The sequence below is a fragment of the Tachysurus fulvidraco genome, chromosome 23 (genome assembly GCF_022655615.1).
Source record: "Tachysurus fulvidraco isolate hzauxx_2018 chromosome 23, HZAU_PFXX_2.0, whole genome shotgun sequence".
NCBI classification, from domain to species: Eukaryota; Metazoa; Chordata; class Actinopteri; order Siluriformes; family Bagridae; genus Tachysurus; species Tachysurus fulvidraco.
In genome coordinates this window covers 13,053,293-13,124,584 of record NC_062540.1, presented here as the reverse complement: position 1 = coordinate 13,124,584, position 71,292 = coordinate 13,053,293, and the positions used below count along the sequence as shown (strand labels likewise).

The 71,292-nt window shown below is 39.4% G+C and overlaps 4 protein-coding genes across 11 annotated transcripts in view; 3 read left to right on the top strand and 1 right to left on the bottom strand.

Moving 5' to 3' along the window:
- ephb2a (eph receptor B2a) overlaps window positions 1-4,501 on the top strand; it is a 50,249-nt gene extending 45,748 nt beyond the window's left edge. The window contains exons 14-16 of the mRNA XM_027170235.2: window positions 161-354; window positions 536-691; window positions 2,714-4,501. Coding sequence (XP_027026036.1) covers window positions 161-354; window positions 536-691; window positions 2,714-2,822 — 459 coding nt within the window. The 3' untranslated portion in view covers window positions 2,823-4,501. The remainder of the gene's footprint in view (window positions 1-160; window positions 355-535; window positions 692-2,713) is intronic.
- A 9,055-nt stretch (window positions 4,502-13,556) lies between these two features.
- Window positions 13,557-22,445, top strand: lrrc38a (leucine rich repeat containing 38a). Its single transcript, XM_027170318.2, has 2 exons — window positions 13,557-14,863; window positions 21,058-22,445. Exons 1-2 carry the CDS (start codon window positions 14,236-14,238, stop codon window positions 21,300-21,302), a joined length of 873 nt encoding a protein of 290 aa, XP_027026119.1. The 5' UTR covers window positions 13,557-14,235; the 3' UTR covers window positions 21,303-22,445.
- Window positions 22,446-26,850: 4,405 nt separating this feature from the next.
- On the top strand, window positions 26,851-68,280 carry vps13d (vacuolar protein sorting 13 homolog D). Of its 8 annotated transcripts, XM_027170739.2 has the most exons (71): window positions 26,851-27,024; window positions 27,322-27,412; window positions 28,503-28,682; window positions 28,780-28,857; window positions 29,311-29,501; window positions 29,596-29,676; window positions 29,777-29,893; window positions 29,976-30,080; window positions 30,214-30,384; window positions 30,473-30,573; window positions 30,664-30,832; window positions 31,010-31,111; window positions 31,310-31,511; window positions 31,649-31,831; window positions 31,955-32,085; window positions 32,177-32,243; window positions 32,541-32,717; window positions 32,824-32,954; window positions 33,041-33,173; window positions 33,295-35,469; window positions 35,688-35,830; window positions 35,928-37,007; window positions 37,101-37,191; window positions 37,289-37,415; window positions 37,491-37,671; window positions 38,124-38,348; window positions 39,246-39,396; window positions 39,500-39,713; window positions 39,902-40,073; window positions 40,541-40,656; window positions 40,750-40,962; window positions 41,065-41,336; window positions 41,422-41,555; window positions 41,662-41,817; window positions 41,916-42,114; window positions 42,198-42,272; window positions 42,369-42,566; window positions 42,734-42,823; window positions 43,517-43,657; window positions 43,782-43,907; window positions 44,438-44,512; window positions 44,922-45,027; window positions 45,114-45,266; window positions 45,520-45,655; window positions 45,835-45,882; window positions 45,974-46,124; window positions 46,322-46,538; window positions 46,622-46,869; window positions 47,124-47,315; window positions 47,410-47,536; window positions 47,636-47,778; window positions 47,879-48,009; window positions 48,125-48,300; window positions 48,406-48,529; window positions 49,764-49,999; window positions 50,110-50,212; window positions 50,300-50,457; window positions 50,663-50,771; window positions 50,931-51,101; window positions 51,203-51,307; window positions 52,475-52,624; window positions 52,763-52,912; window positions 53,288-53,384; window positions 53,483-53,631; window positions 54,166-54,300; window positions 54,455-54,622; window positions 59,604-59,736; window positions 59,838-60,033; window positions 63,620-63,751; window positions 65,657-65,897; window positions 66,021-68,280. In XM_027170739.2, the coding sequence occupies exons 3-71, from the start codon at window positions 28,586-28,588 to the stop codon at window positions 66,150-66,152; spliced, it is 13,107 nt and encodes a 4,368-aa protein (XP_027026540.2). In that variant the 5' UTR covers window positions 26,851-27,024; window positions 27,322-27,412; window positions 28,503-28,585; the 3' UTR covers window positions 66,153-68,280. The 8 variants fall into 8 exon arrangements, 7 of the variants coding, with proteins under 7 accessions (XP_027026540.2, XP_047663552.1, XP_047663553.1 ...); XR_007139333.1 differs by lacking the exon at window positions 66,021-68,280 and adding an exon at window positions 64,266-64,378 and having other exon boundaries at window positions 26,851-27,412; window positions 65,657-65,698; XM_047807596.1 differs by having other exon boundaries at window positions 26,851-27,412; window positions 33,298-35,469.
- A 2,398-nt stretch (window positions 68,281-70,678) lies between these two features.
- The window catches only part of dhrs3a (dehydrogenase/reductase (SDR family) member 3a), a 5,910-nt gene continuing 5,296 nt past the window's right edge, over window positions 70,679-71,292 (bottom strand). The window contains exon 6 of the mRNA XM_027170293.2: window positions 70,679-71,292. This exon is cut by the window's right edge and continues 2 nt beyond it. Coding sequence (XP_027026094.1) covers window positions 71,210-71,292 — 83 coding nt within the window. The 3' untranslated portion in view covers window positions 70,679-71,209.

The following is a 71,292-nucleotide window of genomic DNA, read 5'->3' as shown; positions in this document are numbered from 1 at the left end:
TATCAGTTCTCTTCTGTTCTGTCTGGTTTAATGAAGTGAATACTTATTTTGACTGTGCATATATATATCACTATTTCACAATAAAATAGTGGTTAAGCTAATAGCATGTCAATCTTCATTTGAACTGATAGCAAAGTAAGCGTTGTGCTAATCCTTCCAGGTGATTAATGCTATAGAGCAGGATTACAGGTTGCCTCCTCCTATGGACTGCCCCAATACATTACATCAATTAATGCTGGACTGCTGGCAGAAGGACAGAAACAACCGGCCTAAATTCAGCCAGATCGTGAACACCCTGGACAAAATGATCCGCAACCCTAATAGCCTGAAAGCCACCACCCCACTTTCTTCCGCGTAAGAATATGCAATTTCTAGATATTCACTTGTAAAGCACTTGATAGAGGCCACCGTAATGTTCTGCTTATAGTGGAGGTGATCTCTATGTGCTTATTACTAGTTAGAGTCTAGATTATTTCTGTTTTGCTGAAAGATACAATATATGTGATTTAGAGAGTTTTTATTCTTTTCACTCCAGCGTACACCTACCTCTGCTGGACCGCAGCACTCCAGACTTCTCCAGCTTCAGTAGCGTGGATGAGTGGTTGGACGCTATCAAGATGGGCCAGTACAAGGAGAACTTTGCCAGTGAGGGCTTCAGCTCTTTCGATGCCGTTTCCCAAATGACTCTGGAGTAAGTGTCTTTGTTCTGACATCCTTTAAGCCAGAAGCATCAAATTACCCCATACATCATGAACATCTTCTCTTGAACGGTTTAATGTATTGGCATTTATGAATGGTTTCATTCTGAATGAACATGAACAGATTAAACATACACTCATTGACCAACGGACCCATGCACACCTTCTCATTCATCCATTTAGCCAATGTGCTAATCATGTGACAAAGGAAAAATTCATGCAGATACAAGTCATGAGTCGAAATCATCCAGAAAGGGAAAAATGGATTTTCCATCACTTTGATCATGGAACTGTTGTTAAATATTTCAGAAGCTGATGATCTGCTGGGATTTTTATATACTACAGTCGTTAGGGTTTAGACCAACGGTGTCCAATCTTATCCACAAAGGGCCGGTGTGGGTGCAGGTTTTCATTCCAACCAAGCAGAAGCCACACCAGAGTCTACTAAAAGCCAAGAACAACTGATTAAACAGGTGGAATCAGGTGTGGCTTCTGCTTGGTTGGAATGAAAACCTGCACCCACACGGCCCCTTGTGGATAAAATTGGACACCGCTGGTTTAGACAGAATGTTAAATAGTAAGTGTCGGTTCTGCAGGAGGAAAGGCCTTGTTAATGAGCGAGACCAAAGGAGAAGAAGCACGATAAGCTGAAGGCAATGGTAAATCAAATAAACACATAAAATTAACAACAAGCAGAAATTCATATCAGAGCACACAGCATATCAAAGCTTGAGGTGGACAAGCTACAACCGCAGAAGACCACATGGGGTTCCATTCCTGTCAGATGGGAGGAGCAGTCTGTGGACACAGGCCCAACTGGACAGCTTGGAAAAGATTGGAAAAACATTGCCGGATTTTTTCCTGTCCAGTTTTGGAGAGCTTGTTCCCATTGTCCTCTCAGATTCCTTGGCTTGATAATCTCTTTAGGCCAGATGTTTCTATACTCAAACTATCACTCATGCATCTGGTACCAACAACCATGGCAAAGTCACTAACGTCACATTTTCCCCCAATCCAACATTTGTTGTTAAAAAAAAGCTCTGAATTAACTGAATGTGCATGTGTACAGGTGTCTAAATTCTGCTTTTATTTTATTGGTATTATGTCTCATGAATCTACACAAAATAGCTCATAATATTGACATAATGTCACTGTCAATAATCAATTTAGAGTCACTGTGAAACTGGAATGTGTCCCATGAACGCTGGATATGAGGCCAGAACACACCCTGGATGGGACTCCAGTCCATCACAGGGTACCATTCACACAAATTAACACCTGAGGGCAATTTAGCACAGCCAAGTCACTTACTGTAAAGGTTTTTGTAGGTGAGAAAAACCTGGAGGAATTTCCACATGGACATGCAAATCTAGATATAGAAAGTAGTGTGTGTTTAGGATTCACCCAGGGACCTGGAGATTCTGCCATTTAATACATTTTTCAAAATGATTTACAATTATTTATTAAACGTTGGGACTTCTATAAAACCTGTAAATTGGCTCCTTTGAAAAAATACATGGTTATAGTGTAAAATGTTTAGCTAGATAATGAAGAATTTTGCCCATAATAGAATAAGAGAGACTAGAGATTTCTATCCTTCAAGTCAATTACAGCTCACACAACAATTTTAATTTCAAAGACATTTATGTTTACATTTATGGCATTTGGCAGGTTCTAAATGTATTTTTGTGCCAGATTACAGCTTAATACCTCTCAATTTTTTGAGACCCATATTTTGAGCTATATTTATCATTTCTGATGACAAGTAGACCCAGGCCACTTTGCTTTTGTGTGTATAGGTGTGTGTGTGTGTGTGTGTGTGTGTGTGTGTGTGTGTGTGTGTGTGTGTGTGTGTGTGTGTGTGTGTGTGTTTGTGCACTCTGTGGTGGACTGGTGTGTCAGCTGCCTTATGCCCAGCATTCCAGGGAAAGATTCTGGATACTTTTTCCCTCTCCATTGGATTCTTTTGAATGCTGCCCTTAATTTATTTTTCATTTGTCTTTTTTTAATTACAGTGACATCCTACGGGTGGGAGTCACTTTGGCCGGCCACCAGAAGAAGATTCTCAACAGCGTGCAAATGATGCGAGCTCAGATGAACCAAATCCAATCGGTGGAGGTTTGACCCTCATTCTTAGAGGCTCTCAGACTGACTCCCTCCTCCACCAGCCCCCTGGCTTCAGAGTTCAGCTGCAGTCCTTCCTGTGGAGATGTCCCCGGCAAAGTAGGTCCTCAGGAGGGACTCCCACACAGCAAACACCCCCTAAAATCCACCAGCACGCAGCAGGATGGAGTCGGACAGTGATGTCTGGAGGCCCACACGTGTACTGTACTATTACAGTGGTGATGATTTTAATTGTAACATCAAAGAGAGTAATGGTTAAAGGATTCAAAGGGAGACATTGATCATCACCAGTGTCTAGTTTTGTTAGATTATATAACCCTTTAATAGGGAAATAAGTAAAATTCAAACAGTTCTGTTATTTATAGCGGTACTAGTCTCATGATAAAACCTTTGAGACAGAGAAAGTATAAAGCTTAGGGTGGCAGAGTAACAAGAGGAGAGAAAGATGAAAATGGACCATGGACTAATGGCACAAAAATGAGCCTCTTATACTCCTGCTGATGCCATATGGTTAGGAAGGATCCATGTGGCAACCCAAGAGGAGTAATGTAGAAATTGTGAAAATTAGTGACAAAAAAGTCTGGATTTTTTTTTTTTTTTCAAATATTATGGTGATATTTTTTATTTCTCCTTTTTTATGGATTTGATTTTGGATATATACTCAATGGCAACTTTATTAGGAACACCATACTAATACTATGTAAAACATCCCTTATGCTCTCAAACCAGCCTCAATTCTACATAGCATAGATTCCACGAAGTGCATGTCGTTTAACCGTAACGACTTGACCCAAGTGCTGTACATAACATCATATAATGTCACATTAAACCACATAATTAGACCTAGAATAAAAACCTTCAAAATGGCTAAAGATGAAGCAGTTGTTGGAAAGTGCTGGAAACATTTCTTTGAGATCCTGATGATATGACTGCTTTACGTAACTGCTGAAAATTTCTCCTGTTCTACCACATACATCCCAGAGGTGTTCTGTTCGATTCAGAGCTGAGGTATAAGGATACCACTGAACTACAATGAACTTGTTGTCATGGTTTTGGAGACCGTTTCAGACAAATTGTGCTTTGTTAGTTAGATGGCTCATTATCATGGCATTCAATTGATGCTGGATGGAGATTAACAAGCCCAATGTGTCCAAGAAAGCAATTCCCACATCATTACACCAACACCACCTGGAACTGTTGACAGAAATGCAGTCCATGGAGCCATGTTTTTGCACTGCATTTCAGCCTACTAACTATCTATATCTCAGAAAAAAAATTCAGTTCATTTACCTCATGTTTTTATCTAAAGAGACTTACAGCTAAGAGAGAATACAACTGTGCAGTTAAGGGTTAAGGGCCTTTCTCAAGGGCCCAACAGTAATGCTGAGATTTGAACTCATGACTTTCCATTCAGTTGTCTAGTACCTTAATCGCTGAGGTAACGCTGCCCAATAGTCACTGCTTATCATTGTATCATCTAGATTTGGTGAGTTTGTGCCACCCTGGCCTCAGATTTCTATCCTGGGCTTAAAGAAGTGGAATTTGAGTTTATCTGCCAGAGGTGGGAGTAAGTCAAACATGTGCAAGTCACAAGTAAGTCTCAAGTTATGAATGTCAAGTCAAAGTCAAGTAGAATATTTTTTTAACATTTTTCAAGCAAATCTCAAGTCTCAAATTTGCGACTTAGGTCTGACTCGAGTCAAGTCGAGTCCCCCCTTCTCTGAATCATTTAACTCAAGTCCAAGTCAAGTCTCAAGTCATGAATGTCGAGTCAAAGTCAAGTCGAGTCTTTTTTTAATATTTCTCAAGCAAGTCTCAAGTCTCAAATTTGCGACTTAAGTCTGAATCGAGTCAAGTCATATGACTCGAGTCCCCCATCTCTGCTATCTGCTGTTGTAACTTTCATTATCAATCTAGTCCAAGCTTTCTCATCAACATGGCTTTTTTTTTTGTTGCATGTGAAAATCAGCAGTTTCTAAAACACTCAAACCAACGAGTCTGGTACTATGCTATGGTCAGTGTCCCTGAACTCACATTTTATTTCCGTTGTGAGATTTGATGTGAAGTGTAACTGAAGCTCTTGGTCATGATTTTATGCATTACAATTCTGCGACATAATTGGATGACTGTATAAATAATGAGCTGTACAGGTGTTCCTAATTAAGTGGCCAAGTAAGTGTATATTTATTTATTTTGTCTTTTCTAACAAACAGTGTAATAATCCAAAAAGCTATTTCCGGATGAAGTACCACATGCACACATATCACAGGAACTTTCTGACTTCATCACCGATTCAAATTAAAGCTGAAGTTACTTATCAGCAGCCTGAAATAGTTCAGATGTTAATTTCCGTTTTCTTTTCTACCTGGTGTTAATACAGTATGTGCACCTTAGTGAAAAAGTTAAACGTTTCCTTGATTTCTTCTTTTCCCTTCTTTTATGCGTTTTCATGAAAATCAGACAGAAATGAACGTGTACAGCTGATTGGGTGCTGCTGAATCTGAATGATGGCCTTATAACAGGGCTCACACTGACACATCACGCATCACTTTTTCAGTTGGCTTCTAGAAATCTCGCTTTTTTGTAATGATAAAAATGTTGTGAGTTAATAAAAATGATATGTACATTAGGCAGTATAGTATAGAGCAGTTCATCTGCATAGTGGCGTGCCGGAGTTATGGCTGTCGTGTATACAGGTGTGTCATCTCATCATGGTTGTTTGAAATAATTCGAAAATTGTCTTCTCATACCTCTACCGATTTTTTTCACCAGCCATCCTGGGTTTTTATATAACGTCTACATATGGTAGAATTTCACTTAACGGTTTATTAAAGTGAGTCTGATCCAGTCGGTAATCATGTGTGGCACGAAACGATCTTTACTGGTATGACTTGTCAATCAATCATATGTTAATTAACAAATTCATTTGTACAATAGTATAAAACCCAGTTCAATCTCTTTGTTGTAAAGTACAAGCTTCACAAGTTTTTTATTTTTATTTATTTGAAGTTTCAGCTTTGACAGATGTTTCTAAATACCGCACATTTCTAACAGGAACCCTAACTCCAGTCGTTGAGTTTTCAGTGTGACAATCACGTCTTCTCCTTTCAACTCGGTGTGCTTCCTTTCATTTAGTAATCCAGTCTTCCACTTTTCACTCACATTCTTCTTTGTTTGGTTACAGAGTTCATAGAGATGTGGCATTGTGCTATACAAGTGAAATGTTTGGGATTTTTGCTGTATATTCTTTTCTTTATCTTAAAGACTGTAATGACAGGAATGCAATGATCAACACAACAACTCTCAGGCATGTCTGTGATGTTTTACATGCACCCATTTGCTCTTTGTATTCATGGTGCACATTTCTGCCTTGTTTGGACCAAACTTTGCCATCTTGTATTACTGAGAAAAGAAAGGGAAATTAAATGAATTGACCAATCGGTGTTGGTTGCTCTAAGTCATTATATCCTATTGCTTATTTCAGCATAATTACAGAACATGTAGAGTGCACGTTAGCTGTCCTTTTATTTTTCCAAACCGTCACTGTTAGATTTTCATGCCTGAAAAAAAAAAAAACTTTGGAAAAGAATAGGGCCCAGATATGACCAACTATGATCCAAGTAATCTAAAATATAGAAATAGTAATATGTTAACTACATATAAACCACATAAAACATCTGAAACTACTAATACAATACTATAACTTTTGGAAAAGCAACACTTCTGAAGCAAGCATATCACATACATCTGTGATGTATGGACATTATCCACTCTATAATCCCCAATTTACACCTCTTATTGTAATATATTTTAAAATAGAACACTATATATAATTGCACTTTTATTTTGCAGATGTTTATTAGACCTCATTCCAATGATATGCTGAAAAAAATTTTGATGATGAAAGGGTAATTAAAAAAAACTAGTTCACCGCAGCAACCCTGTCATTAACCAAACTGTTTGCTGCACCTTCCTTTAACACTGGGGCATCATGATTCCTTCCCCAATGGGCCTCTATTAGTGCTTGATCCTATTTTTGACCATACGGTGCAGTAATAACTGTATAGAAGCTCAGTGGTTGTACATCTATAAAGGTCACTCAAAAAAAAGTCGTATTTTGATTTAGTTTTAAATGTATGACATGGGAATGTAAGCATTTCCAGGGAACTTCCCAGATTTGTTTTGTTGCTTGGGAACTAGCAGGTTGCTAAACAATGGCGGCTGCTGCATCTTCTCCCTTTCTTGGTGCATTCTCTTTGGATTCAGCCTCCTCTGCTGTAGTGTAAACCAACACATTCAGGTTGGACTGGCAAATAAATTTCACTACTCATTCCAAGGCTGTCATTTTGGCTGCTTGGCTTCCTCTGCCATGCTCCTCCTAAACATTTTTCTTTTCTTTACCAGCTACATTAGACTTTATTAGGTCTCTACGGTAGTCTCGATCGCCCGCATTACAGAGAAACATACGGAGGCCATGCATTATGTATTTTTTTTAGATTTTTATTACAGACATCGAGACTTGTAATTTGTAATTCTACAGAAAAATCTTTTTTCTTGTTTAATACAATTGTGATTTATTCTAAAAATGAGAAGGATTCTAAAAACTTTAGCCTTTATACTGTGTGAATTTTATTTCCATTCGTTTTTTTTGTAAGTGTTCAATTTATATGGCCTTATTGTAGTACCTTTTTTTGCTGTGGTGTAAGAGCTTACAGACATCCCTCTTTCAGCGATAAGTACAGCGATAAGTCCCTACAATATACAATAAAATATATAAAGATGCAGACATCACTTATGTGGAAGTTGTCATTCACATGAGCCACTGATCTAAGTAAAGGCGAATGCGATCATTATCGTTACTGCGATTTTGTTGCCTCATAACACTGTCTTATGTAGAGATAACGAGAAAATGAAGTCGTTATCACGACAAAACAAGAAAGGAAAATATAGTGATGCATGGCCTCTTACGATTTCCATAGAAACAGGCCCACGTTCAGGATAAAGTTAATGTGCTGCTTTATTAACTTCAAATTAAGTAAACAAAGCCATCGAACAATGAGTAACAAAACCATGAATGCAGCATGGATACACAAACCGATGGTATACTACATAAAACAATGACTGAAAAACATGGTATAAAAGGATTGGTCTATATATAGGGCAGCACATTAAAGTGAAACAGGTGACAAGGTGTTGAAGCAGAACAATAGGAAGGGCTTGGCAACACACATTTTGAGACCACAAACAAAAACAGGCCATGATGAAACACGTGTCAGCGCCCTCTCTGATGGTCTGTCTGGGAAATGCTCTAGTAGCTCCTGACATCTGATTTCTGCATCTCTAGCAGCTGTTGTGATGTTGTTCTTTGTGGCCTTCTGTGTATCCATGTCTCTTTTTCCCCTCTGCAATCTTTGCACTTTTCTTGTATTGTCCCCATCTCTTCCTCCTTTCTGCTTGTCATTACCACTTTATCTGTTCCTGCTTTTTCTTTTTCTCTTCCATTTAGTTCTTCTATCCTTCTCTCTTCACTGCATCTCTTCCTCTTTCATCCATTCATCTAACATTTCCTTGTACTCACCCGACTTGCTTCTCTCTGTCCACCTTAATCCAGTGAAGTAGCTAGGAAATTGTTAGGAATTTTTTTTTTTTTTTTTTAGAATATTCTTCTAAAATGTTTAGAAGCTGCCAGTATGACTAGGTGGCATGCACACATGTTGAATATGGGCCAGCTGGGCTCCACATGATCATATGCTCTGGGGCCCAGTTCAGCTGCCCAAAATTCACATAAACATTTAAGTGGAGAAGCAGCAGAAGTTTACGGCAAGTCTAAGACAATATTGCCTTAATAAGGTAAGTTAATAATATTAATAACCTTTATTTTCTGTAGCGCCTTTAAAAGAACATCTCAAAGCGCTTTACAAAAGCAGGATAAAAACAACAAAAATACACACATAATATAAATATTAAAATTAAAGCAACAAAAATACTATAAATAAGCATTATGTAAAATTACAATTAGTCAAATTAAAAGCTACCCTAAAAAAATAAGTTTTGAGCTGAGATTTAAAAGTGCCAAGAGATGTTGCTTGCCTTATCTCAGTTGGTAAAGAATTCCAAAGTTTTGGAGCTAGTGAAGAGAAAGCCCTATCTCCCATCGATTTTAAATGAGTTAAAGGAACAGTTAAAAGACTAGTTTCAGAAGAACGAAGGTCGCGAGATGGAATATAAGGAATTAAAAGATCAGCCAAATATTGAGGCGCTAAGCCACGTGAGGCCTTGTAGGTAATCTTAAAATCAACCCTAAACCTAACACGGAGCCAGTGCAAGGACTCCAAAACGGGAGCAATGTGATCTTTTAACTTTGTGTAACTTTTAAGTTGTGTCTTAAATGCTTACATGCAGTTACATTTCTATAATTCTGTAGCAATAGCTTTCCCTCTCTGAGTAAAATTGAGTATTATCTTAACATCTCTCAGGGTAAGAGGTAGTTATACAGCAAGACTCTTTTCTGTTCTGGCACCGAGGTGGTATAATGAACATCCCCAGACGTCCAAACAGCTTCAAACGACCAGTGAGGAGCTACAGTACTTCTTCCTGAAACACTTAAACTAGGACTTTTTTTTGTTTTGTGTATTTTAAAAAAAGTGATAAAGCCCCAACAGAGTTTAAGATTGATGCTATCCTAAGTCTGCAACCTATTGAACCAGTAGTGATGTATTAACTGATAGAGACTTCAAAGCAAGTTTGTACGTCACTGTAAATGGAAACCGATACACTGAAATTGTTATATAGCTCAGGGTGTACATCTTTCTGTTGGAAATGTAATTTTAAAAGTCATTTCCTGCTTAAGTATGATTGCTTTCCAGCTATCAGTGAGAACTAGATGAAGCTCAGTTGGCTAATTGCAATACTATTTATGGTCCAGCATTTTCTGTGCAGAAGCTGATTTTTGTTATCCTTTCATAAACATAAAAAAAAGGCTCCCAGCAAAAATATCACCAGGTCAACTATTTTTAAACAAGATCGTTTTTTAAAATCTGTTTATTAGTAGTCAGAATATCCACCATACAAGTTCCTGTATAGATAATAATGTCTTAAAATGAGCATATTAATATACTGTAAATGTCATCGTTCATATTATGGCATTCATGTCACTGAATTACTGTCAGAGTTGTGCAGTTATATACAAAAATATTCACTTTGACATTTAAACATGCATGTTCAGGTATTCTACAATGTCACAAACAGGCAATAAAAATGAATTTATTTTAATATTTCTTCAGTATTTTCTCTCTTTTTTCCATTTTGTTTCTCATTCTATTATTCTTATGGATTCCAGCAGGTTTGGGGATTTTAGGGGATCTTATATATTATCTTAGGCTCATTACTTAAATATGTTTAACTACTTTTATCCATAATTTATAATTTTTTTCCATTGGAATTTACAGCGCAATTTATTGCCACTAGATGGTAGTATGACTATAACTGTGAGTGTGTGTGTGTGTGTGTGTGTGTGTGTGTGTGTGTGTGTGTGTGTGTGTGTGTGTGTGTGTGTGTGTGTGTGTGTGTGTGTGTGTGTGTGTGTGTGTGTGTGTGTTAATAAGTTCAGGATTAACAAGCTAAGAAACCAAACACAAAAACGTTGGTATTATTATTATTATTATTATTATTATTATTATTATTATTATTATTATTATTATTATTATTATTATTATTATTATTATTATGTACTTAATTTAAATGTATACATTTTTTACAGTTGGAGTTGGTTACACTGTAACCTGTCAGTTTTCTTCTGCTCTAGTTGCAATGCATGTAGTAGTGGTAATTTTAGCTAGAGTAACCTTTGAATTTTAGCTAGAGTAACCTTTCGTGCCAGCCAGAACCAGTCTGCCCATTATCCTCTGACCTCTCTCATCAGCAAGGTGTTTATGCCTGATTTCTGGCACGAACAATCAGGATGGTTGGATGGATGGATGGATGGATGGATGGATGGGAGGATGGATGCATAGAAAGAAAGAAAGAAAGAAAGAAAGAAAGAAAGAAAGAAAGAAAGAAAGAAAGATTTGATTTGATTTTTAACTCAGCTTTATTAAATAAGCAATAAATTACAATACAATGTTAAAAACTAGCAGCACTTTTTCTTAAAAGATGTTTTTTAGTGTAAAAGGGTGTTAAAAATTAGCTCATCATCATCATCATCATCATCAATAAAACAGATAACATTTGCATAACACCATTTCAACATAAAAGCGCTCAAATCATTCACTGCTTTAAAGAAATTAAAATCAATTTTGACTCTAGCTTTCACTAGAGCCCTGAAAACAGAAGTGGGACTGATCAATCCTGTCTTCTCTATTTTGTTTCTTCGACTCATATAGATGGCCATTTTTGCCTCTCCAACAATAAAATTGATCAGTTCCCATTTCTGTTTTTCTCTTTTTTTTATACCCAGCCCCAAAGAAAGAAAGAAAGAAAGAAAGAAAGAAAGAAAGAAAGAAAGAAAGAAAGAAAGAAAGAAAGAAAGAAAGAAAGAAAGAAAGAAAGAAAGAAAGAAAGAAAGAAAGAAAGAAAGAAAGAAAGAAACTAAGAAACTCAGTCTTCCAGGCAGCCATTAGGATTAATTACATTTGCGTTCATCTGTTCCCTGCAGATGCTCTTGCTTCAGCTTCTTTTCAAGGCATCAGCAATCAAGAGCTCGCTGTGCTTCTTACACCCTATAATCTGCTCCAGCTTGTTTGGAGGTTATTTTCAGAAAGTGAGACTGCACATCCTCAAAAGCTTTTAGAGTGTGACCTCACAGCAGCAAGGCCAAAAGCCTAAATACTGTTGCCTGCCTAAACTTGTCCATCTTCCTGACGTCAGAAAAATACAGAGAAAAGCAATCTGAAAGGGAGGAGATGGTATATTAGCCAGCAGTCAATCTGTGAGAAAGGACTTCTGGGTATGATGCACGATGGAGGAATACTTAACATCTGCTCCATTTTAAATTTCAGTATGAAAATCCCATCAAGTCGCAGTGACTGAATTGGTTTGAAGAGGTTTTTTAGGAATTGGTTGTAAGTTTTTAACTATAAAGATGCAACTTTTTTTGAACAAGTAGTCATAATTTATAGACGGTAAGCAAAGTTAAATGGAAAACAAGAGTGAAACTAGAGAGATTGCTGCCTATCTGATGCCTGAAGCCTATTTGATTAACCAAAATGTCACTTCTATCTGCTGCTAAAGGAAAGCTTAGATTGGTGCTGATTAAAACTTGACATTTATACTCTGCCATTGTCAGACAATTTAACTTAGACAGTCTAATATTTATACAATAAAATTGTATATTATGAGGCAATCAGCATCGTTGCCACACAGCTCCAGGGCCTCAGGTTTGAGCCCACTTCTCAAAAACATACAGCTGGATTTGCGATGCTAAATTGTTTCTAGGTATGAATGAGTGTGTGGATGCTGGTTTGCATGGTGTCCTGGAATGGACTGGAGTATTATATCCAGTCGTATACACGGTGTTCTCAGGATAGGCTTTGTATCCACAACCCAGGATAACACAGTTACAGAAGATGAATGAAAAGGATTTTTTTAATAATATATTGTTATGCATATTCATACTGTATATAATGCATATGATATTTATTATCAAAGACATATAATAAAGCTCATTTATAACAGTGTCACAAATGCTGTAGTAGTCATTCTACAGTATTTCTTATCATTCAGAAATTCCCCTCTCTTACTATATGCTCGTTTTAAATTCCAGCATGATTATACTTGCATAGTCTCACCGTTGGCTTGTGCATTGTGCAATGTTCCTTAGCATTAAGGTTTGCGCACCAACATATTACCTCATATACACATGCACCACTGCACACAGGACAGTCATCTCACGTTTCCAAGCTCCAGCCAGTCCATAGTGGTAGATTCCATTCTGGCTATCGAACCCAAGTGGTGTGCAACAGCAACCTTACATACTGACTATTCTTAGGCTGTTTAGAGTTTACTGTATTTTCCACCCTGCCTCCTCCGTTAAACTGCCTACCTACTGTAATGCCTAAAGTTTGCAGCAGCATGCCGCTCCTGACATTCATCATTTATTCAGATGCTGAACATTAATAGCAAATGGCATGCCGCCTAACCCACTGGTAGGATATCCTCTCATTCATTAATGAAAATGTCATTTCCTGGCCTGGGTGCCTGTCAAATGGACAAGGTCAAGGTCAAAGCTTTAGAGTTCTGAGGGCATTTTGTAACTGTATTTAGTCTGAGCCTCCAGCACATGTGCTGTGTGTGTGTGTGTGTGTGTGTGTGTGTGTGTGTGTGTGTGTGTGTGTGTGTGTGTGTGTGTGTGTGTGTGTGTGTGTGTGTGTGTGTGTGTCAACAGCAGTATACACTTGAGAATAGCAAACCTAAAAAAAACTAGTGATAGAGAACCAAACAACAGCTAGAGAGCTAAAATGAAATGTCTTTGATAAAGAGATGTGTGTTAAGAGTGTCAGTCTGACAGTCTGAAATGAGTAATAAATAGTGACTGTTACTTATTACAGTGCGATATAAGGAATGCATGATGTGGAGCTCTAAAAAAAGGTTATCTTCCCCAGTGAGACTCGCCGTCACGTTGACACTCACTATCTCACTTTTTCAGACAGTAATCTGTATGCAGATGGCTCCGGGTTTGTGCTCATCACCATGGCAATGGAGCTGAAATATGTATTCGTATGCCGACTACATGGGGAGGACAACAGAAAGAAAGCTAAGCGTCGCTGTCTGCGAGCAGTGCTGCCTTCTGTGCATCTTCTCTTTCCAACTGATTTGATGGGTCGAATATTTTATAGCCAACAAGCTGTGCATCATGCATGCTGAACAGCAGAAGTGGACAGAATACTGGAGACCTGCCCCAATAAGGCATAACCCACAGACAGTCTATGGCATCAGCACTGACTATGGGTTAACCCAGACAAGCACACCTCCCCCTTTGTCACATCCCCTCCTCTGCCCAACACCCCCTTCACACCCCCGGCTTGCTTCTATTTACCTCTCGCCTAATCCTAAGCATCTCTCTCTCTCTCTCTCTGTCTCTCTCTCTCTTTCACACACACACACACTCTCTGTTCTATCCTCCTCCTTCACATTCAGAGCGAGCAGGCTGCAACACGACCCACACTGCCTGCTATGTGATCTCTTGGAAAACATCATTTCGTGTCTTTCTGTGCTGTCTGATGATGCTGAACCCTTATTTACATTGTGATTTGACAGGCGGGGAAAGATGCCTTCACAACAACCCTGACTCCTTTCTCTTCCTTATGCTCCCCCCACCCTTCATCTCGCCTTCCCCTTGACCCTTTCCTGTCTCCCCTCTCCTTTTCCCCTTTCCTGGAATCCCCTGTTCTCCCTCTTACCTCTCACCCCCTTGACAATGTTCTCATGTGTTCACTGGCTTCAGCCTTTCCTTGCCTTGCTTTCCTCTGCCTTAGTCACTTGGGGTCAAAACTGTCCATCCAGCTGCATGTGTCCAGATCATCACACCGTGGACTGCACCGATCGAGGGCTCACCCGATTACCAGACTCCTTCCCTCTGGACACACGGAGGCTTCTTTTGTCCAATAACTGGATTCCTGGGATCCCCTCAGATTTCTTAGTGCTCTACAGTGATCTGGTGTACCTGGACTTGCGGAATAACACTCTGACCAGGCTGGAGCCAGGGACTCTGACCAGCTCCTCCAGGCTTGTCTACTTGGACCTGGGAAGCAACAACTTAACCGAGATCCCCTCTGGAATTTTTGGAGAATCACGCAGCCTGATCAAGCTTCGTCTGGGTCACAACCCCTTTCTGAGCATGGTGAGCGAGGGGGCATTTTCGGGCCTCACTTCCTTACGAGAGCTGGAGATGGAGAAGAATGGCCTCTCTGGCCTAGATGTCAGAGTGCTAAGCCAGCTGCCTTCCTTGAGAGTAATACGTCTAGATGGTAACCCTTGGGTGTGCAATTGTCATTTTGCCAAATTGTTTTTCTGGCTGAATGAAAATCGACACAAGCTCTCAACTGGTAAGTTTTTTGATATTGTCTATTCACAATTTGACATCAAATTTAAAAGACGTCATAGGCATTTCGAGATCCATTCAGCATAAATAACTAGGAGACAATTTTCCATGCCTTTTCAGATATTTGATTTAATGCTTATATTTATATAATCATCATTCATGAGTTCATGAGTATAAATCTGTTGTCAGTGTTCTCAGTGAAAATATTTAAGAGATGAGACTTGTGGCATGACATAGCACTGACTAGAACTCACTTAAATAATACATGAATATGGCAAACACGCTGGCATTGCAGACAAATTCCAACATGCTACATTTTCATTCATGTGCACAATTTAAAAACATACAGTGTGCAATTATACAAATACCCAGATTTTTCCCTACTGTTGTCCAAATGTATATATATATATGTATATGTCTGTGTGAGAAAGTCTGAACCGGAAGCTACTTTAGACATGAAAACCCTAGATTGTTGATCACCAGTTCCGTATAATTGAGGTCAGGCAGTATCAGGTGTGGGTTTAAGGTCTTTCTGTTTCTTAGAGATGACCTGACAACGTAGACTGTGTAAGGCGATAAAGACTGACATTCACTTTCTTTTTTCATGTTTTTTTTCCTGTGTTGGTTCTTTAACTTATCGCATGAAATCTGGATTATGTAATTGAACTACCACAACCTAGTACATGAAATCATTACGGCTGAAACTCTCCCGAGTCAGTTTAATAGTTTTTTAATGTGCTCCTTAATTAGATCTTGATGTCAGTATCATTACTTTACTCATTTGTAATTTACTGAGTGTAATTTACTGTAAACTGTAATAACTGTCTCTGTGCCTGAGACAGCATGCACTTTAATATGTAAATCGTGATCCTTTTTGTGAGATTGGTCTTTAAATCATTTTGTACATTTCTTATTCGATCGTTTCCTTTCAATAGATCCATGCGTTACAGCTAACTATTAATAGTGAATGGGAATGAAAATGTCAGCTAAAAATAGGAGTCACAAAGTAACAATAGGAGTAACAAAAGGAGCAGTCGGTTCTTTCTGTGCAGCGGTACAAGATTACACAGATTAATATGAAACTATTCAAATAAGCTCCATGAGATACAGTCCAAATATAATCTTAAAGTAATCTAGAATGCACTTTTAAGTAATATTTTTAGCAAATATTATGTGTTTTGTTTTTAGCTGTGGAGTTTTGTAATTAGCAGCTTACCAGGTTTGTGTTTAACATTTTATCCAACACTATTATCGTTTACTTGTTTGGACAAAAAAAAAACAGAAAATAATATAACTCCTTTATTAACACCCGGGAGTTGCATTCAGTGCTGAGTTACGCACATGAAATGAGAATTGAATCCCCAGATTGTACACATTAGTGTTCATAAAACAATTATAATAACACATCTAAGGTTAATTCAGAGAGAGAACTGTCTCTGTAATGTGAGAACTGCACATTACGATTACGTGACTTTGCGGTATGGTCTACCTACATCTTTTTTATTTGCTGCTCTGTTTACATCCACAGCATTTTGCTATTGCACTTTATTCATTACAAAGCTGTGCACTAGTAACTGCTACACTGTCTTGTGTCAACTATTGTATTTTACTGTACAGTCTTGCATTGTTTGTATTACTCTCTTGTAATTCTGTGATTTCTAACGCACCACGCTTCTGGAGAAACCTTGTTTTATTCATTTTACTGAGTACTCAAAATAGTTGAAATGACAATACAAGCTTCTTGACTTGATATTATGTGCACAACTAATGTTCTGTTGGAACGTGATAGAAAACAATGCTACTTAATAGGGTGTACTGTATCAAGTGCTATTTTTTTCCACTGCTGATTTCCAGCTGCGGCTTCTCTGGGAACTAAACAATATATTTTTCGCAGTATGCTGTATTGTCTAAGAGTTACTCAGTATTCATTTTATGTTCGGTGGACTGTTGTATGAAAGAATATCGCACTCACAATCGTGCTGTTGTACCAAATATCATTCCTCATTCAGCCTACAGCCTCAAGCCTATGAACAAATCCTAGTCCAGCTGATGTTCTTATCAATGTTTGTGTCATGATGAGTCAAAGGTGAATGAGGATCCAAATGCAGTAAAGAGATTTAATGACCAAAACAAGGAAACAGGCACACAGACAGGCAGGCAAAACAAGACCGAACACAGAGCTGACAGGAAACAGGAACATGGAAGTGAACAAACAACATACTACACCAAATAACGACTAACACCGGGGAAGTGGATAAACAGAGTAGATATAGTGAACAAGAACCAATCACAAGGCTCATTACAGCTTGTGCTTGTGTGATATTACAAAATTACTGTAGTTAAATCTAACAAGACAGAATACTCTTTAAATCTGTAGCCCAATATTCCTGATCCGTACTGCCAAATATTAAGAAATTAGTTCATCTTACTAAAGGAATTATTAACAAAAATTAAAACTTAAACCAACTCGGACAACTTTGCCGACCATCATAAAAATTAATATAGACAGAGATTTCATCTATTTTGATGACTTGAGGTGTCTGCGATTCTTACAGTACATTCAAATGTTGGCACATTCAGTGAGCTGCCATTTTTGGAGTAAATCTTCACTCTAGTTGATTTAGGTCATTAGGCACAGCCTTTTCAGTACAGGCTTAATTAAGTGGGGAAAAAGCAATTTTAGGGGGCCACAATGTTAGTTACCTCTTTTAATTGTTGTGTAATTGCCATGCAATTGTTTCTTTGTGTGTGTGTGTGTGTGTGTGTGTGTGTGTGTGTGTGTGTGTGTGTGTGTGTGTGTGTGTGTGTGTGTGTGTGTGTGTGTGTGTGTGTGTGTGTGTTATTTTTTGCATGCAGCTTTGTAAAGGATTTCTACAAAAGGTTGCTTTTCAGGAAGCATCTGCAAACCTTGAAAAGTTTGATTGATAATTAGACATGCCATTGTTGTGTGTACAGGAAGCAGAGCACTAATTCCATTATCAGTGTTGATGAAATAGTATAATGTTATTTATGTCTGTACTTTTGAGAGTCACAAACAGCTGGAACCAAATTCCCCGTGTGTGTTAACACACTTGGCCAATAAACCCGATTCTGATTCTGATTCTGATTAAATGTCGCCCAATCTGCACATCTTTCCTGCTCAGTAGAAAATCTTTTATTCACTGGCAGTTGGAGTCAGGTAAAGGAAACTATAAGAGTTATTTGACTAACTGCTCTGGCATTTTTATTTAAGTTTATTAAGTTTATTAATTTTAATTAAGTTAATAAGACCAAAATCTGTTACACAGTGCTGATACTGGAGACTACATAAATGTTCCAGAAAAAAACAACAACATAAAGCTCCACCATACCAGCAAACTCCTGACCAATTAGATTTGAGAATTCATCAGAATTGTGTTGTATAAACTGAAATAAAATGTGCACATGTGCAAATGTGTTTCTCTGCCGGTGTAGAACTACAGCTTCAAATATGTGATTCTTCATTGAAGCAACAAAGCTTTCTAGATTGCAGTCGTCCTCAGATTTTACCTAAAGTATGAATTATCTAACAAGTTAAAAGCATTTTTGATCGAACGTGTGTTTGTGTATTTGCATACTTTGAGGTAGCTGCTGTGTAAGGCAGTTGTAATCTTCCAGGACCTACATAAGACTGACAGAGTGTGTGGAACTGAGAGGATGAGTATGAAGGCTGAAGTCACTGAATCTCTTGTGTATGGAAAAGCCCTTCTGGTTTTACTGACTCACACAGACTCATTTCCACACTCCATGATGTTGTCTGACTTCTGCCAAAGACACTATGTCAATCACAGTGGTGTCTCTGTCATTATAGGCTGTGCAATGCATAAACACATATAATGAGGCCGCAGCTAATTTCGACAGTATTGTCACTGCCGTGCCTGTGCTGACATTAGCAGACATTAACACAAAAACAAGCAAAATTTAATATTCGGTGGAGCATGCAAATCTTTTTCCACAGATTGAGGCCATGACATGTCATGAGATGCCAAAGACAAAGTACATGAGTACTTAGCTGGAATTGGAAAAACTGCAAGTTGCATCTCACATCTTGCAAAATCGAGCCTTTTTGATCATCTAGTTTTTAAGGTCTTGAACTACCAATCAGAAGGTTGTGAGATTGAATCCCTGGTCTACTAAGCTGCCACTACTGGGTCCCTTTAAAACCTTTAACTTTCAATTACTCAGTTGTAAGAATTGAGATAAAATGTAAGTTGCTCTGGATTGCCATTAATGTCCCAGTACTGTGAATCTGCTTTGACTGATCCTTTGATCAAGGCCCTTAACCCAACTGCTTAGTTGTTTAAACACAAGTCACTCTGCATACGGGCACCTGCCACATACCTATCTACTTTACAAACCTACCATATGTCTCGCAAGCCTGCATTACGTCTGTTTAATTCTTCTTTTTAAAAATGAATCAGAAGAATTTAGTTCACAGCGTCTCATCTGAGCCTTTTAATATTTAACAAGGTTGGAATCACTTGTGGTGGATCACGGTCTTCTCCTCAATGCTAAACACTTCCTGCTCCTTCTTTGCTCTCATTTAGTTTATGATTTGCCTCAGGATTTAACAGGGTTTCAGATCACAGAGACTGAATTGGCCATTGCAGAACACGAGTTTGTATACCTCAGAACTTTTTTGTTCTGCACTGCATTCTGTGGGTTGGTTTCACAAAGGATATTATTACTGCTACCATTCTTAACTGCTTGTTCTGACTGCGGCGTCTCACCGTTTTAAATCTTCACCAATCCTCTCAACTCTGCAGTAAAACTCTAAAACTCTTTGAGGCCTGTTCTGCTGCTCTTAACATCCTCCACACTGTGTGGGGGTTCTGTACGCTCATGCTTCCAGTTCCTGCCAGATTTTCAACTACTTTAGGATTTGAAACTTTTTTTGCTTTGTTTTGTTCATTTTACTGTCGATTAGCATTTACACAGATGTGAAAGAAGTCATGGGAGGATTGTGACTGTAAACAGGAAGAAGAAGGAGCAATGACACTGTATTGACAGCACTCTTTAAACCATCACTGTATGTTTACTTTTCCCCCACAAAGTCCATTTCAGTGTGAATATGATTCATCAGGAAAATGGTTAGCAGTGTGGCCGTGTTACGTAGGAGATGTTCCACTTTAATTCTATCATCTGTCATTGTTGAAAGGAGATTAAAGTCATTTCTATGAAAACAGAGGCCAACCACTTACATCTTACTGCTGTGTAATAGGCCTTAACTGATTTATAGTAATATTATTTAAAATGGTGAAAAAATGCACTATTCATGCAATAATCATATACTGTAGTGTACGGTAAGGTTCTTTATCACCTGAACCTATAATAAATGTGTCAGAGCACATGAACTCAGTACAGTGCTGCTGCGATGCAGGATATTCAGTGGTTGGAAAGAACATCTGTATCAATCTGTGTTTACAGTAATGAACAGTGTTAAACTCTTTCCTGTTAAATCAGTCACAATCTTTCAGCAAACTAGTCTTATCCAAGGCCTTAAAATGTACACTATTAAGCGTAGCTACATTGTACCTTCAAATGCATCTGCCTTTATGTACATACACACATAATCTTAATATATACATTTTGATATAATGTGAAATTGGACATTCCATTAATTTTCATATCATGTATATTAAAATATAAAGCAAAAAAAGACCTTTCCTAACTGTGACATTTGTTTTTTATAGACTTATTTTAGACTTATTTAGTGTTGTTGCTAGCAGGGTATAGAAATGTATTCAATTTTGAAAAAAACAATCTTAAATTTTCAATAAAATCTTCCGTATTTAAAATTACAATATTTATTACAATGAATGAAATGCTAAATTAATAAATAAAAATAAAAGATATAAAAAATATTTTCTTTAACAAATGTGTCCTGATTAATGTGCTATTATTATTATTATTATTATTATTATTATTATTATTATTATTATTATTATTATTATTATTATTATTGGTATTGTTAAAATCCAATAAAATATATTTAAAATACTTATATTGCTTTAAGAAGGGTTTTGAACTTATATAATTATTTTCATTAATATTTGTCATATACAGTTCACCCACTTTTTGTTATTAATAAAACTCTACTTTCAACACAACGAATGTCTTTGTTGGTATAAAATATATTTTTCTGTCAGTGATTAGTTACGTATCTCTGTACCACTGCAGGACTGGAGGGAATGGAGTGCTCGCTTCCAGTGGATGGACGGCAGATCTCTCTGAACCTGCTTTCTGAGGAGAGCTTCCGGGAATGTCAGGGAGTATTGACCCTTAAAGACTATCTCATTGTTATTTTCTCTGGGATCTGTATATCAGTAGCTGCCATTATTGCCAGCTTCTTCTTGGCCTCCATCATTCACTGCTTCCAGAGACTTAAAGACAAGAGGACAGATGAGGAGGAAGGGGACGAGTGAGCTTCAGCTATTCTTCAGAGACTTGTCCTAGACAGATTTACTAATACTGCACCTCAGCTTGGATGACGGATGGAGCGCCATGTGTCCATGTATCAAGTCCCCAGATTAATATAATGGAGTGAGTAAGGTGAGGCTGAACAAGCCACATTATGCCCAGTGACTCACAACCTCCGTGAATGATGCAAAATATCAGAGCACTTTTATACTTGAATACAAATGACTCAACCAAGCCTTAAAAAGTAAACTGTTCTAGTAACAACACTGCATAAATATGTACAAGCTTCCTGTATTCAGGCTGTTATAAGTAACTGAGGTACTGAGCAAAATCATTCACAGCATATTAACAAGGACTTAAATCAGCAAGGTATTGAATAGTTCTGTTATTTATTTATTTATTTGTTTGTTTGTTTTGCTAATGTGGAATTGAATCACACTGAGAACTAGTAAGGTTAATGAACTTGCACTTTAAGATAGATGATATATTGCACATAATCCCAGTAAGCCATAAAGTAGGCTGTCATATTGACTCAGGTCACCAAAGAGTTTCCTAGAAATTAGTATTTTGTTACAGAGCCTGGGTGGGTGTGGGATTGAGATATGCATACTAAAGCTCTCATCACTGATGTTGTAAATGGAATTTACAAATTGCTCACAACTGCTTAGATATGCATGCTTCCCATTTACAAGATGATGTCTTTACTGTACTGTATATTTCAAGTGTAACCAGGGGACAACCAGCAATTTAGTCAAAATGTTGAGAATGAAACTACGAAATTAATTACAACACTTTCCCTTTTTTTTTACTTTGTGTACAATTAAATAAATCGTGACGCCAAACTATAAAACAATTTACTGCTTATTTTCCTTATACAGGCAAAAGTCACAAATAAAAGTCTGAATCGTACAAGACCCAACAAAAAAGTAGTATTTATTGAGATTTAGACTCTGTTGGGTAGTTTAACACTGATAGTTTGAAGATTTAGCAAAACCATTGGGACTGGTTCAGTAAAAAAATACACAGGTTTATTAACAAGTATTTACATGTAATAACAAGTCATTATGTACATTTAAAAAGAAGCCAACAAAAAAAAAAAGTAAGACATTGTATCAGGGATTGAATATGATCTCATATCTGGAAGACAGAAAGACTCTTAATGCATGATCTCAAAGAAGTTTGCTTTACCTGCAAAGAAGTTCATGCAAATTAAAGAGTTTAAGAAAATTGTTTTCTTCTCTGTGCAGAATTCAGCTACATGTTGTAGTTTTGTGCATGCACTTTTCTCAGAATTAAAAAAGTACTCATTTTGTCACTCCCACACAACCTGATGCGCAGTTTGTCATAAAATAATGAACTGTGATTAAAATAATAATAATAATAATAATAATAATAAGATGCCATTGTAATTATACTACAATTTAAAGACATAAATAGACCAATCAATGTAATAGAAGATACATTTTCTGAGAGAAGACCGACGGAATGAGAGGTGTACATCTGCAGTGTGTAGGAGGAGTACTGTTACAGCACATTTACAGTAGCAACAACAATCTGGTTGCACATCTTTGATCAGAAAAAGTAACGTGATAGAGAAAATAGCTCGATTTATATCATATTTGCACGTTTGACATTTTATCTTTGATTACTCATGTTACTCGTAATCGCACCGTTCTTCTTTCCATCTTCATTCATTCCCCTGTTTAGTATATTATTAAAAAAAATCTATAAAATACATTACGTTTGCATTTACATTAGACCAGCATTACAAATGTCAGCACAAGTCTATGGAAAACAAAACAAATAACAAATGACATCTAAAAAAAGGAGTAATTAATATATATATATATATATATATATATATATATATATATATATATATATATATATATATATATATATATATATATATGAGAGAGAGAGCGAGAGAGAGAGAGATAGACTGTGTGGATGGAGGGTGACCCAGGCAGCACATCAGTGGTCTGTGTGCTTCAAAGCAACCTGACAGAGCACACTTTCAGCTCCAGGGCATGACGAAGCGAACAAGCTTCAGCCAGACCTTCAAACAAAGCCATGTCTAGATGGAGCTTTTTTACAAACATGATTTTCAACAAATGTGAGATAAAAGCACTGCCATTATTATTAACTATTTATTTCTGCCCTCACGTCCCGAGGCAGGTAGTGAGATGAGTCAGGAAAGTATATACAGATACCAGGACGCTTATTGGTTGATTTCTTCCTGTCGCCATGGTTACATGGTTGTGGGCCAAATGTGTTGAGGAAAGATGCAGTCACTGAGGCACATGGTTTGTAGATTTGCATTGTCATGTGTCTCACTTCGCATTCACGCCATGCCAGACTGACAGAAGATGCATGCATTTTCAAAAAGAAAGAAATAAAAATGCTCACTGAGTGCTTGTATCTCAATGCAGCCATTTAAAGACAAGTATAGAGATGTAAGCTTGAATGAGATTGGCACAGGCTGCAGACCATATGATTGACACGTCTCTGAGTTAAAGCATGTTCTATTATCAATAAAAACAGTAAAAACAACCGAGCTAAAAAACACAGAGCTACTAATAATAGTGAGAATCTCATTTTTAGTTATTATAGTCTCTTAAATGCACCAACCCAGGTAATGAGTCTGACTGACCAGTGATACCAGTGTAAACGGATACCAGCAAGAATTACCGTGAACATAGGGATTAGATCACTGATCTGCAAGCATCTGACTCATTATCGACACCCTGAGAAGGAAACCCGGATCCCTTTGAATAACAGCAATGTGACCTTGCTTCCTGTGTTCATCTCTTGTTACTGACACAGACGATGCTGCATTTACACGGGTTGTGAAAGGACATCCCTCTGCTCTGGCGTAAACAAGCGGAAAACCAAATGCTTTATATTAAAATTAACAGCATGTTACAAAATATATCATACCAACGCCTTATAAAATAAAATAACACACTATTTTTTTCTGCAATCAAATATACAATGAAAAGCATGTAATTACACAGGTCAACAGATCATCAAATATCAGAACGAGGGAAAATGTGATCTCATTGTGTTTTTGATTGTTGGTGCCAGAGGGCTAGTTTGTGTACTGGAGAATTTTTCATGCACAATAGTGTGAATGGTGTGAAAAGCAACAACAACAAAGTACAGTATGGACAGAAAGGTTTATGCTGACAGGAAGGTTGCTGTAATTCAAATTACCATTTGATAAAACTGTCATGAGCAATAAACTCAGAACACACACACAAAAAAAACAAACTTTGAGGTAGGTGGACTACAACAAATGACCACATCAGACTCCATTCCATTCTGTCAACCAAGAGCAGGAATCACATGCGCTCAATGAAATTGGACAGCTGATAACTGGAAAAAATACCAGCAACAAAGATCTGGTTGAGCATCTTTTACTTAAAAAAAAAAACAAAACAGTAATGTGTGGGTGAAAATATAGCATTTTTGCACATTGACATTTTATCTTTTATTCTACATATTGCTCATAATCACAGCATTATGGTTGCACCGAAACTGGAGAGCTGAAGATGGGGGAAATGCCAGACGATGTTTTTAATCCAATCTTCATTGCACTGCTGCCATTTAATCAGATAACTACATGAATATCCAGGGATACATAAATGTAATTTCTGATTAATATGCACAGTTATAATGCTTTTTTCCGTTCCCAAATCTCAAGTATGAAGATCCTTAAAAAACAGTTCCACAGGTTGAAATACCCACTAAGTGTAAAAAGAGGTTGAGCCACCACAAGCTGGCAGAACTGTGTCTTGGAAATGAAGTAATAAACACCATTCTTCCAAATAATATTCCCTGTGTGTGTTTTGGTCATGGTTTCATATATTTGTGTAAAAAAAAAAATTATTTGACATTCAAATGATTTGTGTCAGATTCATTTGCCCTGTGAATGGGGCAATGTTATCATTATAGAGGTCGCTCTCTTAATCATAGAAATACCTTATTATAGGACAAAGTCAGAATATCTTTCTATTGATGCTTCACTTTTAAAGGGACAAGGGGACCTACACCATTGCAGTAAAATACCCCCAGGGCATAAAGAGAGTCTGTGATTTTTCCTTTCATTTGATACAAGTCTATAAATATGCCATGTAATAGAGGATTTTTCTTGCAGGCACAGTTTTAGGTAGAGCCATTTTGGAAAGCTAGAAAACTTTATCAAGTATTTTAAGCTTTTTTGAGATATAGGCTATAAATATGAGCTATAAATATGTGGTGTGTTTTGTAGCCTATAAGCAATACGTTATTGGGAAAAATAACTCGCCTGTTCAGTTTAGGATCAGATGCAGGTTTATTGCCAGGTACTGTAGGGTCCACATTTACAGGAATGATAGAGAAGAATCATAAATATAGGAAACAAAGTTTATAAAAGTTGAGAGAGAGAGAGAGAGAGAGAGAGAGAGAGAGAGAGAGAGAGAGAGAGAGAGAGAGAGAGAGAGAGAGAGAGTATGATTAATATGAAATGTATGATTATGAGAGAGATGGGGAGGAGGCAGAGCGTGTACTGCTCCTCTCTTCTGTCCAGATGTGGAGATCTGTAAGACTGAGCTGAACAGATGGCTCTTTTCGCCTCTGAACCTATGCTGTGGAATATGTGGTGGCACATGACCAGTCAGTACGTTGTACAGCACCACATGTCCTGGATTTATTGCTGAGCATTCTCTCTAAAAGCAGTAATTGTATTTGTAAGATTCATCATACTACGAGGCACACATAGTGTCTGTTTGCATTTGAAATGCATGTGGGTTGTTAGGAAAAATGTGGCCTCTGTTAGGAGATTATACTGTGGCATCTGGATGGATCACTGTGGTTAAGTGTTTACGGTTACAAATTTAGATCACACTGTAAAGCATGTAAGTTGAGTCACGAGTTAAAGGTCACAACGAACGTACAGATGCACATAAGAGACCGGAAATTCAGATTTATTTTGGATGATGATCATTACAATAGCTTACACACACATCAGCATATTTCTCATTTAGCACTGAATAAAGACCCAGTAGTTTTCCATCAGCCATCTGTTCCCCTTTTTTCTCCAAATAATAATATCTTTATTAATCCATGTCTGGTTTAAAAGAAATAAATCCTGCATTAACTGCTAATTGATCATTTAAAACACACACACACACACACACACACACACACACACACACACACACACACACACACACACACACACACACACACACACACACACACAAATGTCATTTTTGTGCAATTGCGCCACGATATGTACAACACTGGAACTGCACATCTAGTCAAAATATTATGTTTTAGTAATAACATACTAGTCATCATGTGATTTGCTTTATTTCTAATAATCTTTGCCCAATTTCTATTGAATGTTATATTGTGTTTATTCTGTCTTACTGCTTATTTTATTCCATTGTGATCTGTTTAAGCTTTTGTGGCGTCAATGATAACCTTTAGGCTTCCAGACGCTAGATGGCCACAATCACAATCACGTGTTTTGGAGGCGTGGTGTTTTGTTTTGACACGTGACCGGAAGTGCTTAGCAACGATGGAGCCTCTGTCATTCCAGGAAGCTTGTGTAGACGTGACATGTACTAACGGATAAACACGCGTAATACCGGGCACTACGATGCTCACGGACAGCTTTGACAGTAGACGTTTTGTGAAAGTGAAAGGCAGATTCTGGTGACGTTTAACACGTCGTTTAAGGTGGTTTTATGTCAGTGTTTACAAAGTTGCTGGTTGTTTGCTAACTATGCTAGCCATGCTAGCTAGCTGCTGGGCTAAGTTCAGTCTCAGTACAGCGTCTCTCAGTGTCTCAGGGTCACGGCGGTGATAGTATACAAGTTATTTCAGTTTCGTTTTCTGTCTCTTTTGAACACTGTAAACGTTTAAAACTCTCTTTAAGATGTGAAAACGAATAGCGAACAAACGAACGCAAAACCGCTGTCGTTCCGGATTGTTTTTGTTTTGTTAACAAGGACGGATTTTCTGCTCCTTTCTCAGTTACACACGTTGTTTGGACTGAAAACTAAACCGAAATCTTTTCGGTTAAACTGTCTGCAGGACCGTTCGATCATGCTCGTCCAATACGATGGTAAGTAAAGGTTAGGGTTTCTTTTTCCAAAATACTGTCTTTATCTTGTATATCTGTCCTCCGATCTGTTAGAAAAAGCAGGGTTTGTTTTTGTCAGGCTTGTGATTATTTGTCACATGTCATGTGGACTTTTTGTTTGCACACAATTTCTCATAGAGAATGTAGGGATGTGGTAGCCTAGTGGTTAAGGTGCTGGGTTACTAATCGGAAGGTTGTGAGTTTGAATCCCACGTCCACCAGGCTGCCACTGCTGTGCCCCTGAGCAAGACTCCTGAGCATGGCCCTTAACCCTCTGTTGTATAAAATGAGATAAAGATGTAAGTCGCTCTGGATATCACACACTTACAACACCCTCACTAAAACTGACACTTATCCATACTTGACTTCAAGACTCCAAGTTGGGAAAGAATGTACTTTCTGATCATTATTTGCCTTTATTTATATAACGTGCACAGCTTGTCTTTCTGTGACATTTTGCACACAACACTGCTTGGTCGGTGTGAGGGTCTGAGCATTAGGTCTCAGCTGGTACCATGCGTTCTGATAAAGAAGTGGAATCTGTGCCTCCGCTTTATTTGTTCAGATCTGACTGATAGTTATGTGGTACATCGTTATGTTATTTATTAAGTAATCGTGACCGTTGCTATGGTGCTCATCTGATTGGACGACAGTGTAGGATACAGAAAATTCAAGCGAAACCTGTTGACAGAATAAATCTCGCTTAATATCTGACATTCAAAACATTCCTATTCGCACAGTTTACCATTAAAAGATCTTCACTGTAGTATCTGACATGGATAATAAAAGTCTATTATTAGGATCATTTCAAACAGTGTGATGAATGAAAGACAGAGAAATAATATAAATGTTTATCGTATTTCATATATGCTGTATGTTTTTATGTAACTACAAAAAAACATAAATAAGCAGGTACAGAAATGAAAGTGACAGTGATTGAATGTGTGTGTATACAAACACACCTCCTTACACACCAATCTATTAAATGGTCTAATATTTGGGTCGTATTGTTTTTTCTTATTTCTTATTTCACATCTCTGAGTCACATTAAATCATGTTTCCTGTTTGCTAGACTTCAAATGCCTGGAGTGAGCATATATTGTAAAGCCTCTATCCAAGGTCATCAAGGATCCCCTGCCACTTCTCCCTCTCACCATGTTAGAGGGACTTGTTGCCTGGGTACTTAACACATACCTGGGCAAATATGTCAGCAACCTTAACACTGACCAGCTCTCCGTTGCTCTTCTCAAAGGTATGAGTCCTGAATACATACACTTTTGTGACATGTTGCTTGTGTCTGTATCTGAAATGATGAAGTAGATCAAATGGTTTTCATGTATATGTTCCAGGAGCAGTAGAGCTCGAGAATCTTCCTTTAAGGAAAGATGCTCTCCGAGAGTTTGATCTGCCCTTTGAGGTCAAAGCAGGTGAGGGTTTACTTACTTTTAGTAAGGTTATAAATATGCAGCTGATTTATATGAAGGCATAATATTTGCTACAGTTTAGATTGTGATCTGTGATATCAGTAATAGATGTGGGACAATGCAGACACAGAAAACCTTTTTTAAATCAGGGATTTGACTTTTGTTGTTTGGAAATATTAACAAGCATTTGCTACAAACAGGGGTTTAGGGAGCAGGTAGCATCACTGCCTAACAGGTTCAGGTCCTCTGGTTTGATCCTGAGCTTGGGCTACTGTGGACTTTTGCCTGTTCTCCCTCTGTCTGTGTTAGAGTCTTCTGCTTCCTCAACATCCCCAAAGAAAATACTAATAGATGGATTAACTATGCTAAAATGCGAATAATTGTGAATCCCCAAAGCATGAAATCACCGAAACAACATGTATACTGTCGTAACACTTGTTTTCTTATTTTGTCCAGGCTTCATTGGGAAGATTGTGCTTCAGATCCCCTTCTATCGCCCTCATAGTGATCCATGGGTCATCTCCATGTCTCAACTGAACCTTATTATTGGCCCTGTCCGTCCCCAGGAATACGACGAGGCACGAGAAAAGGAAGCAGAGCGAGAGCAGAAGAAACGGTTGCTCAAAGCTTTAGAGGACAAGTGGAAGGTAGGGAACGTTAATGCTGTAACTAATTGCAAAGCAACCAGTTTACCTGCCTGCTAAAAGAAGAAAAAATTGTTGCAATCTGTCTGTCATTTAGAGTGAACGTGAGCAGAAGGGAGAGTCTTACTGGTACTCAGTCACAGCATCTGTGGTTACCAGGATAGTGGAGAATATTGAGGTAACCTTCCCCCCAACCCAATATCATGTTTGTTGCGAGTTTCAGTAAATTGACAATTAAATACGAATGTGAGCTCTATGGCCTTTCAATGTTTTTCTAGCTGAATATTCAAGGTGTGCACCTAAGGTTTGAGGATGACCGCTCTAACACAGAAAAGCCCTTTGCCTTTGGAGTATGTATTAAGAATGTATCAGCGCAGAACTCCTCTAAAGAACCGGTGAGATTAATAAACATAATTGATATACAAACAATCATTCGGCTCCACAGATCCAATTAACATTACAATTTCCTGCTCATAGACTCAGAAGCTTATGCGGCAGAAGCAGCTAGAGATAGAGGAGTTTAGTGTGTACTGGGACACACAGTGTACAATGATCGGGGATCTTCCTCTGGCTGAAATACAGGTAAAGTGTCTGCATTACCTGGGATTCTATGATGCTGAAGTAATTTTGCTATAAGAAATCTTGCTGATTTAAAGATGGTTCTCTAATATAAAGTGAACGCTGTTTCGTCACACTTCTTTTAATTCCCATATAGGAAGCTATGACCACGTGTATGCAGAGCAGGGAACATCAGTACATATTTGAGCCAGTGTGTGCATCTGTTCTGCTGAGGAGAAATGCCTCAAAAGAACCGTTACGATCCCGCAACACCCCTCGCATCGAAGGCCACGTGCAGCTGGAGCCACTCTCACTGCACCTTTCTCAGGTACTATGTGACGCACAATGTGACACTTGTTAACAACCCTTTCTATAAAAGGTCTATATGGGTGATTTCTGTTAAATCTGTTCTACAGGTTCAGTATCAGCAGATTATGACTTTTCTCAAGGAGCTGGACAGGCGAGAGAGAGAGATGCTTTTCCGCAAGTGGAGACCTAGAGTTCCTGTTTCAGAAAAGTAAGGCATAAAATATTTCAATAAATAAATGCAACCATTATGGTCTGTTTTTTTTTTGTAGCATTATAAAAGGTGGCGTGTTTATTACAGCTGCCGGCAGTGGTGGATGTTTGCCATCAGTGCTAACCTGGAAGAGATCAGAGAGAAGAAGAGGAGGAATAACTGGGACTTTGCACTTCAGCGAGCCCACGATGCTCAGCTTTACACAAAACTTTATGAACAGAGGCTTAAAGGATTTACTCCGAGTCTACAGGAGGAGGTAAAATTCCCTAAACAGCTGTAGGGATTGAAGTGTTGGAAGGAGTACAATAAGAGAATTGCTCTTAAATTGCCTTTAAATCTAAATTAGGAGGAGGAGGAGGAGGATGATAATAACATTAATAATAGTTTTGGATGGTACAGAAGTGAGGTGGGTTGTTTTGTCTCTCATAAACAGAGTGAACTTGAAAGGATTGAAGAGGAACAGACCCTGGAGGAGTTGCAGATTCTCAGGGAAATCATTCATGAATCGTTACGAAAGCAGGAGGAAATTGCAGAGGTAAACGTTTTGCTATGACTTTTTTTTCTATGCTCAAAAGGCATCAACATCTGAACAAAGATGCAAAGTGTATAACAATAGCACTCTTCTCTATCAGCAGCTTCTGTGTGAGAGACAGAAACATTTCTGTGCATCAGTAATCAGTTACTGTTATTATCTTTTTTTTTTAATTTTCTGTTTCCTTTATCCTGTTTTCAGAATTTAAGAGAGCCCATGTCAGAGCCAGCAGTTTCTTCACCTTCTGGTTCTATTCCAAGAAGTGGCAGTTCTGGTATGATTCAGTACCTGCAGTCTTGGTTTCCTGGTTGGGGTGGTTGGTATGGAGGTGCTGAGAGAGGGCCTGATGGTCAGCCTGTGACAGATGAGCTCATGCCAGCAAGTAGCCAATGGGAAATGCTGGGTGAGTTGTGATGTGTTTATGATTTTATATATATATAAATGGATGATCTAAAACATAATATATTTCCATTTTTTTATATCATGGTTGTCTGTCCAGTAGCACGGTGTAAATTTAATCTGAATCACTGCCATCCCCAGCTGAACCAGATGACCTCTTTGACGCATTGGAAGACTCTCAATCACTGAATACGTTTACCCGAAGAGACCATCTGTTTGCACGGCTGGATTTCTTCTTAGAGAAAGCAACCGTCACACTTTTCCAGGAGGACAAGTTGAATCGTTTATCCAATGAGAGTGGTGTAATTCAGTTGGAGTTTTCAGGTGCAGTAATTTTAACATAACAATGTATTTTTTTCAGCAAGACAACCTTATTATTATTATAATAAAAAGACAACCAAATATCTATTTGTCCTTAAGCTGAATACTTTGTTTTTCGCTTCGCAGGTGTAAAGATTGGTGTTGAGTCTCTGCCTCGCTCAGAGTCCTCTTTACTGTCTGTAAAGCTTGGGGGGCTGTTTCTCAGAGACCTCACTACACTGGGGTCTATTTTCCCTTTCTTGGTGTCACCAAAACCGGTAAAGGTCTCTTAACTTCTCATTATTATTTTTCCTTTCAATTTAAAATGTTAAGCGGTTTAATTGTCCCACAAAATCTCTTTATTACTAGAGCAATATTGCTGTCACTGTCAATCAGCCGTTTGGGCAGAATAGCAGCACAGACAGAAGCAGCACCGGTGAGTGTTTTCTGGAGAGGGAAAATCTAACAGTTTGGTTATTTTTAAACAAATCACTGGGCTCCCAAATGACTCAATAGAAAAGGGTTTGACCTATTTTCAAAGATTTCAAGTAATTGATAATAAAAGTCCCGCAAAAGTATACTTGAGATATGACATTGTTCTGTATAAACAGATTATACGCAGATTTTTGCCTTATATTGAGTCATTGTTTACTTTTAGCCTTTAATTTTAGGGAATTATTCTGCGAAATCCAACATTTGGTAAATTTTCGTATACACTTTACACTTTATTTAGCATCTGACATGGAATCTTCTGCATCACCTGTCTTTGAGATGATCTACGAACGTATGCCAAAAGGCAGGTTTGAGAGGAGGTTGGAGGTCAATACCAGTCCTCTTAATATCATTTACAATCCCCAAGCCATCAAGAAAGTGGCTGACTTTTTCTACAAAGGCAGAGTTCATACATCAGGTATTGAATTAACTCTCAATTATTAGACCTTTCACCCTTAGTCACCACATGATTTGTTTAATATTTTGATGGTTACTGATTTTTTTTGTGTTTTTTGTTTTTTCAGGGTTTGGATATCAGTCAGAGTTAGAGTTGAGAGTGGCTGATGCAGTAAGGAGACAGTACAACAAGCTCAAAATACAGACCAAAGCTGAAATCCGGCAGACCATAGACCAGCTGTTAGTCGGAGAGTTCATAGTAAGACATTTTAGCGTGCACTATTATTTCTTTGAGAATAAGTTGATAAGACTTTTAGATGAAAGATTTTTTCTTTTTTACCACAGGAAAATAGTAAGAGATGGACAATGAGATTGGATATTTGCGCACCTCAGGTCATCTTTCCTGATGACTTTCAGTCCGAAGACCCCATGCTAGTGATTGTTGATCTCGGTCGCATCCTTCTTACCAATTCCCAAGGTGATAAGTACAGAATTGTGTTCATTGGACTACGGGGACGTTTCTGTTGAGTGTTTCTGCTTATTTTATAACAATTCTTCATAGCTAAATATATGCCTCTGTTTTCTTCTTGTGCTTCTAGAAGATCTGAAAACAAAGTCCAAAGTGTCAGAAGAAGAGGAGTTCAGTGATGAGGAATTCCAGACACCTCCTGGGTCTCCCCCTCCTGAACCAGAGACAGAGTATAAAGGGCAGGACCACTGTAGCCTTAAATCAATAGAGGAGGTTGAGCTCTTTGGCAGGAATCTGTATGAGAAGTATTCTTTATCGTTTAATGACTTGCAGATCATGGTCGGTCGCTACAAAGACAACTGGAAGCATCTACAAGAGAATGAAGTGGGGCCTACTCATGTAGTGGAGAAATTCAATGTGCTTTTACAGCTGGAGCAGAGACTGCGTTACACCTCAGATCCTCAGCTTCCTGGTGCAGTTCTCTCAGGTACCTTACCAGACCTCAAAATACACATCAACCTAGAGAAAATGACTGCATTGAGAAGCTGCTTGGCTAGACTGGATAGTCCAAGTGCAGATGAGGCTTATATGGGAGAGACCATCAAGTCACCAGAACCTTTAACTCTGCGACACGAAAAGATTTTTGAGAAGGAGGACAGTCAATGTCAGCTCCAGGAGTCTGACAAAAATCTCACTAAGAGTGTAATGACTCTGGAGCAACACACACGTGAGGTGCTTGTTGAGTCTAGGCTTCTCCTGGCAGAATTCAACATCAACTACATGCAGCTTGGAGTTGAAGTTGAAGGGCAGTATATATCTGTCCTCAAAGTGTTTGGAACAAACGCACATTTTGTGAAACGACCTTATGACGCTGAGGTTTCCCTCACAGTCCATGGACTTCTTCTGGTGGACACATTGCAAACATACGGTTCTGATTTTGATCTGCTTGTGGCATCCCATAAGCACCTCAGTTTTGATGTGCCCACTGGCAGTCTAAGAGAGAGCCATCCTACATCGCCAGTATCACAAGATGAGAAGTCTCCTGAGAAAATATCATCACTCAGCCCTTTTCTTATTGATCAGGAGGCCCTCATTAAACTAGAGTACCAGTTTGTCAGCTCAGAGTGTCCATCAATGAATTTAGAAAGCTCTCTACAGGTAACTACCATGCAAGTTAACAATTTGGACATTATTCTCAACCCTGAAACTATTGTAAACCTGCTCAGATTTCTTCAGAAATCATTTCCTAAAGAAGAAACTACGTGGACTCCATTAACACCGCAGATGACAGCACTGCCCAATGAACAGGTCCATGAGGAAAATTATCAGTCTACTTATGATCAGAATAAGGAGCTAACTGTAGAGATCCATAGGTTAAATCTGCTACTTTTGCGAACCGTTTCGTCTGGAAATGCCATTGGCGGTGAAAAGCGGGGCATGAAAATTGCCACAGCCAGTATAAATGGGACAAAAGTCAACATATCAATGGGAAGTCGACTGGATGTCAATGGCTCCCTAGGATGTATTCAGCTTGTAGATTTGACTCAAGAAGGTGGAAAAGGTCAATTTGTGGTCAGTATTGGAAATTTAGAAGATAGTTCCTCTGAAGAATGTGCAGGATTTACTTGTTCTGCATTAACGCCTACATCCGAGGCTTTAAATTTCCACTTTTTGGAAAAGTCTCAAGGAGAATGCTCTCTGGAACTTCATATGGCTTCCCTGCACTACAATCACTCGGCTAAGTTCTTGAAAGAGCTCAGTCTTTCTGCCAACGAGGTAGAAGACAACTTTCGTTCCATGCTAAAGACTGCTGCCACAAAAGTTTCAAATGTCCTGGTTACCAAAACAGCAGAATACAGTGGTATGGTGTCTCTCTTTGAGACCCCATCCAAGAAAGCCAGATCTCAGAGTATGTGCAATTTTACACTGGAATTTGAAGACAATAATGACCCTGCAGATCTTGAGACAGAACCAAGTGTGGACTCCTTTTTTGTCAAGCTTATCCTAAATGTCAGTATAGAATCACCTGTTGTGTCCATTCCTAGGAAACCTGGTCACCCAGAGCTTCTTGTTGGTCACCTTGGCAGCATTGCCATTCAGAACTTTGTTGCAGGGCAAGACTCCGAGCAGGGGAAATTGCAGGTTGAGGTAAAGGATATAAGGCTCTATTCAGTCAACACAAGTCACCTGGTCCTGAGGAAAGGGCCCAATTCTAGTCAATCTCCCTCCCACAAGGCTGTGTTCAACCTAGACGAGCCGCAGTTCACGCGCCATGATTTCTTTGAATATCTAAGTCGTGGAAAAGGTGAGCAAGTGTATATATATAGATTAACCTCTTTTCAGCTTCATTCTGGGATCATGTTTGTTCACTTATGTTATGACATTATTAAAAAAATCAATAAATAAAATTTTACATGTTGGCCAAGATTCAGTAGCTGATTATTAAGCTTTTTCTGCTGTTGGAGAATAATGAGTAGCCATGGATTTTACTGCCCAGTGTTTACCCTCCATTCTCTGTTTCAGCCTTTCATATTTTGAAAGACACCACTATCCAGTTAACACTTGAGAAGGTCCCTGTTGTTGAAGTCACACAGTTCTCCGTTCTTGAACCATACCACAGTACAGGCATTCTTAGAGTTGAGGGCAAATTTGTAAATGCTGTTCAGGTAAGAAATTCTTAAAAATAATAATAATAATAAAGAACAGTATAGCTGTTTTTCTGTAAAGGTCACATTTCTCATGTTTTTTTTTTTTTCCTTTTAGGTTTTTCTTTGTAAACATGTTTATGAGCAGCTCCTCCAGACTCTAGATAATCTCTCTTTAATCGAGGATGAAAAAGCAACAGCTCGTCAGCCTCCAACCCCACCACCCCCTACACCTTCCTCATCCAAACCACATCGTTTTCCTGACCTTCAGGGTGGGTTGTTCCCCCGAGATCCCTCCCTCGCCTTGTCTTACTCTTCAAAATCATCCTCCCTCTCAACTCTTCTTCCTCTTCAGGATCACAGCTCTTCTGGCAAGCCTCCCTCTTTCACCCAGGTCAGTGCAACTTTTAAGGTGTCTGAGCTCCAGGTGCAGCTGAGCGCAGATCTTAGCCAAGGGTCACAGGATCTGGTTAGTCTACGATTCCAAGACCTGGAAGGAGATTTCACTAAAGACCATCCTCACACTCTGTCAATCCAACTGACCCTTCACTCTCTGCTTATGGAAGACCTTTTGGATCAAAATCCTGAATCAAAGCACAAGCACCTTATGGTTTCCAGAGGTGCCCCCAAGCCATCTACCTTCAACCTTAAAGAATACCTTTCCCAGTCATGCCCGACAGCATCTAGTGCTATGTACCCAGAAATGCCACGCTCACTACCAGCCCATATGGAAGAAGCACAGAACGTCTTCCAGTTTTACCAGAGGCACCCCAGTACACCTGTATCCAGTCGGAAACGTAATAAGGACTCCGAATGTCCCAGCACACCTCCCCCATCTCCTTCTCGCAATACACAATCCCCTCACTCTCTGCCAGACTTAGATGACTCCTTGGTTCACATCAACGTGCTTCTGGTCGACAGACGACATCCTGAGTTTCAGACACGCTACGGCAGCATCGGTCGTAGTGTAGATGTGGACTTCAACTGTCTAGATGTTCTCATCACACTGCAAACCTGGGTTGTTATTCTGGACTTCTTTGGCATTGGTTCTACTGCAAACAACCATGCTGTGAAAGTGCCTAGCATGTCTCCCGAATCCAAGCCTGGACACACTGCTCCTTCGGATTTAACAGACATGTTTCCTGAGGCTAACGAAGACGAATCATTGGAGAAAGTCAACACTAAACTGGACCTGAAGGTAGAAAATTAGTTACGAATGTCATGCAGTTGTGTTTGTAAAATGGAAAATAAATGTGAGCATTTTTAATGAGGCTTCATTCTTCTGTCCCAGGTTCATTCTTTGTCTCTAGTGTTGAATAAAAAGACCAATGAGCTTGCTAAGGCTAGTGTGTCAAAATTGTTTACGCACTTAGAAATGATTGGTAAGTTTAGTTATCTAACTAAAAGCATTAATTAGCTCTATTTATCTGACTTTTCTGTTTTTAATATAATTATTTTGCTTGCTTTACATTATTTTAGAGGGGGATCTTGCCTTGCAAGGAAGTCTGGGTAGCCTGTCACTAAGTGACCTGACCTCACACGGAGATCTGTACAGGGAACGCTTCACAACACGGGGTGGAGAGGCACTCATTTTCAACATACTCAAGTAATTTATTTCTACATTCTGCAATTCACTGTATTTATTTTTATTAGAATGTTCTAATCATGGTTTTTTGTGTAGGTATGGAGAACCTGACCCATTCCTGGTACGGGAGTGTGATATAAAGGTTTCTTTGCAGATGGCTTCAGTGCAATATGTACACACGCAGCGTTTCCAAACTGAGGTGGTGGCTTTCATCCAGCACTTCACCCAATTACAGGATGTTCTAGGCAGGCAGAGAGCGGCCGTGGAGGGTCAGGCGGTAAGCAAGCCTTTTTTTTTTTCATTCCTTGTTTGTTTTCTGTTAACCTTTGGACAATGTATGCTTGAATGGTTTATTTAGTGCCCTTAACCTTTGACCAATGATATTTTGTCTGTCAAAATGGCATTCTAATGCATGTTAATGCAACCTCTGTTTTCCTCCGACGGAGAATAAAAAATATTGAACGTTTTATTGAACACATTTTTTATTGATATCGATCACGTGTCTATCGCGATACATATCGTTATCGTTTTATAGCCCAGCCCTACCCTGTCGGTATGTTATCTAGTTAGCAATATGAGACAATTGGGAATTTTTATCATGGCAGAAAGTATTGCTAAAATTAGTAAAGGTTAGTAAGCTGATCATTGTTTATTCTCTTCCAGAACAAGTAAATAAATGGTGGTATAAAAGCATTAAATTGATATTGTTCATTTTTTCCGGCTGAGCAGGTGCGTGAGCGTCCACAGCGAGCCTCACGTGTACTGTTGGATATTGAGGCAGGGGCTCCTGTCCTCCTGATCCCAGAAAGCTCCCACTCAAAGCGCCTCATAGTGGCCAACTTGGGCCAGCTCAAAGTACGCAACAGATTCCTGCCTGCAGGCACCCGTGGCACTTTTTCTCTCAAAGACAAGGTAGAGAAACTTACCATGGCACATACCTTTTTCCCATCTCTGGTGAGTCCTGCCAACCACTGTGAACACACACACACACACACACACACACACACCCACACACACACAACAATTCCACTCTGTACTTGTTGCATTTATGTAGCATTTTTTCTCTGCAAGTTTCAGTAGAAGAGATTTATTAGGTAAAAGTTTAACCTATGTGAAGGTTTGTGCATTTAAATGTCATTGTTCTAGTTAAAGCCATCTGCAGAAAAAAGTGCTTCATAGATGTAGCTCCATCTTCACGTGCATGATTACTAGCAGGGTATCGGGCAAGCTTTTAAAGAAAATTTGTGGTGGTATATATCTCATGCATTGTATTTTATGTTTGATTGTATATTAAAAGTCCCTATTTAATATATAAACATTTGCTGTCTTAACTTTTGTTTTCTTAAGAATTTGATTTTGCATGCTTATTCATACAAGGACCCATCCTACTATAAGGTAGTTGTCATTGGTGAATTTAAGTTTGATTATGTTTAATTTGCCCTGTGTTTTCCTATAACATTAGAGATTTACTCCTTGGGTGACATGTATTCATTTGCCTCTTTTCTTCTATACTGTTCTCTGAGTACTGCGTGAAGCTTCCTGATGCACATGCATAATAAATAAGGGCTTTTTTTTGCTTGTTTTATGCTCAGAGCCAAAAAGTTGTGGTCCTGGAGTACCCCATGCACTGCACTCTGTAGTTCCTCAGCACACCACTTCAGCTATGCTGTTTATTGGAATTATTGGTGTCTGAAGCAGAACGGGGTGACTCCAGAACCAGGGCTGAATGCGGGCTTTTCTGTGATTTCACAAACATTTTCTCTTCATCGTTTTTTATTTCATTTTGTATTTAAGCATTCAGTACTAAACCCATTGTGCCTTTTATGTTAATACTCTTTGTCTTTTCTAAAGGATCGTGTGAAGAATGCTCAGCCTACTTCGGGGAAAGCGAGTGAGGATGTGTCAGCAGACAGCGTCAAAGCCACTGCTTCTGGATTTACCTTAGGCAGGCCTCAGCCAGCTATGGGACACAGTTCTGATGCCGATACACTTTCCAGTCCAGGTTAATAACTTAAGTTAACCTTTTGAATGAATTTAACTTTCCATAATCTTAATATATGAGGTGCTAGTTAAGCTTTCCTTTTGTTTTGTTTTTTTTCTTGTAGAAGATTACATATGTCTGCTGGACTGCATTGCCGTGGATCTGCAGGAGATGGATTTATTTGCTGCAGAACGGCTGCCGTGTGAACCTTGGGACAGTGGAGTGAAGCGCCTAGACACAGACCTGGTTTTTCCCTCTTATTCAGTGCACAGAACTGGAGGCAGCCTCCTGAAGGAGCGTTGCCATCTTAAACTTAAAGTGGAACGCAACCTGGACAAGTAAGTGTTCACTCGATTGTTTATTTGTTTTTTATCACATATCACATCCTAATTACATTATGTCTGCTTTTAAGAACATCATCACATCCTCTTTTTTGTTATCTCTATCCATGTGTATGCAGTTGTGTTATCTCACAAATGTTTTTCATTACTTTGGCTTTATTACACATCGCTAATTTGTGTTTTAGGGAGCTGAGTCATGCAGTCCCAGACATGTCCATCCATGGTAGCCTGTCTTCTGTACACTGTTCCTTGGATCTGGAGAGGTACCAGCTGATCCGTGGCCTGCTCGAGCACAACCTGGGAGAGCCTGTGGAGGAGTTCCTCAGACCTTACAACCTACAGGACCCCAGCACCTATGTAGGCTCCTGATGTTAAACGCTGTGCTTGCAAGTTCTAGTCAAGACTTTGATGTAGTGCAATTATGTTGTGGTCTTTTGGGAAAAGCATATAAGATATGATAAGCTATGAATGTGTTATTACAACTGATATGCATGTAGTGATGTGTAATACAATGCTAAATTCTCGTGTTGTGTCACTAACAGGCCCTATTTAACTTCAACTAGCACTTTTTTCCTTATCTTTTGCATTTAAAAAAAAAAAAACCTTTGACACTTTTTCATTGTAACTTTGTACAAATGTTTTAAACTCATGGTATCTTAAGTAAGTAACCTAGTGAACCAGCATTAATGTATTCAATGTTAGAGCTTTAAGCACTTATGTACGTCGCTCTGGATAAGGGCGTCTGCCAAATGCTGTAAATGTAAACAGGAGACTCATTTAAATCAGCTTAATGTCTTCAACTCTTCCGTATTTCTCATTGACAGACGGTTCTGAGTGGTGACGTATATACAGGATTGTCTTTCTTAGTTGACATGATGAATGTCAGTTTGGAGTTTTTGGATGGCTCCAAATCCTCTGGACATAAGCAGTCTTTGGCCAGGTATTTCATTTTGTTTAAATATTTCTGTATGTCAAGGGAAATCATTTTATGGATTGCAGCAAAGATGAAGTGTCCTGTGTATTTGCTTGATAGGTTCGACTTCATGAAATCCAAGGTACTGTTTGAGAGTTTTTCAGATGGATCCAAATCTGTGAACCTGGTGTCTCATTCGCTCTTGGCCTACGACACACGTTATAGCGAGTCCAACAAGGCCACAGAGGGAAAGCACAATGTGTTTGACTGCATTCTGCAGCCCTCTAGAACAGGCACCAATCGAGCTTCTCTACAACTAGAGCTACATTACAGGTGCTGTTGAATATTAGATTATAAGTTAGTAATTCGTTATAAATTAACTTAGGATTCCAGATCCTTTTTTATTGCTTTTAATCCCTTTATCCCTTTTCCTAGATCTACCAGGGATTCCTCATGTTTCACTGTTGTGCTAAACAACCTGCGAGTGTTCCTGATTTTTGACTGGCTTCAGCTAGTCAGGGATTTCCTTCGTATGCCTACGGAGAAAGGAGCGGCACCCACCCGACAGCGTTGGCCAAGCAATGGGAGTGACCCCGGCATGACAGGCGCAATCATGCCCAAAACTGTCAAGAGTGGAGTAGTTACGAAACGATCTACTGTTCCTATCACCCAAGACAAATATCTGGAGGTTAAACTTAATGCTACAGGTAAATGTTTCTCTTTGTTGTAAAATGTATTTTATTTTTTCATCAATCCTTTTGTCAGCAATAGGTGCTTCTCTGTTCTGAACAGGGACTGAGTTTGTGGTTGTGGAAGACTCATCATGTTCAGATACCAATGCCATTATCCTAAAAGGCACTACTGTACTCACCTACAAGCCTCGTCTTCTGGACAGACCGTTCTCTGGCATCTTGGCCGGAATTGAGGTGAATCATTTTTCTGGGCATTGTAAGCATTAGTAATACATCAGTGGACATTTGCTAAGGTAGCATTTCTTTAAGCCTTGTTTCTTATGAATTTCTTTGTTTTCAGGTGTATTCCTGCCGGTTGGGCAGTGAGCAAGACACAGCGCTGTCTATTATTGATCCTGTCAATATACAGGTCGAGCTGTGTGGTAGTCCCACCTATCAAAGCAGCTCAGGCCTGCTGGATGCCTTCAACATGGAAGACTTTCCACCCCTGTTGGAGGTAAGAATACTCCCAAAATAATTCTTAAACTTTACCTGTTTCCTTAGCAGTTTTAAATCCTTATCTTGGTATATTCTTTTTATGGCTTGGCTTTACAGATCCAGTTTCCTTCTCTGGATATCCGGCTGTCCTACAATGATGTGCAGCTCTTCCTGGCCATTGCTAAGTCCATCCCCACCGGCTCCCCAAGTGTTGATAACTCTGCTTTAGACTCCCAGGTAGTCCAGTCCACTGCAAGCCCAGGGACTACCACCAAACCAAAAGACAGTTTCAGGCATCGAACAGAAGCCCTACTGGGTATGATTCTCTGATTATGTTGGTGCGATTTTAGATTGTGAAGAATTCAAATTTTTAGTAGTGGTGTGTTTATGGAATTTTAGAAAGTCAGCTAACACGCCTTCAGGATCTGGGCTTCAGGAGGGAAGATTGCAGACGTGCTCTCATTCACTGCAAAGGTAACATGTTGTATTTGACTTAGTACTCAGCAGGGAAATTGATAACTTTAAAGAAACAGCATGAGTAAAGTGACTTATACAATGGTGTGGCTGTAGGTCAGTTGGATCAGGCAGCTACGTGGCTACTAGAAAACGCAGAAAGCACTTCTGGCAGGAGCAGAGCTGACTCCGGGTCAGGCTCCCACTCCTCTCCTCCTTTGTCTGGAGTGGAGGTCAAGGCTGAGAATGTGTGCATTTGCTTCATTGATGACTGCTTGGATTGTGATGTTCCCCTAGCTGAGTTCACCTTTTCACGTGAGATTACTCCTCCTTTTCCAGTGAATTGCTGCCTTCTTAATATTACAAGGATCATCAGGTCACATGCATTTATTTTTGTCTTTTCAGCCTGAATAATGATAATATGTAGATGGGACATCTTATACCTTATATCTGTATTTAGCTTATACCTCCTTGTTTTAAAGGGCTGTCTGTGCTGCAGAGGATCGGATCTACACAGGAAGGAAAAGCTAGTTTCTCTCTGTCTGGAGATTATTATAACAGGGAGCTCTCAGGTGAGATCTCAAGAACTCATTTATTGCCTACTCAGTGCCTAATTCACATGCCTACAAAGTGCCTAATCCTGCAAGGTTTTTTTTTTTTTCAAATCAAACAAACAGGCTTTTCACCCAATAAAATTAACTTGTTCAGGTTACATATAAAAGCTCAAAATAGTTGAAATCTGGCATGTCTCACTATTCTTTTGTAGTCTAGCTATTCCCAGCCAATCTTGAGGATTATTCACATCACACACACACACACACACACACACACACACACACACACACACACACACACACATATATATATATATATATATATATATATATATATATATATATATATATATATATATATGTATGTTTGTGTGTGAGTGAGTGTGTGTGTGTGTATATATATATATATGTGTAATATATATATATATATATATATATATATAATTTTTTATTTTTTTCATTTAATTAATTACCAGAAGTTATTTTCATGTGCTTTATCATTAACATGTTGCATAATTTTATTGTTATACAATAATAAATATTTATTATTATTATTATTATTATAACAATTTATTATTGTTATACAATAATACATTTTTTATTATTATTATTATTATTATTATTATTATTATTATTATTATTATTATAATTTGGAAAAGTAAAGCTGGCGTGACAAGACGCTGTGGTGTCTGTTTGTATGTGTGCATGCAGGATGGGAGCCATTTATCGAGCCCTGGCCCTGCGTCCTGAATTGGCAGCAGCAAGCGGCAGGTCGTCTCCATCCTTCTCGTCTGAAACTGGGAGTACAAGCCAAGCAGAGACTAGACATGAACATCACCTCCGTCTTACTCGGTAGGCAGTCTGGGTCAAGCACCATTATACATCTGCCTTCTTTTCACTAACTGTTTACCTTCATATTTATGAGTGGTGTGAGGTTTTTCTCACCCCGCTGTGGGCCTGTTGTTCTGACACATAGACCAGTACAGCACAACCAAGACTTCGTGGTTAGCAGACTACTGTAAGGAAGACGAGCAGTCGCCAGAGACCTCCGCCTCTGTGTCTTGGATGGGCTCCTCCGTAGACCCCCCCACTTTTGGACAGAGTAAGTAGCAGGCATGCATTCAATCTTGACTCAGAGTGAAGCCTGGAAAACATTATTTACACGTTAACCTCCTGGGAAATACATCTCCTTTTGCTTTCTACAATGTGTTTTTTCTTGCCTTTGCCATCCTTGGGTCTAGACCTGCATTTTTGTTAAGCTTCTTCGTTGCTTAAAGGGGACAAATGTATCAATTCAACTGCGACATTTCACCCAAAATTGTATTTTTTTATTATTTTTATTTTATTTTTATTTTTTTTAGAATTGAATAAAATTATATGTACTAATACAGTTTTACTTGAGTGCCATGACTACTTTTTTTTTAGATGAATCTGTTTAACTTAAGCAAGATTGACTTGTATAATGAAAGTTTCACTGACTGAAATTAATGTTCTGAAATTTACATACAGTCTTTTCATTTCTTAGTACTCCTGGTCTACATCTCCCTTGCATGTCTTTTTCTGTGTGTCCTAACATGCACGTGTCTCTCTCTCTTCTTGTCTTCTTCCCTAACCCTCTCTTTGTGCTATCAGGTGTTCCTCTTGCTCACCTTAGAACTAGGAGCACTGCCAGCTTGACTTGCCTTGAGCAACAGATTGCTGCCCGAGGTACAGGTTGTAGACTAAGAAAAAATATGAGCAAGCTGGTATCCGTCATCTGGCGATTCCAAGATAGTTTGTCTTCTAGCTTCAGCCTTTTAATGTTATGTTAAGTTTTTTTTTTGTTTTTTGTTTTTTATTTCAGTAGCAGGTAGCAGTTCTTTTATGTGTACAGTCATGCCACTGCTTTTGTTCTGAAATATTGAAGGCCTTTACTGTTCTTTCCTTAGATGCTTTCTTGACTAGAACTACGCATGTGCATGTTTATTAGTATTAGATTTTAAATATCTAAAATGCCCAAATTATGGATTGTCCTAAGTAAATTAGTTTCTGTGTGTGAAAGAAAATGAATTCAATTTGTTATTCTCACGTTTTCAAAGTTGTAATACATTTTTTCTTTTTCTTTTTTTCTTTTAAGCGGATGTGAAGTTGTCTAAAAGGAGGCAGCCTTTCGTTCCCTATGCCCTGCGTAATCATACTGGCTGCACTATGTGGTTTGCCACCCTCACCACCAGCCCAACCAGGTCAGAATGTCAAAATGATCGTCAGATCTTTGATTCTAATGTAACCTTGAGCTTTTTGGTGAGCTCAATACTTTTGATGTCCACAGGGTGGCACTGTCTCACAGCAGTAGTGCTGACTCAATATCCGACACTCGTGGGCCTGGGACAGAGGACACACACAACATCAGTCAGTGGAGAGAGGTGCTGCCAGGGGAGGAGATTCCTTTTGAGTTCGAGGCCCGTGAGAAACTTAGACACAGGTGTGTGTGTGTGTGTGTGTGTGTGTGTGTGTGTGTGTGTGTGTGTGTGTGTGTGTGTGTGTGTGTGTAGCATACATATGGATTCAGCTGGAAAGATAATTCAGATCAGCTGGGCATTCTCAGCATAAGATTTTTGTGACACATGATCTTTGTTCTTTGAATATAAATCTTTAAAAATCTTTCTTTCCAAGTACTCATCGGTTCTCTGCTGGTCTGATTTTTTTTTTTTTTTTTTTTCGTTTTCTGCTCTCAGGCATACTCATGAGTTAAAGCTGCACCAGCTCTTGGTACGTGTCGGAGGCTGGGAGCAAGTAAAGCCTGTCTCAGTTGATAAGGTCGGTGTGTTCTTCCGTTATGCTGCTCCTGATTGCAACAACCCCTCCAACACGGTGAGGTTTCCCCCTGTTCATGTACAACATATTATTATTCTGTAAATTTAGAATGAACAATGATTCACTGTCAGTTGCTCAGGTGCTTAACATCTATCTTATTTAACTAGCCATGCCAGCCTCATCGCTTAAGCTAGCAATATTAACATCTGATCTTTTTTTTTCTGTCGGCCATTTAGGTCGGTAGTCCAGTCAGCAGAACCAACATCATACATCCTCATGTATATGTCAGTATTTTTTTGGCAGGTTTCCTCTATGTAAATTAGACGTTTTTAACATTTCTGCTATTAATCATTACATTTCTGAAATTCTATGCAGTTTTCAGCCTTGCCCCCTGTCAGAGTGGTCTTCTCCATCACAATGGAGGGGAGTGCAAGCAAGGTAATCACTGTGCAGTCTGCTCTCATGGTGAAGAATCGCTTAGAGTTGCCCATGGAAGTACGGCTAGACAGCCCTTCTGCTCCAGACAGTGAGCATTCTGTTCTTTCCTATCAAAATATTTATTCAAAATGTATTTATTTCGATTTCAAAGGAATTTGTAATGGTCATATAAAATGTTAAGTAATACATTTACTGTGGAACACAAATAGGTAAATGAGTAATATAAGGAAATAATCCTATGCGGTGCAAAAGTAGTTCACTGATTTTGATTGAATTTCCCAACAGAGCCTGTTGTGCTTCCACCTGTCCTGCCTGGAGAAGCTTTGGCTATCCCTCTCCACCTGACCTCATGGAGACTGCAAGCTCGGCCTAAAGGCTTGGGACTATTTTTTTGTAAGCTGCCCATCCATTGGACAAGTGTGGAACGACCTGGGGAGGTCAGCAGCAACAAAAGGGAGTGCCAGTCAGCTGACTTTGATGACCAAAACAAACGTAGCTTCAGGTAAACAAAGGCTTTTAGAGAATGTGTTGGAATTTAAAGGAATTCGGCAATATGTTTGTTTTGTGTGTGTTTGTCCTTTTTAGGTTTTGTGTGGTTATCAAGAAAGAGAACTATCCTGAGCAACAACCGGCTAAAATGGTCCCTGGTAGTGCTAAGCAGATTTACAGGCAACCAGGTCACACCATCTACCTGTTACCCACCTTAGTGCTGACTAACTTGCTGCCCTGTGACCTCAACTACTACATCAAAGGGACCTCAATCAAGGGAACCATGAAGCCAGGCAAAGAGTCGGTACTTCATGCAGCAGACACCTCACAGAATATAGAGTTAGGTAAGTTAGAGACCAACTCGTGTCCGAGATTTCAAAAGTAAGCAGGGCAATGAAACTGTTCATAGAATTAAAAAACAGTCTTGCAAATCTAAAATGCTTCTAGTGCACTTCGTAGTACCATCGGCAGCATTGAACGAGTTTCATATATTCAATATTTCTAGTTTAATAGTCCATCTAAAATAACAATACGTCATCCAGTATTTAAGCACGCTGACAGGTGGCATTGCTCCTAATCCTTACCTCATCTCTCTCAGGTGTTCTTCTGGAGAACTTCCCAGTGTGTAAGGAGCTGTTGATTCCTTCTGGCACTCAGAACTACGTGGTGCGCATGCGTCTGTATGACGCAAACAAGCGGCTGCTGTGTCTTACCATCCGCATTATTCTCCGAGCAGAGGGGGCGCTCAAGATCCTCATCTCCGCTCCTTATTGGCTCCTAAACAAGACAGGTACTTTACCCAGTAATCTAACTACTAAAGTGTAATTAAAAATGGTGCAGTTTTATTTGACTTTACATACAATACTCTGTATTGCGGCCTGCAGGGCTGCCTCTGATCTTCCGCCAGGACAACAGCAGAACGGATGCTGCCGGGCAGTTTGAGGAGCATGAGCTAGCCAGGAGTCTTAGTCCATTACTTTTCTGCTACGCAGACAAAGAACAACCTCTCATGTCAGTAAACAGGGGTTAACAAATTGAACATTGGTCAATGTCTCTCTTTCATGATCTGACGTAGAATTTCTGATTTTCTTCTCCCTGTCTGTCCATCAGGTGCACTATGCGTGTTGGTAAAGGGATCCACCCAGATGGTGTTCCTGGCTGGTGTCAGGGTTTCTCACTGGATGGTGGAAGTGGAGTTCGAGCCGTTAAAGTCATCCAAACCGGGAACAGACCGGGGCTCATCTATAATATAGGTGACCAAAATATTCTCTAATTTCTGTGTAATATTGTTTTTTATCAGCTTCATCATTTATGTATCGTGTTATTTAACAGTAATGATCTTGATCGTTTAAGGAATTAACGTCAGGAAAGGGAAGGGACGCTACCAGAACACCCACATTGTGACTTTTGCACCTCGCTATCTGCTTGACAATCAATCTTCACACAAGCTGGCTTTCTCCCAGAGAGAGTTTGCTAAAGGAAAGGTAAACCAAGTTCTTTAAAACACGTATCCTTGGATGCATGTTAGTACTGCTTACATTAGTTTTCCATGAATATGAAGAAAACTATTTCATATTGCACACTCTATGTGCACTATAGGGCACAGCCAATCCCGAGGGCTATATCTCCACTCTGTCAGGCTCTAGTGTGGTGTTCCACTGGCCCAGGAATGACTACGATCAACTCCTTTGTGTCCGACTCATGGACATACCAAACTGCACCTGGTCTGGAGGGTTTGAAATCAGCAAACCCAAATCATTCCATGTCAACATGAGGTAATGGTGACGTTATGTACTACTGGTATTGAATAGCAATTAATAAGCACTGTCTATTTTTGTTTAAATATATATGTGTGTGTGTGTGTGTGTGTGTTTCCTTAGAGACACGTTGGGTAATTGCTACTTTCTACTCGCTGAAATCGCCCTGAAAGGAGCAACCTTTCAGATTTCATTTAGTGACACAGACCAGTTGCCTCCACCTTTCCGCATAGACAACATCTCCAAGGTGAGAGATTAATCTCTTAGAGCCTTTTTACACCTGGTCACTTCATGTGTTTTCTCTGATCTGATAGCTATCTGATTTGTTAAAACTGTTCCATTTACACTAGGCCACATAAATGCATCGTGGCGAATCGGATATCAATCTGATCTTTCTACTACCGCCCAATATGCAAATATATTGTACCTCATTTCCGGTGTAATTGAAATGGAACACGCTTTGGTGTGTGCGGTTGCTACAAAAAACAGCATTTACTGTTTGCTGCGTTTTCGCTGGTGGCAGCAGTGCATTTTAATCCCAACGAGACACCTGGGTGAAAGCGCTGGTGGGAAAACATATCTGTTTCTGGCGCGATGCACGACTCGCGTGTCACCTGCGAGTGACGTACTTCCGTTAGGGAGGAGTATAGCGCTGACGTATGTGGCTTGAACAACCACATTCATTTACACCTGTCCAGCTGAAATGCGTCCCAGACCACCTCCTGAAGTGGTTTGTGCAATCGGATTTATATCCGTCTCGAAACCGTTTCGGAGGGCATTTAGACCTGGTCTTTTTACGATCGGATAGCCATCGGATCACAGAAAACGCAAGAAGTGAAGTGAAGTGCCATACGGCTAAGTACGGTGATCCATACCCAGAATTTGTTCTCTGCATTTGACCCATCCAAAGTGCACACACACAGCAGTGAACACACACACCCGGAGCAGTGGGCAGCCATTTATGCTGCGGCGCCCGGGGAGCAGTTGCCGGGTTTGGTGCCTTGCTCAAGGACACCTCAGTCGTGGCTGGCCCGAGACTCGAGCCCACAACCTTAGGGTTACGAGTCAGACTCTCTAACCATCAGGCCACGACTTGCCCAGTGACTTGAAGTGACCAGGTGTAAAAACCCCCTTAGACAAAGCATTTGCTGTCATATTTTTAGATATGTAACAACTGTAATATTAACGGATACATTAAATTAAAAATAAACATCTACGGTACTCTGTCTTCTGCCATTATCGAGCTTTTTAGCTATACTTCTTTTTTTTTTTTTTCTTTTTTTTTTAAAGGTACACAGGATATTTAGTTTCAGCAGAGGGAGAGTGGTCAATTGCAATCTGCAATTTTTTAAAAACTTCCCCTTTATACATTGTGTAGATGCATTTATTCATTTTGTGTGTTTAGCTATCACATTTATAAGCACTGTAAAATATGAATATTTTCTTGGGACTTGTTATATGAAACCTTGTTGTTGCTTTAGGTGCCAATCCAGTTCTGGCAGCATGAAGTGCCAGATATCAGACTGCACACCGAAGTGAAAGCTGGAGCTGTACTGGACTATGCTTGTGATGAACCCATTCTTCCTCCTTACATTACACTGACTGTAAAAGGAGCTGGGTCCTCTGAGGTCACCGCTGACATGAACTGCTTTAGAGAGTACAACAAGCTTTACTATGAGAACTTCATCTATATCGCTGCAACTTTCACATTCTCTCAGTAAGTTCTCTAACAGATCGATGTGAGACGCATGATAGGTGGCATGTGATTTATGCATTTGATCTATATCTTGTTGATATTTATGATTTAAAGATTTGCTTTCACTTCAGGGATGCAAGTAAAAGGCCAGGAGCGATGAAGCGTGATGCCAGCTGTGCTGAACTAGTGCTTGATGTTGAGACAAAGACACAGAGAGTCATTCTAAAGAAAAAGGTGCCACTTTATCTCTTTTAACACATTTCTTACTAACGTTTTTTTTGCAGATCTCTGTCTAACCAGCCTTGAGTCTGGCTTTTGTAGGAACCAGGAAAGCGGTCTCAGCTGTGGAGAATGAGCGGAAAAGGAATGCTTTGTCATGAGGGTTCCTCTCCTCCTCAGAGTAAACCTGCCCTACCCAGACCTCTTGAATGCTCCATGGTGCTGGACATTGCTGGGCTTGCTGCAGTCACAAACAACAGGTCAGTCAGTTAGTCCTATAGACAGCATGAATTGAATTTTTCTGAACAAAGGGTCAATTCAGTGGAACATCTGCTTGGTTGAAAATAACTGAATTTTTCTCTCCATGTGCTATCCATAGAGCTTTTTCTTGCCCTTTAAACACCCTTGCCTTTTTTTTTTTTTCTTTAATTTCTTACCTCTTTTTGTCTCTGTTTTGTCATGCAGCTACGAGCCATTGATGCTGAAGCGGCAAGACCCTCGCCGTAGTACTACCCAGACATGGCACTTCTGCTCTGGCATGCTTACCTGTGGTTTACCCCGACTAGTGGTGCAGGTCTGTCTTCTCTTCCACCTTTTTTCACCCCTCTTTTTTTTGGGTTGAGGCTCAACCATAATTACTCATATCAAGTGCCCTGGTTATTATTATAGTATTACATTACATTAAGTGCTTATGTTCTACCTCTTATCCTGTTACTGTGATTTGTTTCTGCAGGTGAAGGGAGGAATCTCAGGTCTGTATGATGGTGCAGAGGTGGTGCTCGGGCCAGACTCAGGACTGCTTGAAAAACCCCCAGAACAGCAGTTTATTAATCAGAAGATGAGGCCTGGTTCTGGGGTGTTGTCTGTGCAGGTTGTTCCTGATGGACCCACTCGTGTACTGCAGGTGCACAGTCGATTATGTTAATATTTGGTTGAATTAATACCACTTGCCATTTTGCGCTTGGCTCATGATTGTTAACCTGGAGAGTTTTATTTTTGTTCCAGATCAGTGACCTCAATCAGCGGCGAAATAACAGAACATCCCTCAGCACAGAGGAGAACCAAAACAAAGAGAACACACTAAAAAAGGATCCTGAGGGAGAACTTGAGGTTATTTGCTTTTATCTAATTCAATAATTTGAAAAACTATTAGAAAAGAGACTTAAAAATGAAAGCTCAAACATATTGAAATCAAGGTTATAGTAAAAGATGTGCAAAACAGCTGACATGCACACACTGTGCATATAGTGAGGAGGATGCCAAAGAAGGGGAAAAAGAGCCCAGAGATCAGTTTCAGAACTGCAGGTTTCAGCTGATTTGTGTGGGTTCAAAAGCCAGTTTCTCAACAGCAAGCAATCGAATGAAAGACGACCTTCTTGAGAGCAACTTACAAAACACAGCACCTGAACTTCCCCATGCGTCAGTAGAACTGCAAGTGCCATCCTGTTATAGTCAGATGAGACCAAAATAAAACGGTCATGCACATAATCAGCAGTTATTTAAACCACATATGACTTCATAAAAGGAAGAGCACTTGATACGTAGTGGAAAATATTTAAGTGGATGAGTGAAGCTTTGGGGATATTTTATGGCTGATGTTTCAGGGTTCATAGGAAGATTGATAGTGTCATAAATTCTCCTAAGTACCAGGATAATTCTGTTGAAACCTGGTTGCCTCTGTCAAGAGTTTCTGACTTCACCATGGATGTATCATTCCACAAGACAATGGGCTAATCACATTTCCACATGAATACAGAAAAGGGGGAAAAAACTAAATCAGTTTTTCCTTTCTGGAAACACACAAAAACGATCTGCGTAACGGAGTAGACCAACGTCCTTGTACAAATGTCCCCAGCTTTCTTAGACATTACAGGAAGAGACTCAGTGCTGTGATACATTACAGGACAGACATTACAAAACAAACAAAATATGACAATTTTCATAACAGGTGCCAATCATTTTGGAAGGCCCTGTAAATATGTTTTGAATAAGTCTTTACAGGCTGAAAGTCACCAATGTCCCAGGTGGTGAGTGTTATGAATCCAAATGAATCCAAATGAATTCATTCTGATTACAAGTGAGCTGTCAATGAGCTGTTTACTGATATATACATGTGGTCCACATCATATTTATGTTCATGCAAGTATCCAGTGTCACAATAACAACGGGAAGTTTGTAAACTGTAACTATTAGCTAATATCATGGCGTTTCGAGTAATGATCCAAGACCAGCCCAACTCATTCAATCATGACCAAAACTTAACTTTTGTTCTTGCAGGTGTTGATAAACTTGGAGGAAGGAGTAGGGCTGTCTCTGGTAAACAAGGTGCCTGAGGAACTGGTGTTTGCCACATTGTCTGGCATCAATCTGCACTATACACGCACTGCTGCCAGCCAAGTCCTAGAGCTCAGCGTGAAGAAAATTCAGGTGCCTGAAGCAAAATATTGTAAAGTAGCATTTTTCATGTTTATTTGAAGAGATTAGTAATACTAATGAATTCTGGCCTATTGTGCCACTCGGCTCTTTCTTTTCCTTTCTCCTCCCTTCTCTGGGTCTGTCCCTCAGGTGGATAACCAGCTGTTGGGCAACACACAGCCAGTGATGATGTTTGTAACTCCCAACATCTGTGAGGGCATTGTGATGGAATCAGGACCTGCTCTGCAAGTCAATGCTGTCAAAGTGCCCAGCAGTCTCATGCTTACAGAGCTGTTCAAGGTAAATCATATGGTAGCCTAGTGGTTAAGTGGTTAAGGGGATATGGTAGCCTAGTGGTTAAGGTGTCGGGCTACCAATCGGAAGGTTGTGAATTCGATTCCTACGTCCACCAAGCTGCCACTGATGGGCCCTTGAGCAAGGCCCTTAACCCTCAATTGCTCAGTTGTATAAAAATTAGATAAAAGGTAAGTCGCTCTGGATAAGGGCGTCTGCTAAACGCTGTAAATGTAAATGTAAAAATCACTAGGTGTCGGTGTGTTTCTTGTCATTATGAAATACTTTGCTAAAGCAATTATTTAGTCGTGGAATATTTCCTCGTCGATTTCTAACATTTCTGTGACTTTTTTGACGATTACATTCTTTTGCTTTTCTCAGCATCTTATGGTCACTGCTGGACGCTTTACTGTCATCATAGAAGAGAAACTCTTCCTCAAGCTGCTGACTTTTTTTGGCTATGGGAAAACAGAAGGAGGTATAAAAAAATCACTGTGTTGTCCCTTAGGGATAAAAGGTTGTTTTAGTAAAATGATTAGTGCTTCGTATGACAGTGGAACTGGGGGGGTTTTTCAGAGGTTGAGAAGTTGGATGAGAACCTGTACGAGAAGGCAAGTGAGGAAGCAGGACCTCGGAAACGGTACTACTTTGAGAACCTGAAGATCAGTCTCCCTCAGGTTAAACTAAGTGTCTTCACTTCACACAAGCTGCCTCCAGACCTGAAGGTAAAAATCAACACATTAGCACCAGCGAGGCTGCCTAGGAAGTGTGCTTAACTTCTTATGTACACTTCCTAGGCTTGACACACTTCATCACATTTTCTAGTCATTTTGCATTTTACTGCAGGCCACCTAGGTGCAAGAGCTGAACGAACCAAATATTCAGAAGAATAGCCAAGAACACTGAAATTGTAGCATCAGTGACACTTATAAAACATTTATTTGCTTAAATAAATCAATGAATAATGTATGCACCAACTCAGTACTGCCATATTCTGATCTGGACGGTGTGGAAATTATTTTAAATCATGTTAAAAGGACACCTTTAATGTTTTTCCTAATTTGGCAACAGAAGCTACATGTAGCAGGTTTGGTATTGGGATTTGAAATGGGGGAAAACTTATTAAAGAAGGACACCTTAATAGTAGTATATCTGTTTGCCATACTTTTTAACCACATTGAAAAGGGTACACTATTTATTTAATAATTATATTTTCCCGTGGATCGGATGAAGCTTTATTCCATTTTTACTCTTTGCAGACTCTAAAGGGAACTCTGGGAATCCCACTGATCAAGTTCGAGGATGCAATAATTGATATGTATCCTTTCACTCGAGTCCACCCGTATGAAACCCAGGAGATTATCATCAATGACATATTCAAACACTTCAGAGAGGTAGGACTCCGTTTCAGTCTGTTTTAACATCCAAGAGCACATGCTATTCCTTTTTGTTTCAAATGATAAAAACACAACGTTTTAACATACGTATGTTCAAATATGTACCTGTACATTCTGATGATTTCTTGCTGGTCTATGGTAACGTGTGCAGGAGCTGATTAGTCAGGCTGCCCAGATACTTGGCTCAGTGGACTTCTTGGGCAATCCCATGGGCCTGCTAAATGATGTCTCAGAGGGCATGTCCGAGCTCATCAAATATGGGAATGTAGGAGGCCTGATACGCAATGTAACACATGGGGTCTCCAACTCAGCAGCTAAGGTAATGCTCTGAATCTTGTTGATTAGGTTTTAACACACCGTATGGCCAAAATTATGCAGACACCTAACTATCACACCAATATGTGCTGCATCACTGATCTGCATACATGAGCCTTAACTATACTGGTGCCATGAAGTACACAATTGTCTATATTGTCTGTATGTTGTAGCATTAAGATTTCAGTTCTTTGGCACTAAGAACCCAGTCCTGTTCCAGCATAACTGCCCCTGTGCACAAAGCAATATCTATTAACTCATGTTTCTCAGGGTTATTCAACCCTACAGAACACCTTTGGGATGAACTGGAACTAACAGTCTGGCCCAACATCAGTGCTCAACTTTACTAATGCTCTTACGGTTTATTGGGAAAATAACCGCAGACAAAATCTAGTGTAAAGTATTCCACAAAGAGTAGAAGTTATTATAACAACTAATCTGAAATTACACGTTTAAGAACAATTGGCCATCAGGTCAGTTTCCCCAAACATTTTAGCTCTTTAGTTATCCCACTTTTTCCCAGTGATTCTTAGGGCTTTTATGTTTCGTTCTTCTTTTCCATAGTATTGTGTTTTTGTGTACTAGCTCACAATGAGCACAGTCAGTTCGATCTCTGCATACAAAGCAATTAGGGTTTTTTAAAACAACACATTATTTCGTCATCTTTTTTGATGCTTTTGGCTTGTATTCAATGCTAGGTTGGAATTTCAAGTTGCTTTGTTTGCTAAGTGGTTATTAAAACAACATTTCTCTGAGTTCATATTTGCAGGGAAAAGATGTATCATTCCATTGTTTAGTTCATAAACCTGAGCAGTGCAAGTTGATTCTTCTTTTACTATGTATTACATGATAGATGGTAGTAACACTTTGAAACAACTAGACAAAAGGCAGAAACCACCGAAATAAAAAAAAGTTTAGTTAATCATCACACTACGTCCTTAAAAGTTCGAAAGTGTGTATCTGCATCATGCCGAGATGAAAAGTACCCCAGCTACAATCTAAGAAAAATAAAAGCATAGTATTATAGGAGTGTGTAGGTAGTTGTAGATCAGTGGTTAAGACATTGGAAGCTTGCGCATTCAAATCCCAGGGTCATTAAGCTGTCACAGCATGAGGGTGTCTGCTAAATGCCATAAATGGAAAATAAAACAAATGAAAATGTCTACATTTCTTTTCTCGCTACTGTATTTACTATACACATTTACATCTTATGTCATCTTATGAAAAGCTCATTGCGCTGACAGACTGCTGTTGTAGCAGATGGTGTGTACAGTGTGTACAGTAGTGTGTGTGGTCAGACTATAATTTTGCTCCAGCCTGTATATCCAGTCCTGCAGCCAGCTCCCAGCAGGTCTGTTTAGGTCCAGGTCTTTCAGTGGCAGCCAGCTCCCAGTTAGCTAGCCCCTTTTTGAGTTTCCCTTTAGTCCTCCCCTCCTGGTTTACTGTTCTGGCCAGGAGAGCATGCTGAGAGAGCTGGTTTTAGAATCAAATCCTACCCTAACTTCATTATACATTCCTGCAGTAGCTTCTGCTCACTAATCACCAAAACTCAGAAATGGTTTTCAGCTCATTAGTCTGATTCTGTTTGTTGTGCATCCCAAAGAACCAGAACTGACTGAAACAAACAAAGTGAAAAATTGAATAAATGAATAAATATGAGAGAAAGCCAGGTGACATGACTGCTAATTACCTGGGAAGAGTTTCCACCCGTTCTTAATTCTTTGTTGCCACTGGCAAATTTTCATAACAAAATAACTCCCTGTGCGCATATTTCCAAGAATGGGTCAACTAAAATGTTTTGCCAAAGCCTTTCCCTACCTCATAAAAATTGCATGCTGTAATTTTCAATAGGGAAAAATCTTAAAAAGAGCTTTTGATGATTTGTCAAATAGTTTTTGGTTTTATGTATCTGCGAATGGTTTAGACATTTTATTTCCTTTTACACTTATTTTTTTTTAAATATTTTTTTTTTCTTATTTGTTTGGAAGACATTCAAGTACTCCTTTAGCTTTATTGTGGACTACAACCCTAATCAAGTATTCATCTGTCCAACTATGCTGCTGTCATTATAGAACACTTTGACCATCGTGTTCATGTTTTCTAAAAAAAGAAGAAAAAAAAAACCTTAACTATTTAATAGTTTTGCCATCTTTACCTTGTATGCATTGTCACCTCTGATCGCTGCACCCTGTGAACAAGTTTATGACTGCCACACTCTGGCTGGATCCCACACACACACACAATTGCACAACCACACACATGTTTAGAGTTCCTTCTCTCCGACTAAGCTAAAGGAACTAATGGTTTGAGCAGTGAGTTGGGAGGGCCATAAACTTGAAAGCATTCTCCTCTTGCTCGCCCTCCCCCTTGATACAGATCTGCTAAGTGTATTGGTTTAGTTTCACAGCAGAGCTTAAAAAAGACAGAGGAGTAGGAGGAGAGAATTTTAGCTGGCCTTCAGTTGAACTCACCAGGGACTTTGCTTGGAGAGGTCATCCCAAGTTCATGCCTGGCTCCTGCCGGAACTCAGCAGAATGCGCCTGTGTTTACCCAGAGCTCAGGCTCCAGTAGGGAGCTCTCTCAGCCTGTAACACAAACCCACTTCCAGGAGGCACCTGCTGGGGATCGGGGGGGCCCTTTGGGTAAAGTCAGATCAACTGTGCCGAGAGGGTGGGAAGCCACCCCGCTAGACAAATTACTGCCTGATATATTTGACAGCTGAATGAGGCACTGTGAAAAATCAGCATCCCATCATCATAGCATCTCAGCATTGCTATGAGAAGAAGCACTCCACTGGTGCAGTAAATGTTTTCCTAGTCATGGGTTACTTAATGTCATGAAAGACGAATGCGTCATTTATCTTCTGACCAGTTAACAGAGTGTGGACTTCATGTTTCATCAATTCTTTACGATCGCAAGACGTCATACTATAATTTCCTAACCTAAATTCGTGGAAAGAATCTTTCTCAAGAGTAGAATTTCTGCTGTGTTTATTACAGGACACAAAAAAAAAAACACATTTTGAATGTGTGACTGAATGAAACGGTTTTCTGGGTCATGCGTATAGAAGGACCTTTGACTAAGACAAATGAGTTATCAATCACTTCACACTGGGAGCCACAATAAGTCATTGATTGTGTCCAAGCAGACTGTCCACTCCTTAGGGACCCTGCAGGAGGCTTTTAACTGTCTGAAAGGGCCAATGTTGGCATCACAACTGCTTGTTACTTTAACAGACAAGCTCTTGAATAGGATGAAGATTTATTGAGACATGAATTGAAAATCACGTCACCTTTTGAGTGGTTTGAATTTGTCAGGGCAAACATTCACATTAAGAACATCGTGCTGACAGTTTTGAGATTAATTTAGTAAGATGTTACAAGTACAACCCAAATTCTGATGTGGTTTTAACAAATTGACTAGCTCTGCAAGTTGATCAATCGTTCCGAGGACATGCTAACGCTCAGGGAATTGTGTAAATATAAAACACTGTTCTACTGACCGCTTAAAGCCTTCCAAAAAAGTACACTTGAATTTGATCAGTTTTGAAGGGAATTTTTCTGGAGTGGTTTTGTAAAGATTTTCCATTCAGGCAAAAAAACATCCTTCTCGAAAACTGGGCAAATCTATTAGATTTAGTACCACAGAGGTTACAGGCACAAAACAAAAAAAGTTTTTCATCGTAATTTTGCTCGCTAGCTGTTTTTTTTTTCCCCAGCAATTGGAAATCAGTGCCCTTATTTGTCATTATAAATGTACAGTGAAATATCACTTTGCTACTTTCCAAGTATGATGTTTAGTGTAGAAAGATAGGTCATTATTGGCCTTGTAACATTTTAGCTTTTTTTTTTTGGTTGCTTTTCTCCAAACTAGCTGGAAAAAAGGCATCTCAGAGTTTTCCATTTCAGTTATCTTATCAAATAGTCATGACCTCTGATTATTTATTTATTTAGTCACCATTACTACTGTTGTTACTGGTACTTAATGATTAAACAGGTTATCTATAGGCTTGTTGGGTCTCGTCATCCTGTATTATTTTCTAAATCAACAGAACTCTGAAGTAGAAGACTTGTAGGATATTAGTAATTAGCTGGCGTGTGTTAGCCCATTTCTGATTACTTCTCCACCATACAGCTCTGATACAACATGCCTGCATTAGATAATGGAGATTGGGCTATGAATAAAGGAGGACAATAAGAACAGCATTCTAATCAGAGATTTCCATTCAATTTGGCCAACATGGGTTGTGCTGAATCACTCGTATTACCTCCCGTACTAGCAAAGGTTTTATTACACTTAACAGCGAGCGTTTTCTGGTTGACTCTGCTAAAATGCTACCACACCTTTCATCTCTTTGTGTTTCCTCACCATTCTTTGTGTGTAGATGAACACCTCTGAGGTTTGTGTGTGTGTGTGTGTGTGTGTGTGTGTGTGTGTGTGTGTGTGTGTGTGTGTGTGTGTGTGTGTGTGTGTGTGTGTGTCTAAACCTAAATCTAAGCCTATTGTGCTCCTTAAGAGTACAGGAAGAAAAAGCGCTATATGAAAAAGCAGTGTACTTTAGCCGGTGTAAGACTTCCTTACTGGTCAAATTATTGTGTGGAATATGTGTATTCTGTTGCTAACTATGGCAAGAAGGTTCGAGACACTTTTTTACTGTTTATTTTTGTGCTACAAAAAAAAATAAAAAAAATTGGAAGCTGTTTATTTTTTCCTACCCATGTGTTCCCTTCCTCCTGTTTATGCTAAACACATACAAATATCTTGTAATTATAAATCCACCCACATCCTCCTCTCCATTGTCCAAACAGCAACGCAGAATGTAAATGGCAATTAAATAGCCCTTTAAAAGTAAATACAAAGCAATAATCTGCTTTATAACTACAGATAGTCTGCACCATTCTCTGGTTTAGCTTGGAGATTATTATAATATACATTTTTTGTTCATCTGTTTGTTTTTTGTGGTGGTGTTTTTTTTTTTTTTGCAGTTTGCTGGTACTCTGTCAGATGGACTTGGTAAGACCATGGACAACCGGCACCAAAGCGAACGAGAATATATCCGTTACCATGGTGCGACCAGTGGGGAGCATTTAGTGGCAGGCATTCATGGACTTGCTCATGGTATGTATATATAGTATGGGTTTTCATCATATTCACACTGTTACTATGCAGTGGATTCTGCAACGTTTGCTTTTCTCAGAGTAGTATTTTGTGTCATGCAGGTATTCTCGGCGGCTTGACCAGCGTGATCACATCCACGGTGGAAGGGGTGAAGACGGAAGGTGGCGTAAGCGGTTTTTTCTCAGGTCTAGGCAAAGGCCTTGTTGGGACGGTGACCAAGCCAGTGGCAGGGGCGCTGGATTTTGCCTCAGAGACAGCACAGACTGTTCGAGACATGGCCAGTCTGGACAACCACAGGTAATGTCCAAAATCAGACATTGCGTCACCCAAGTCATCGACTACACACATGCCGGCATGGCCTTTCCCGCTCTTTTGCTTTTGTGGTTTCTACAGCATTCTGGGCCATGGTGTGAACTCTCCATAAACACCAGGTGTACCTATAAATCACACCTGCCTTTTAATTAGTTCTCTTTGTGGCTGGTGAGGTTCCCCTTGTAATGAACTCATCCTAATGATACGCACCACCACACAAAAGCACTCAAATCGGCTCTGCTCTCTGGTTTAAGAGCCTTTTCTCTGGGTGTGAATCCCCCCACCACTGGTTCCAACGCTGCTCTACCTGAACTTTTATGAGGGGGCCCAAGAGCAGCTCTTATTACACAGAGTGTCTGGTATGTAAAGCCATTTGTTCTGCATCTGCCTGTGTATACGTGAGGCAGCCATGCGTCGACAAGAATTGGAGTCACTGCACAAAGTGTTTGTAGCTTCCCTGGTCCAACTGGAGAAGGAATGAGAGCATTTCCTGCCTTCCAACCCTGAGTGTTTGTGTGTGGGCGTGTATATGTGTGTGGGGGACCTGCTGGTGAACTGTGCAGTGGGGAGCTGGAGAGGGTTGGGGTGGGGGAGAGCATTCGGAGCGTGCCTGCCACAGTGCGGCGAGGAGTTCAGCCAGAGTTCACACCAAATATGTGCTGGATTCACGGGTCACAGTGGACGCTGTCTGTCCGTTAATACACTCATAAACACACTCACAGGTACAGCAGTTTCGTTCTCATATTGTTTTTATGTACACTTAAACACTAAACGATGCTATAGATCACTTCTATATTTTAGGTTCCAAGTACTCTAGTGTCCATTAAACTTTCTTTCAGGGTCAAAAGAAATCCCAGGCCCAAGACATTCTGCGTTGTTGTGGTTTATTTGTGCGCAAACATGAGAAGCTCACAGGGAATAGTTTATTAATGCAGGGTCGTCTGTAGTGCAACAGTCCCATTTACATCTACATTCCCAGTATGATCACAAACAGGAAACAAACAAGTAAATGAGATGCAGACCGGAGTGGGTGAAGAGCGGTGCAACTGTCCACATGCATCGATTGCTCTTTTGCCCTGCTAGTGAACTCTCCCTCCTTCATCTCTCAGCGCCCCCATCACACAAACACACACACACGCACACACACACACACACACGCACACACACATTCACATATACACACCCTCATCGCTTCACTATGCAATCTAGGCAGCCTTCCAGAGCCAGCTCAGTTACAATCCCAAAACAAAGCAGGGAAGTGCTGGAGGGGCAGCGTCAGGGGCCCAGTCTTGGGCCAAATAAGCACCTTCTCCAAGCTTATAACTGTCAGTTACATCTGAAAAGCGTGTCACGTCCTTTATTCCTGCACAGCATATGAAATTCTCATGTGGTCGCCTGTGAACTTGCTTGACTTACTAATGGAGGCATTGCTAGGATGTGGCTCAGCGATTCCTTCTCAGGCTTCTGATTAGATAGTTATGCAACTCTTCTGATTATACAGGTTCATGTTTCAGTATTATTATATACTCTACATACCTGAAGAGGAATGTTGAGTTGAACTGAAGAGACGGGACTGGGTTTTTCCCTAGATAAACATTATACAAGAACCACACATGCAAATGAGATTTCTGGCTTAACACACGGGTCACCAATGCATCACTAAAAGTATTTCATTTCATTTAAAATGTTTATGCGTTTTATATAATGACAACATTGAGGTTGCGTGGAATTTTCTTTTTAGTTATTCTTTTTTTTTTTTTTTTATTCTTTACCGCCTTATTCAGTTGTGATGAAAAGGATTCACTTCAATACAATTCAGTTTTATTTGTATAACGGTTTTAAAAATGGACATTATCACAGAGCAGCTTTACAGAAATATAGAAATTTCTAATATAAATGAACGTTTTCTCTAACGAGCAAGCCAGAGGTGATGTTAGGAAGAAGCTGAGAGGAACCAGACACAGAAAGGAGCCGGATCCTCATCTGGGTGACGCCGGATAGTGTGATTGGTACAGAGCTGAATACTATATAATTGGAAACATGAACGTTTGAGCAACATATGAGTAAAGAACACAGAAGTAACCCTGACAATCATATAGTTTTAACTTGAAGTCTATTTTGTTGAAGTTTCGAACTGTGCAGTGATTTTCAGAAAGTCAAAAAAGAAACATTTACAAAGCAAATCAGATTATTTGGCCTTTCATATGGAGAGTAACATGAATGCTATCTCCACCTTAAAAAGAACCAATTTTGAAGAAGTTTAGTTGAAGATTTTAGAATCTCCATAAAGTTTCCCGAGAGTCATTTGGAGATAATTTGTCCGAGAGCTTGATGCCCAGTGGTTCACCTCACCTGATCATGTGGGTGTGGTGCAGTGTGCTGAATGAAACACCTCTGCTGTACTACTGGATTACTCTTTGGCTCCACCCCCAGGTTTACTGCTCATGCTCTTTCTCGAAAGTGAACAAGAAGTAAGAGCTGTTTGTTTGCACCCATTGACAGCTGATTGGCTGTACTCCAAGCCCTGAGCCTGACCTGGAGTTGAACTCTATTGTTTGAGCAGCACAATCGAGCATGGGGCATTATGTGCAAGTGCCTTTTAGAGTGAAGGGTGAGGCTAGAGGGGGAGAGGTTAGAAGTCTCATTGGATACTCCGAGCCAGATCTCATGACTTATGGTTATGATTATGATCCATGTCTCAGAGAGCCGGCCAAGGACATTTGGGAATGTCGGTTTCTCATGTAAAAAAAAAAATCTTATTTTTATTTAAACCTTCTATAAAATTAACAGTTTTAGAATTTGAGCTTATTTTATACCATTGTATTTTCCCAAGTCTACCACAGGCTCCTGCTTTAAGCAAAGATTTATTTTTGCTTTTCGACTTCACTGACTTTAGCGAGATTGGCATGTTATCATTTATTTTTTCCCTCAATTAATACTTTAAGAAAAGGTCAGTTATTTACCGAGAGTCAGCATTATTTGTACTTTTTCTCTCTTGCCTTTCATTCAGACCTCAGGTTTAGATTAGCTGCAGCAGCTGCAGAAGTACATGACACAGTTTAAACAGAAGAGAGAAGCGAAATACACTGGCGTCTTTGTGAATCAACTGGAAACCATCAGCTCTAATCAAATGACTGTGAGCTCAGATTTAAGCCAGATGTAGGAATTTCAGTTCAGCCTGCGGTGGCAGCCAAGGGCCGGGTCAATCTTAGGAGAAGTGAAACTCGGGTTTTGCCTTGGCATTGGAACCACTTGTCCTGTTTGACCTAAGCCAGGCTACTAAAGATGGACTCTGATATTCATCTGATCTAGTGTTTGGCTGTGGGAGCTAAAAGTCATACATTGTATGTGTTATTCATTAGTAATATAAGAAGATAGGAAATAATTGTGATCACTGACTAAGTTTTCAGTCAGCACGGGGACTTCCTCTCGGCTCTCTAGACTTCTGCTTTTCGTGCCCGAGTGTATAAACAGTGTGAATGGAGCTGAAACGATATATTCTTCATTTTGATCACTTGCGTCTCATAATTCTGATTGTGTGTGTCTGTGCGTGTGTGTGTTGGGGGGTTAGGCTGAGTGTGCAGCGTGTGAGGAAGCCCCGGTGCTGTAAAGGCCCTCAGGGTCTGCTGCCTCGCTTCTCCTCTACGCAAGCTGACGGACAGGAGCAACTCTTTCACCTGACCGATAACATCCACTCTGAATAGTAAGTATGCAGCTCAAATTTCTCCTACATCCACAACATCATGTTTTATTTCATCTTATCTGACCTATAGTCTAGGAAATTGTTTTTACAATAAGAATAACACAGCAGTAATTCAGCAGAATAACGTACGGTGTCCCCAAAGACTTCATATGTACAGGACATTTAACGATTTGTAGTAAAATGGAGCTTTATTATTTATAACATCCTCTACTTGATTGCTATTTCTTTATAAAGACACATGGAGTTGTCTCACCCAGTTTGGCAGCAGTGTCGCAACCTTGTGTCAGCTTTCCAATCCAGTCATGCAAATGTTTTCAGTACATTCTTCCTTTGCATCCTTCAAAGCTATCTGAAAAAATATGTGATGTTTACTAAGTGTGAAACATTTTGGATGCCAAGTACAAGTAGTTGTTGTGTTTTTTGTTTTTTTTTTGTCCATCACTAGCGATGCTGGACTGTCTTTACAATATATATTTATTTTGCTAATAATTATTTTATTAATATTCATTTAAAGAACTGCATTTGAAGATGCCAGACAGACTAGTGCATGCAGCAGCTTCAGGTGGTTTCAGTCTTTGCTTCTGTGCTTGTAGCCGAGCCAGGATAGGTGTTTGCTCCCACTGTGAGGTAATCCATCCAAATCAGCACTTCTCCTGTGACCCAGCTGACCTCTCTCCTCTCAGAGGTGCCACGAGAGCCATTATTCTCTCCAGCACATTACCAGACTCCCTCACACAGGCACGCTGTGCTTTTGCTAGAATCACTGCCTCCACTCTGTACTATGTACATGTAGTCACCTTTTTTAATATTAAATCTGAATTTGCAGAAATACCAAGTATAATATACTGCCTAAAATGTACAAAAAGACATTTTTATGCTTTATCGGTGTGTCGACAGAGAAAAAAGACGTTCAGGGTGACGAAAGCTTTGCATTCTTTTAATAGCTGTTTACAAAACAACGTATTTTAAGTATGTATTAAATTGTATACTACTGATTAACACAAATAATGACCAATGTCCCTAATGACCAAAAAACACATTGAGTCTGCATCACACAGCACATACTACTTAACGAGGGATTTGTGTTTGTTTGGTCTCCACTGGGACTGAACCACAAGCAAAAAAGTCACAAGTGGGAGGTTTTTACTTTTATTAGGGCAGCAGTGAACAAATATGTAGCGCGTGGGACAAAGTCTGTGTTCATATAAATGTGTGGTCATCCTTAAACCGCCTAATTTGGCTCACAGTGCTTTCTTTTCAGCTACTGGTTTGTTTAGCTTCTTGGATTTAGAACCAAATAAGTTTATTTAAAAAATGTTCAGGGCAGGTGCACATGAAAATAACTGCATAGCTACAGGCACACAATAACAACCGCACGAGCCACGCAAACTAACTGCTGTTAACTTCATTCCCACACACATTAGAACCAGATGCATGGAGCAGAAACAACTGCTCAACATAATCAATAAATTGATGGTTTAAAAAAAAAAAAAAGATTTGGCATCAAATTATCCATTGTTTATCAATTATCCAGTGATTATCCATTATTTGGACCGTGTTACGAAGCAGGCTGTGGCTATGTCCATTCACTTTGACACTCTAATGAATGGAAACATCGTTCTAGCTTTTGTTTTCATGCGTGCACTAGTTCATTATCAGTGTTTGTCAGTGAGTAGGGAAACAATCTGAATTTGGAAGTGATATATTTATATGCATACGCACTATATTATTAAAGGTTTTAAGCATCGAAAGCTTAGGAGTCTATTACACAGAAATATAGCAACAAAGTGATTCACCTTTTTTCATACACATTTGTTTTGTATGGTATATTTCTGGTGGTACACCGGTATAAGTATTATTTTATATACTCTGATTCACTTCTCTGGTCTTCATTTGTCTTTTTAGCTTTATTGCTGTGGAGCCCATTGACAGCTACTGTGTGCTCATCTCCTCTAAAGCTGTGTACTTCCTTAAGCCCGGGGAGTACGTGGATCGGGAATCCATTTTTCTTGAGGTAAAATATGATGATCTTTACCACTGCCTGGTCTCCAAGGATCATGGGAAAGTGTATGTTCAGCTCACCAAGAAAGCCAAAAGCACTAGTAGCGGGGTAGCCATTCCGGGCCCGTCACATCAGAAGCCGATGGTAGGAGCGCTTGTTATTTATTATGAATTTATTAAAAAAAAAAAACAATAAAAATGTATCTGTAATATACTAAACTGTCCCTTAAGCATGTTTAGTTTGACGCTGACACTTTCTTTCTACCAGGTTCACATACGAAGTGAGAGCCTGGCAGTGAAGATCTCGCAAGAAATTAACTATGCCAAGAGCCTTTACTATGAGCAGCAGCTCATGTTACCCCCCAGTGAGAATGAGGACACTTTGCTATTAGACTCCTGATTAAACGAATTTGCGTTCGGTCGAGGTCTGTTTATCGTTCTTGCCCTTTTTTTGAGGCATACGTGAAGACACGTTTTATGATGTAAACTATGAGTCTACAAAGTCTACTGTAATATTCCCCATCAAGCACATTTAACTGGCAAATATGCAAGACTCTGTTAAACATAGAAGATTATTTTGTTTTAAAGATGTTTATATAGTTTGAGTGGTTACTGTCATTAAAATTAAATTAAGTAATTCATTAAAACTAAAACCAATCTTGTATATCTGTGTTTATAGGGCAGTTATAGCCAGTATGACACTGTGGTCATGCACATATTGTGGAGACGTTTGAGGGGAGAATATAATATATACAATGTACAAAACTGCCTTTAATATAGTTTTCTATGTAAATGAGAGAATTGTTTGGTTGAAGAACTTGCACTGATGTAGATGTTTTGAAACTGCTGCTGCCCTCATCGCTGTACAGTTAAATAAATAAATATATATAACACGCAAAATTAACACAGGGAAGTGTAAATAATCATCGTGCAAAATAGCCCTGACAAAGAAAACCACTAATATTTTATTTATTTATATGTGTTTTCTTTCTATGAGACATTTTCCATGAGTGGCATTTGAAGAAAAGAAAAAAAGGAATGAAAATCATGTAAATCTTCAGTAATAATATGTAAGACTGCTGTTCGATGGACGAACAGTGCACCAAAATCTCTAGCATAGAATAATGTGAGACATTTAATCACTACAGTAATCATTAATACTTGGACACTTGGCCTGGATATGAAGTGCGTAGGTATTATTAGTAGTGGTGTTTTTTTGTTTGGTTGTTTTTTTTTGTTGTTGTTGTTTTTTATTGTTGTTTTTTTGGTTTTTTTTGCAAATAAACGATTGTTATTCTGCAGAAATTGCAAGTGCAGGACTGTGTGAGATTTGGTGCCTTTTTTTTAATTGTTACAATCATACCTTATTTTTTGTCCCACAAGGTTTTTCCCACTGGTAGATTCTGCTTTTCATTCATTCATTCTTTGCCTCTAAACTGATTTGTGTGGCAGTCTGGGAAAACCATTCCAAATGCAAATGAAATGTTTTTACAGAATAAAATTTTGCTTATCTCCAAGATTCAATTCATTTGCATTTGATTTGACGTGAAATAAATAAGCTGTTCCTATTCTATTCACATAAATTCATTTAGCATTTATCTCTCTTTTCTTTTCACTATTATCACCTGAGGTAAACATCCTGTATTTTTGGCTTTGTTTTTGTTAAACACTTTCAAATTATTGTTCACTGTCATCGAGCGTCTAACTGCTCTTTTCTCTTTTACAGTTATTTTGACAGCTGCAACCTGTTTACAAAATGATTAAATCATACTTGTTTACGCACTGTTGTGGCATCTGAACAAAGCATGACCTTCACTGTGTGAGGAACTCGGTCTGCTAGCAAGGTTTTAGACGTCTTTAGACAAACTGACTGAATTTTCTTCTGTTTGATAAACTTGCCTAACATGCTAGTTGTAGAAATGCTAGACAGAAAATGTGAATAAATAACAATATTTCCGTCATCTGTTGGTTACATATATTTCTTTGCTTACGTAGTAGATACGTCAATGTATTATTGGCCGCTTTACAGAAGTCAGCCACAATGAAAACTGGCAGGTTTTCCCAGACCATCACACACAGGTTAAATTTACAGAAATCTGAATATTCAGCCCTTTTGTTCCTTTCTAACTGTATCATACCACTGCCATCTACACTAATCTATGCATATATGTACATCAAGTCTATTAGTAACTGTATGTTAATCGGGTTCACAAAAGACCAAAGACAAAACTGAAGTAATGACTTCATCCTTCGTTCTCTTACTCAGCTCTGTGTAATTGAGGTCACGGTAGCCTAGCCATCTACCAACCACTCCAAATGTAGAAGAATGTCAGTTTTGCGTTTTATTAAGCTAGCGGGACTTTTCTTTGCATTATTAGTTTCCTGCATCGATGTGACGAATCGGTTGAGTTTGAAATGCTAGTAGAGAAAGATAACTGCCCAGAGATTTCAGGTGACTCACACATTATAGTAATCTCATTGTGTATATATTGTAAAGCCTAATAAAACTTGTGGTTTTTCAATTCAAATGACTGGTTTTGTTTTATTCATTAAGAATATTCTCCCTTTAAACAAATAAACGTTGAAATGTGGGATGTGGTAGCTCAGTGGTTAAGGTGTTCGACTACTGAGCGGAAGGTCAATGGTTCGAATCCCAGGTCCACCAAGTTGCCACTGCAGGATCCCTGAGCAAGGCACTTAACCCTCAATTACTCAGGTGTATAAACTCACTCACTCATTTTCTACCGCTTATCCGAACTACCTCGGGTCACGGGGAGCCTGTGCCTATCTCAGGAGTCATCGGGCATCAAGGCAGGATACACCCAGAGTGCCAACCCATCGCAGGGCACACACACTCTCATTCACTCACAAAATCACACACTATGGACAATTTTCCAGAGATGCCAATCAACCTACCATGCATGTCTTTGGTACGGGGGAGGAAACCGGAGTACCAGGAGGAAACCCCCGAGGCACGGGGAGAACATGCAAACTCCGCACACACAAGGCGGAGGCGGCAATCGAACCCCCAACCCTGGAGGTGTGAGGCGAATGTGATAACCACTAAGCCACTGTGCCCCCCAGGTGTATAAACTGAAATAAGAAAAAAAAAGTAAGTCACTCTGCATAAGGGTGTCTTCTAAATGCTGTAAATATAAATGTCTAGGAATCATTATGGATCACTTTCTGTGGTGTTTGTTTGTTTCTCTTATCTGTCTGTCTACGATTTTATGTATCTGTCACTAGCTTCTAATTTGAGTATACTAGTCCATTATTTCAGGAACGGAAAGAAAAGCTGAGGCTCGTATGATTGTCACAGAGATCATTAATGTGAGAACTTCTATGAAGTTTATCTGAAATAATTCTGCTTTGCGATTCATTTTTAACCATTGTCCTTCATCTCAATGCTCTTTTGCAGGCTTGTGTGAACTCTTTATAAACCTGGTGATGTGCAACCTTTTGCTTTAATGTTTGTTCATGACTGACAGTATAATGGCATCTCGAGGGTCTCCCCCTCACTGAGGAGCATCTCAAAGAGCATTTGTCTATCTCTCCCCTGCTTGCATACAATTTCATGATGGATGTACGCAATGCCAGCCGGCCCGTGGAGCCCATGCTGTTAACAGCGGCAAGTTTGGCTTAAGGATTTCACTATGTATCCAGGATAATCTGTCAAAATGTTAAACATTACTATATTATGAGCCAAATGGAAAAAAAAAATGTTCACAGTGAAAGCTTCTGGATGTGTCATTGTTCTCCCTGATTTCCAGCCTTCATCTGACACATTAGTTTACTCTGAGAAAAATGTGTTCAAGAAATTAAACTGGTAAAGTCGATCGGTTCAGAAATATATATTTTAACTTTAGCAAGACCCAAGAATGCTTTAAAGTCATAGCAATGGTAAAATAAACTGAATGTAACTGAACAGAGCTTGAAAAGAAGTTTAAATGTCAAATTAAGACACGAGTCAATGATGAATGGAGCAACAATGACTTAATCATACACATGGTTCATGTCCAGGACTAATATGTAACGATATGCAGGTTATGTACTGTAACAGGGTTATGAAGTGTGACGTGCCCCTGCAGTTTCTCTGAACAGCCGATATGGTCTGTCTTTTCCACCTGTGCTGGCTCTCGTGAAGCCTTTCTATTCCCTTGACAGAGTTCATCACAGGGTGAACTGTCCATCCAACAGCCTCCTCACATTAATCTCCTATTTGGCTAACCTTGCTCTGAACTCGCCCTCTGAGATTTGGGCTGACTTCTCCAACACACGTGCAGTTCATGACACAGAGATATGTCATGATCCCACATGAAAAACTTCCACTGGCAATAGTGGCTGCGTGAAGCTCCAAGGTTTCGAAGGCGCTCGCTTCATATTCGGGTCACGCTGGATGGAAAAAAAAACTGCAAAACTGATAGTGCTGAAATTTTAACTTGAATAGCTTTAGACTGACAGATTCTAATTCATTGCAGCCTCAGTGCTTAAATCTAGTTTATATGAAGGTGGTATAAGGGATTTTTGTGTAATGGTTGATAAATGATTAGGGACAAGTGAACATCTTGTAATATGACTCTAATAAGTCTCTGATCTTAAGTCCAAAAATGCAGTAATATGTCAGTAGCTTATGGAGCTCTTTCTAACGGCACGTTTGACGGAGCTAAAAACAATGAAGGCGAGCCATCATTATTTGAATAAACCTACTGAAAGGCATCCATTAGCCCTCCAGTGGCTGACCCTTTGCAGCATGCTTTCCTGTTAAGTACAGCCTTGTTTTGACAACCCTACCATGAGCGCCATGAGCTTATATTTGGCCGGCCTGCAGCGCAGGAATGCTGACCATGAAATGCCTGTGAGTTTTGGCCCAGAAAGAACACACTCACTGCCAGGGACCTACGTTTCTACCCCGAATGAATCCACACAAAATATTGCTCGCTGGTGCTCTTTTATTATCAAATACTGTTTATTTAGTGTTGTCATTAAAGTTGAGATAGATACGCTGGATTTATTTACAACATGCTGGAAAGGGAACTTGCATTGAGTTACCTTAAAAACATGTGAAATTAGTAACATTCTACAACTTTCATCTTTTCACTAAATCCATGGCATCTGTGTGTAATTGTACTTGAAGACTTCAGACATTTCCAGAACTTTTTCTTCGGTTTATGCAGTCTGTATTCCTACTGAGCTCGCGGTGCAAGCTCGTCAGCAAGGCTCGAAGTCTTTCAGACTAACACGTCAATATTTCCAGCAGACGCAACTACAAATCATGACATCATGATGAATTACATCCATTGTGAATTTCATGCTGGATAAACAAGCCACCGTGATACACCGATCCCCATGGTCCTGAAGTCCTTTGCTACAACTCATTTACTCTTCCAGGGACGCCATGCTTGTACTCAGTTTGATTAAAGGATTTTTCACATTCCATGCTTCCCTGCGGTTACTTAATTAAGTCCGTCCCTTGAATGTGTTCATGCATGTGTAGCTTCCTGCAAACTTGTGGATTTCTTCCAGAGCACCCTGTGGTAAGA

Excerpts from the sequence above, each read along its gene's own strand:
- lrrc38a (XM_027170318.2), top strand. The coding sequence starts at position 14,236 with ATGTTCTCATGTGTTCACTGGCTTCAGCCTTTCCTTGCCTTGCTTTCC. Across the intron at positions 14,864-21,057 it reads TCGACACAAGCTCTCAACTG|GACTGGAGGGAATGGAGTGC; the intron begins GTAAGTTTTTTG and ends GTACCACTGCAG.
- vps13d (XM_027170739.2), top strand. The coding sequence starts at position 28,586 with ATGTTAGAGGGACTTGTTGCCTGGGTACTTAACACATACCTGGGCAAA. Across the intron at positions 37,416-37,490 it reads CTCATTTTCAACATACTCAA|GTATGGAGAACCTGACCCAT; the intron begins GTAATTTATTTC and ends TTTTTTGTGTAG. Across the intron at positions 54,301-54,454 it reads TATTCAAACACTTCAGAGAG|GAGCTGATTAGTCAGGCTGC; the intron begins GTAGGACTCCGT and ends TAACGTGTGCAG.